The sequence below is a fragment of the Centroberyx affinis genome, unplaced genomic scaffold (genome assembly GCF_046629955.1).
Source record: "Centroberyx affinis isolate AG114_WGS23_722 - 3 ecotype Tasmania unplaced genomic scaffold, CSIRO-AGI_Caff_v1 ptg000185l_1, whole genome shotgun sequence".
Classification (NCBI taxonomy): Eukaryota; Metazoa; Chordata; class Actinopteri; order Beryciformes; family Berycidae; genus Centroberyx; species Centroberyx affinis.
Genome location: NW_027278880.1, coordinates 120,555 through 181,502, shown reverse-complemented (window position 1 = coordinate 181,502; position 60,948 = coordinate 120,555). Strand labels below are relative to the sequence as shown.

The 60,948-nt window shown below is 39.0% G+C and overlaps 4 protein-coding genes and 1 long non-coding RNA gene across 7 annotated transcripts in view; 3 read left to right on the top strand and 2 right to left on the bottom strand.

The window, feature by feature from the left end:
* The first annotated feature begins 542 nt into the window (after positions 1-542).
* LOC139658004 (NLR family CARD domain-containing protein 3-like) lies at positions 543-19,494 on the top strand. Of its 2 annotated transcripts, none has more exons than XM_071536010.1 (15): positions 543-601; positions 1,615-1,814; positions 2,260-2,604; positions 2,870-3,013; positions 4,209-4,322; positions 4,862-4,975; positions 5,314-5,457; positions 6,654-6,767; positions 9,412-9,490; positions 9,655-9,883; positions 10,164-11,964; positions 13,384-13,557; positions 17,094-17,267; positions 17,826-17,872; positions 18,119-19,494. In XM_071536010.1, the coding sequence occupies exons 2-15, from the start codon at positions 1,726-1,728 to the stop codon at positions 18,661-18,663; spliced, it is 4,113 nt and encodes a 1,370-aa protein (XP_071392111.1). In that variant the 5' UTR covers positions 543-601; positions 1,615-1,725; the 3' UTR covers positions 18,664-19,494. The 2 variants fall into 2 exon arrangements, with proteins under 2 accessions (XP_071392111.1, XP_071392120.1); XM_071536019.1 differs by having other exon boundaries at positions 17,826-17,876; positions 18,119-18,218.
* A 6,119-nt stretch (positions 19,495-25,613) lies between these two features.
* On the bottom strand, positions 25,614-29,504 carry LOC139658211 (tumor necrosis factor receptor superfamily member 14-like). Of its 2 annotated transcripts, XM_071536287.1 has the most exons (7): positions 28,876-29,504; positions 28,647-28,739; positions 26,845-26,970; positions 26,495-26,653; positions 26,249-26,333; positions 25,802-25,944; positions 25,614-25,633 (listed from the first exon to the last, which is right to left on the bottom strand). In XM_071536287.1, the coding sequence occupies exons 1-7, from the start codon at positions 28,901-28,903 to the stop codon at positions 25,623-25,625; spliced, it is 645 nt and encodes a 214-aa protein (XP_071392388.1). In that variant the 5' UTR covers positions 28,904-29,504; the 3' UTR covers positions 25,614-25,622. The 2 variants fall into 2 exon arrangements, with proteins under 2 accessions (XP_071392388.1, XP_071392396.1); XM_071536295.1 differs by lacking the exon at positions 25,614-25,633 and having other exon boundaries at positions 25,797-25,944.
* A 761-nt stretch (positions 29,505-30,265) lies between these two features.
* LOC139657981 (uncharacterized) lies at positions 30,266-35,324 on the bottom strand. The gene is made up of 4 exons (XR_011696187.1): positions 35,151-35,324; positions 32,592-32,652; positions 32,213-32,257; positions 30,266-30,460 (listed from the first exon to the last, which is right to left on the bottom strand). It is a non-coding gene; the product is annotated as an uncharacterized lncRNA (long non-coding RNA).
* A 118-nt stretch (positions 35,325-35,442) lies between these two features.
* Positions 35,443-41,414, top strand: LOC139658194 (tumor necrosis factor receptor superfamily member 14-like). The gene is made up of 8 exons (XM_071536263.1): positions 35,443-35,617; positions 35,754-35,846; positions 36,057-36,182; positions 39,308-39,466; positions 39,616-39,664; positions 40,079-40,209; positions 40,398-40,429; positions 40,553-41,414. The coding sequence occupies exons 1-8, from the start codon at positions 35,575-35,577 to the stop codon at positions 40,604-40,606; spliced, it is 687 nt and encodes a 228-aa protein (XP_071392364.1). The 5' UTR covers positions 35,443-35,574; the 3' UTR covers positions 40,607-41,414.
* Positions 41,415-46,793: 5,379 nt separating this feature from the next.
* prkcz (protein kinase C, zeta) overlaps positions 46,794-60,948 on the top strand; it is a 134,032-nt gene continuing 119,877 nt past the window's right edge. The window contains exon 1 of the mRNA XM_071536210.1: positions 46,794-46,925. Within this exon, the coding sequence (XP_071392311.1) occupies positions 46,849-46,925 (77 nt within the window). The 5' untranslated portion in view covers positions 46,794-46,848. The remainder of the gene's footprint in view (positions 46,926-60,948) is intronic.

Sequence of the window (60,948 nt, the reverse complement as noted above, 5' to 3'; positions counted from 1 at the left end):
TGCACTATGTGTGTTTAGAATGGAACGAACAGTGACAACTACCCCGTTTTACAATCGCTATATCCCGTTAATGACGCAGTTATTTTCATACCATACCATAACCTCTTGTCGAAAAAAAATATTGACTTTATATTTTGAATGAGAAGTTGTGCCGTGGTCTAGTGATTTACAGTCTTTTTTGAGCCGACCCCAGCGGACGTTAGAGGAACTGCAGCTTTCAGACACTTCCTTATTGGCTTCAAAATTCACCCGTGGTTTTGGCCGCTTGGGTCTGACCTACAGTATAAAGAGGTGTAAATATTAAACTATCCAGTTTTCCAACTGCCCAGTGTTGTGCTACATGCTAGTCTGCTGTTTAGTTCACTGTATATGATGTGGTTAATGTCTCCATCTAGTGGACACACCGTGGAACTACATCGTCTGATCTGTGATTTCTCTGCCTCAGACTTGGTTTCTGGCCTCAGGTTAGACCGGTTTGATGACATACTGATGTTTCTAGACTTTGATAGTGAAGTTATGAGGATGTGGCCGCACCCTCAGATGAGCTGACGAAGGAGAATAAGCAGCGTCTTCTCTGTCAGTGTTTCCTCTACAGATGAAGGTAAGTCTCTGTGACTTGATCTGGACAGGCAAACATCTTCGAAGGTAATATTGTTGTTTGATTAATACACTAGCTGACATTGTATGATGTGACTGTATAGTCAACTTTTGGAAGACAAGGTGCTAAAGTCTTTCAAATCACACCTGCTGCTTGCAGATGGAGTTCATAGTGCCATAATAGCCAACATTTGTTCTCTTTGTGGCCATGAAGAACATTGTTTTATTTGTGACTTTTAGTGGAAGCCTTATAAACTCTAGTTAGGTTGTAATCTAAGTTCATTGCATTGGTGAAATATGCAGGAAGTGTCAGAACTAGTGTGCAAGCTCAGATACATGTTGTGTTTCTGTTGATACACTGTGTATAAAGCACTACAACCTCCACAAAACTGAGGTTCACTCCCTTTCACACTGAAACCTTTTGCATCGTCCCCGGGGTTTAAAAATCCTTCTGCCTGTATAAACCTGCTCAGTTCATTTGTTGGAAAGAGCAAACCACAAACAGGGTGACAGTGTCTATAAAATTAAAGAGCAAATTTAAAATGTTTTAAGGGTATTTGAACCCAGTTAAAAAAAATTAAGACTAATCTTATTCCAAATAAGCCTGAAGAGTTAAAACAAAAACAAAAAAAGTAAAATATACATCTGCAAAACCAGGGAAATTTCTCATTAGAAAAGTAGTGTGAAGAGAAACAACTCAGACCTATTCAACTATATTTAAGACGCAATAACAACATTTGACCAGGTACTGGCGACTGGTGTTTTTTTATTGTGATGTGTGCAGCATGTTGCTTTCCTGTTAAACAAGGCTTAATGCTTTGTGTGTCTTTGTCTTGTCGGTATTTGACTTTTTGCCATTTTCTTCATGAATTGGAAAGCTAAAATGTTGCCACACAGCAGACTTCAAACTTGACGGAGCGTCCTCAGTTTCAGTTTTGCTTCAATCTAGCTGGGAGCTGTGATGACCCAATTTCTAAAACTCTGCACTTATATTTGGCATTTTACTTTTTTTTTTAGGAATGATCACAACACCAGAAGTGATATATCCTGTGATGGAAACCTTGTTGTAATGAATCAGTCCAGCTAACAGCATGTTGGGTGTGTTTGTGTAAAGGTGTTGGCTCTACTATGAGTCAGTCTGAGAAGAGAGAGGAGAGGCTCCCTCCCTCTAAAACCACTCTGTCTGGGGAACATGACAGCCAGACCAAAGCTAAGAGGTAAGACGAGGATCTCTAACTGTCCATGACTGTTCTCCATCTCAGAGCTCAGCAGTGAAAGTCTGGTCTCTCAGCAGGAGAGACCAGACTCCCCTGAACCCAGCTGTCTGTCCATGGATGCATCCCAAGTCTCTTAAATTGCATCCACGTTTCCCTCACTTGCGTCTTTTCCTTGCGTCTCAGTCCCTCCCACTGAGGATGCATGGAGAGGCGCAAGGAAACCATGCGAGGAGAGAGGAAACAAGGAAATATGTTTTTAGAGAAATGAGACGTCCTTTCGTTATGTGAAGCGACGTCCGTTTCTGCATGACAAAACGGGTTGTGGATGAAATAAACCTAATTTAGGTTCCCCATGTTCTTGCATTAACGTTATATATCAAAAAGCATAAAATAACGGGCATTTACACTTGTACTGTTTCTCTGCCATCTCGTTCAAATTTGCCAGATGTAGGGGCGGAGAACTGACGTCATGGCGTTCTGCTGAAAGTCTTCCAGGAAGGCTGTTCTCATGTTTCCTCGCTCCTCGCTCCTCAGAGATCCCTCCTCGCTCCTCAGAGATCCCTCCTCGCTCTTCAGAGATCCCTCCTCGCTCCTCGCTCCTCGCTCCTCGGAGCAGAAATGAGAGCTTTGGGACGACCTTCAAAATGACGGACCAGAACGACTTCCGGTTCAAGCGAGGAGCGAGGAGCGAGGAAATATCAAATAAGAGACTTGGGATGCACCCCATGAAGAGTGGCCAGTCTATGGATCATCCTATAAAATTTAAAGGACAACATTCTTCTGAAACAAAGTAAGTCAACATAATGTTACTAAACCCCCTGAAGAGAGTAAGATATTAACAATAATATGAAACATCATTCTTGTTTTTTAACCTTTTTCATGAAAGGAAAGTTTGCGAGCTACAATGATGAGGAAGGGGAGAACGTTACTCATTCACTCTCCTCTCACAGATCTTCTATCTGGTTCTAGGATTTGAACTGATGACCTTCTGCTGAAAATCCTGATTTTCTTAAGGTTAAAGTATCCTTCCTTTGTCAATCCTATGTTTCTATCAGGATCCAGCAGGAGAGACCAGGCTCCCCTGAACCCAGCTGTGTGTCCATGAAGAGTGACCACTCTATGGATCTACCTACTGAATTCAAAAGAAAACATGACCAAAAAAAAAAGAAAAAGAAAAAAAAACAATCTTCTGAAACAAAGTAAGTCAAGATAATGTTACTATATAATGTTAACATTAACAAAGCATTTTAAAGATGAGAACCCAGCTGTGTCCATGAAGAGTGACCGGTCTAATCAACGCCTTATTAACCTCAAAGATGGACAGCTCTCTGCTGAGCAAAGGTAAGAATTTAAAACAGATGAGTTTATCATCCATGCCTCTAAATGGTCCTAACAGTGCCCCAAATGTCCAGGTAATCAAAGACATGTAGCAGCTCCCTGATCAAGGACAACAAGCTGCAGCTGGCTGACAGGGAGCTGAGCTGGGCTTTAGTTAGCAGTTCACTCTCAGCAATGGAGCTGAACACATCTACAGCTTCTACAGCATGTCACTGTTGATCAAAGTGTTTGTTTTCTGTTCATGATATTATTTTGGGTTATTATTGTAATGTTCTTTAATTAATTTGTTTGTTTGTTTCAGCTGCAGAGACCATGACAAACATGTCTGAGCTGTCAGAGCTCAATAAATGACAACCTGAACTGTGTGTACTGAGTCAAGTCTCTTTAACGGAGATCTCATAGCGGTCAGCTGTCATTAACAACCAGTGTGGGAGAACATTCCAATGCAGTCCCAAATAATATTTTCAAGTGGTATCATGTCATGAGATATAGAATTGGTCTGGCCCTTTATAAAAATGTAAAAAAAATTGTAGGATTGTGTTCTTCATAAGGACACGGATACCTTCACTGTGTTCATAATGTTTCTATCAACCTGATCTCACACAAATATGTGAAATGAACACGACTTATCACCAAATTATGTGTTGGTGGCACGTAAAGTGTTACAAATGTGTGTTCCTAGCAGGAAACGTTACGTGAAGGAGGCATGACAGGAAGTAGTCTCACATTGAAGTAACGCAGTGCAAAGTCAGGGTGTTGTGGTCTGGGTGGTGGATGGACGGATGCTTTTGCCTACAATGCCGGCGACTGGGGTTCAATTCCCAGTTTATTCCCAGCTTTGACTCTGTCGTGACCAAATTTTTATTTTTAGCGATTTAATTATTTAATTATGACCAACCCAAACCTTAACCAAAGTTGAGTCCAATCCATGTTATTGTCTCAGAATCCAATTTGTGGTGGGGGACTGTAATTTTCACATATCTTGTGTCCACAGCAGGGTTTCAGAGATTGTGCTCATTTCATGATTGTTTATGAGATCATTTTGTGTCTTATCAGGATCCAGCAGGAGAGACCAGACTTCCCTGAACCCAGCTGTGTGTCCATGAAGAGTGACCGGTCTAACCATCGCCTTGTTGACTTCAAAGATGGACAGCACTCTGCTGAGCAAAGGTAAGAATATAAATCAGATGAGTTTGTTGTTATCCATCTCTCCTGAGAAGAGGTATGAAGTCATGAGATATAGAATTGGTCCGGCCCTCTGCTCCTCGGAGCAGAAATGAGAGCTTTGGGACGACCTTCAAAATGACGGACCAGAACGACTTCCGGTTCAAGCGAGGATCAAGGAGCGAGGAAATATCAAATAAGTGACTTGGGATGCACCCCATGAAGAGTGGCCGGTCTATGGATCACCCTACAAAATTTAAAGGACAACATTCTTCTGAAACAAAGTCAACATAATGTTACTAAACCCCCTGAAGAGAGTAAGATATTAACAATAATATGAAACATCATTCTTGTTTTTTAACCTTTTTCATGAAAGGAAAGTTTGCAAGCTACAATGATGAGGAAGGGGAGAACGTTACTCATTCATTCTCCTCTCACAGATCTTCTATCTGGTTCTAGGATTTGAACTGGTGACCTTCTGCTGAAAATCCTGATTTTCTTAAGGTTAAAGTATCCTTCCTTTGTCACTCTTGTGTTTCTATCAGGATCCAGCAGGAGAGACCAGGCTCCCCTGAACCCAGCTGTGTGTCCATGAAGAGCGACCGGTCTAACCATCGCCTTGTTGACTTCAAAGATGGACAGCACTCTGCTGAGCAAAGGTAAGAATATAAATCAGATGAGTGTGTTGTTATCCATTTCTCCTGAGAAGAGGTATGAAGTCATGAGATATAGAATTGGTCCGGCCCTTCATACTCTGTTGATTTATTTTCCTCTTATCAGGGCTGACTGTCCTGATAACGATGGATCTTGAAAGCTCACAACATACTTTGCACTACTTCAAGAGAGTTCTTGAAATCTTTACGTGTTTCCCAAAGGACATCATGACAACAAATTTTCAAGATCTACTTGAAGATCAACTTCAAGAATTGTAAGGCATCAATCCTGATTTTCTTAAGGTTAAAGTATCCTTCCTTTGTCAATCCTGTGTTTCTATCAGGATCCAGCAGGAGAGACCAGGCTCCCCTGAACCCAGCTGTGTGTCCATGAAGAGTGACCACTCTATGGATCTACCTACTGAATTCAAAAGAAAACATGACAAAAAAAAGAAGGAAAAAAAAAGAAGACAATCTTCTGAAACAAAGTAAGTCAAGATAATGTTACTATATAATGTTAACATTAACAAAGCATTTTAAAGATGAGAACCCAGCTGTGTCCATGAAGAGTGACCGGTCTAATCAACGCCTTATTAACCTCAAAGATGGACAGCTCTCTGCTGAGCAAAGGTAAGAATTTAAAACAGATGAGTTTATCATCCATGCCTCTAAATGGTCCTAACAGTGCCCCAAATGTCCAGGTAATCAAAGACATGTAGCAGCTCCCTGATCAAGGACAACAAGCTGCAGCTGGCTGACAGGGAGCTGAGCTGGGCTTTAGTTAGCAGTTCACTCTCAGCAATGGAGCTGAACACATCTACAGCTTCTACAGCATGTCACTGTTGATCAAAGTGTTTGTTTTCTGTTCATGATATTATTTTGGGTTATTATTGTAATGTTCTTTAATTAATTTGTTTGTTTGTTTCAGCTTCAGAGACCATGACAAACATGTCTGAGCTGTCAGAGCTCAATAAATGACAACCTGAACTGCATGTACTGAGTCAAGTCTCTTTAACGGAGATCTCATAGCGGTCAGCTGTCATTAACAACCAGTGTGGGAGAACATTCCAATGCAGTCCCAAATAATATTTTCAAGTGGTATCATGTCATGAGATATAGAATTGGTCTGGCCCTTTATAAAAATGTAAAAAAAAATTGTAGGATTGTGTTCTTCATAAGGACACGGATACCTTCACTGTGTTCGTAATGTTTCTATCAACCTGATCTCACACAAATATGTGAAATGAACACGACTTATCACCAAATTATGTGTTGGTGGCACGTAAAGTGTTACAAATGTGTGTTCCTAGCAGGAAACGTTACGTGAAGGAGGCATGACAGGAAGTAGTCTCACATTGAAGTAACGCAGTGCAAAGTCAGGGTGTTGTGGTCTGGGTGGTGGATGGACGGATGCTTTTGCCTACAATGCCGGCGACTGGGGTTCAATTCCCAGTTTATTCCCAGCTTTGACTCTGTTGTGACCAAATTTTTATTTTTAGCGATTTAATTATTTAATTATGACCAACCCAAACCTTAACCAAAGTTGAGTCCAATCCATGTTATTGTCTCAGAATCCAATTTGTGGTGGGGGACTGTAATTTTCACATATCTTGTGTCCACAGCACGGTTTCAGAGATTGTGCTCATTTCATGATTGTTTATGAGATCATTTTGTGTCTTATCAGGATCCAGCAGGAGAGACCAGACTTCCCTGAACCCAGCTGTGTGTCCATGAAGAGTGACCGGTCTAACCATCGCCTTGTTGACTTCAAAGATGGACAGCACTCTGCTGAGCAAAGGTAAGAATATAAATCAGATGAGTGTGTTGTTATCCATCTCTCCTGAGAAGAGGTATGAAGTCATGAGATATAGAATTGGTCCGGCCCTTCATACCCTGTTGATTTATTTTCCTCTTTCAAAACATCACATCACAATAATCAGGGCTGACTGTCCTGATAACGATGGATCTTGAAAACTCACAACATACTTTGCACTACTTCAAGACACACTTCACATGTTTCCCAAAGGACATCATGACAACAAATTTTCAAGTCTACTTGAAGATCAACTTCAAGCATTGTAAGGCATCACGGGTCCATTCAAGGAAGCATCAATTTTCTGAGCTGAAAGCAGAACAAGTCGATTGAAGAAACCTTAATTTTAAAACACAGTTTATAGCCTCCAACAGTTCACTTCATCTTGTCTCCTGTAGATTCTGAATGTATATTCTTCTATATATTATTTGTAATGCTGCCATTTCAGTAGAGCTGTGACTGACAGGCTGCCTTGTGGATGTAGGCTGGTGTGTGATATCGACCCAGCTGACCATTATAATTTCACCTGTTGAGGGAAAATATTTACTGAATTTTGAACAGGCTCATAAACCACACTGTGTTGTTGACCGGCTGCCTGGGATTTGCTTGGAACAGTTCAAAATAGCTGACTGCATAAGGCAGAGGGTATTAATGTAGACTAAAGCACATTTGAATTTGGTGTAGCCTAATAATAAATACATTAATGAAAGACATGTAGCTTTATTTATTTAGACAGTAAGGGTTGGTGCAAAAGGAAATGGTTTTGATGTGGAGCACAGCAGGGGCGTCACCAAGGTTTGAATACATTTGGGGCTGAGCCCAAGTAATGTGGGGCTGAACCGGGGAGGAACATTGGATGTATTTTACCCTACAGAACAAATTGGGTAGCATTTGGGGCTCTTACTGCGTTACAAGCCAAGTTACACATCGCTGTACAATTGTTAACTTGGATCTAACATTGATAAAAATGAAAGATCTTATAACATGCCTCTGTTATAATGGAATGGAATTGTTTTACATAATTATTATAGTTTGATGGAAGACTTCCATCACACTGGGCACTAACAGCTGAAAACAAAACAAACAGAAAAAGGCTGTAGTGAAGCCATGGGTGCAGAGTCCTGCCTGGATCTGGGGTTTGATTGGCCAGCTGCTCTCTGCTGTCTCCCTGACCCTGACTCCCTCAATCTCTTGTTGTCCTTCCTATGATATTGATAGAATGGACAACATTACCTTTAAAAAATACAATTGACTTGTTTTATATTTTACTAGCATTTTCCCATTTGAAGGTGAACATAACTGAGTATTACTATTTTCTGCCACTTCCCTCAAAACTGGCTCAAATTCCTCCTGCTAGAGGAAACATGACATGACAAAAAATCAGTTCTCAAAATATCATCCATTAATATTATCTATACATGTACTGGATGAATTGATTGTGATTGGCTGGAGGGGTGTTGATTAATTTCAGATAACCACATTGCTCTGACATAGTTCCTTATCACTGGTCTAAATTAATGCACAATTTTGAGACTTGCTTACGAACTGAATATTATTGTGTACAAAGGTACCAGTTATGAGATGGGCATCACTTTTCTGGCATGAACAACAGCTTTAGCAAAACCAGGAATACACTTATTTTAGCTTTATTATCTAGTCACCTGAACTCTGCTGGTCTGTCTCCTCTAATTTGAGATTGATCCTTCTGCCTCCATTTGGCTCTGTTAAATAGAGCAGTGCACATATTCAGAAGTTACTGATGGCTGTGTATAGGAGACTTTTTAAATTACTATATTCAGATTAATTCTAAAGATAATATAATAATATATGTCAATCAAATAACAATAGATAGCAAATAGATAGCTAAATATCCCTTCACTCTCTGGCAGCAAACTACACTGTAAATTAGTAATTTCAGTTACAAAGATGGATCATGTGAAAATGAGAATGACATGTCTGTCTGTTTACAAGTTAAATTCACTTGGACACATTGTTTTATTACATTGGGTTGAAAATAATACAGGATGTCCAGTTTCTTCTTTCTCGACATTTTCACAACACAACCTGTCAGCTCTGCTGCTCAGATTAAACTCTGTGCTTGTCATTTGATTGTGCGTTTGTTTAACGTGACCCTGCTTCCCGGTTGGGTGGAGTTTTCCGTTTTTGATGCACTGAAATTGGCCCGAAGGTCCAAACACTGCAAACTTTGGTGATAAAACGAACCAAACCAGTTGTTTAAGCGTCGGTGAAAACACCAGTATTGCTCTGCATTTACTGTTTTTTAGAACCGGAACACACATTCCGTCGTCAAATTCACTCCCGGAACGCACGGCCCAATGACACCCCTGGATATAGTTAGAACCTCCTTGCTTTTCTCTGTCAAAAGATTTGGGGCTAGTCAAAAAAGATTCCCGGATAAAGCCCCGGAAACCCGATGCTAGTGAAGCCACTGGAGCACAGAGTTTAGGTACAACAGCCACCTGTCTGCTGTAGGAAATTTACAAATGTCTTGAAGAATGACTGTGTTTCTGCCAGGATTCATCATGGCAGAACACGACACTTTAAACTGTGTGTGTGTGTGTGTGTGTGTTGTTATCTGGGGACCTAATACTTAATGTTTTCTCCACAGAGTTCACCATCAAAGGAAAGGGGTTCCCAGTGGTCAGTCTACTCAGGAGCATCAAACAGACCTGGACTCCATATTTATGGTGTGTAAATGTACAACAACACCTTTTACTTCAGCTACAAAGAAAATGCAAAACAACCATTTTGGTCATTATAGTATCTATGCTGCTCTCTTTAGACCAGTGGGCTTTCAAACCATGCAAGATGGATTAGATGTTGTGTTTCACGATTTTGTATTCTGTTCCAGCTTCTTGAGGAGAACATTGTCACTTTTGTGAAGAACGAGCTGAAAAGGATCCAGAGGGTTCTGAGTCCAGATTACCCAGAATGCTCAGAGAAGCAGAGGGAGGATGAGGAGGTGGTGGACGGTGAGGAGGAAGCGCAGAGGAGGAGCAGCAGAGAGGCTTTTCTGGAGATCACTGTACACTTCCTGAGGAGAATGAAGCAGGAGGAGCTGGCTGACTTTCTGCAGAGCAGTAAGAGGCTTTTAACAGGTTTAAGATGATGGAGAGGAAATGGTGGAAAATGAAAGATGTTTACATTTCCAAACTCTGCTGTAAATATGCTGTCCACATAATAATGTGTACAGCATATTTACAATAATGCATCAGATCTATACAATTCTTCTGGTCTGCACACACAGTCAGAACATGTTTGTCCACTACTGATGAGCTGAATAGATATCATGGAGTGGGAAAATATATACATCCACACTGAAATCCACTCATTGATTTCATTTGTTGTTTGTTCATTCAGAAACTTTTGCTCCCATCTGCCAACATCAACTCAAATCTGATCTAAAGGAGAAGTTTCAGTGTTTGTTTGAAGGGATTGCTAAAGCAGGAAACCCAAGACTTCTGAATCAGACCTACACAGAGATTTACATCACAGAGGGAGGGAGTGGAGAGGTCAATGATGAACATGAGGTCAGACAGATTGAAGCAGCATCCAGGAAACCAGTGGGACCAGAAACAACAATCAAATGTGAAGACATCTTTAAACCCTTACCTGGAAGAGATAAACCAATCAGAACACTGATGACAAAGGGAGTGGCTGGCATTGGGAAAACAGTCTTAACACAGAAGTTCACTCTGGACTGGGCTGAAGACAAAGCCAACCAGGATATACAGTTCATATTTCCGTTGACTTTCCGAGAGCTGAATCCGCTGAAAGGGAAAAAGTACAGCTTGGTGAAACTTCTTCATCACTTTTTTATTGACTTCAAAGAACCAGGAATCTGCAGGTTTGACAAGTCCCAGGTTGTGTTCATTCTTGACGGTCTGGATGAGTGTCGACTTCCTCTAGACTTCAAGAAGAACAAGATCCTGACTAATGTTAAAAAGTCAACCTCAGTGGATGTGCTGCTGACAAACCTCATCAAGGGGAAACTGCTTCCCACTGCTCGCCTCTGGATAACCACACGACCTGCAGCAGCCAATCAGATCCCTCCTGAGTGTGTTGACATGGTGACAGAGGTGAGAGGCTTCACTGACCCACAGAAGGAGGAGTACTTCAGGAAGAGATTCAGGGATGAGGAGCAGGCCAGCAGAATCATCTTCCACATCAAGACATCCCGAAGCCTCCACATCATGTGCCACATCCCAGTCTTCTGCTGGATCACTGCTACAGTTCTGGAGCATGTTTTGAAAACCAGTGAGACAGGAGACCTGCCCAAGACCCTGACTGAGATGTACATCCACTTTCTGGTGGTTCAGTCCAAACGGGGAAATGTCAAGTATCATGGGAGAGCTGAGACAGATCCACACTGGAATCCAAAGAGCAGGAAGATGATTCTCTCTCTGGGAAAACTGGCTTTTGTGCAACTGGAGAAAGGCAACCTGATCTTCTATGAAGCCGACCTGACAGAGTGTGGCATTGATATCAAAGCAGCCTCAGTGTACTCAGGAGTGTTCACACAGATCTTTAAAGTGGAGCGTGGGCTGAACCAGGACCAGGTGTTCTGCTTTGTCCATCTGAGCATTCAGGAGTTTCTGGCTGCTGTTTATGTCATCGTCTCATTCATCGACTCTGGTGTCAATCTACTGTCAGATCCACAATCAAACTCCACAACATCTAAACCAAGAGACACATCTCAGGTAAATCACCTCTACCAGAGTGCTGTGGACAAGGCTTTACAGAGTCCAAATGGACTCCTCGACTTGTTCCTCCGCTTCCTCCTGGGTCTTTCACTGGAGACCAATCAGACTCTCCTACGAGGCCTGCTGACAAAGACAGGAAGTAGCTCACAGACCAATCAGAAAACAGCCCATTACATCAAGGAGAAGATCAGGGAGAATCCCTCTGCAGAGAGAAGCGTCAATCTGTTCCACTGTCTGAACGAGCTGAATGACCGTTCTCTAGTGGAGGAGATCCAACTGTACCTGAGATCAGGAAGTCTCTCCAGAGAGAAACTCTCCCCTGCTCACTGGTCGGCTCTGGCCTTCATTTTACTGTCATCAGAAGAAGAGCTGGACGTGTTTGACCTGAAGAAATACTCTGCTTCAGAGGAGGCTTTTCTGAGGCTGCTGCCAGTGGTCAAAGCCTCCAATAAATCTGTGTAAGTGCATAGAAAACTGGCTATATTCAATATATTAAACCTAATATTCATACAGAGGAAAAACAATATGTTTTTTAATTTCCAGACCTGCCAACCTGTACACATTTTGACATCAAAGTAGGCCTATGGCTGGTACAATTTGTCACTCTAAACTACGCAAAAAGCTGATGGCACCTGAGTTCAATTGTGCACGTGCAGTACTCAAGTCTAACAGCAAGAGTCTAACAGTTAATATAGAACCTCCTTGGGCAGCAGCGTCTAGCCTGCCAAAAAGCAAAAGAAGAAGAGTTCGACCAATCATAGCGCTGGATTCATTGCCCCTGCTTTCACCCAAATATCAAGCGGAGATGATGATTGACAAATGCGTAATGTCATTACAAGAGACTGCAAATCGACAGCAACGCGACATCGATTTTATCCCTCTCGTTCCCCCTCCTTACTCGGGCTGGCTGGTTCCTCAAGTGAGGACAGTTCTTTTAAGTCCTTTGCAATCCACGCAATGCATTCTGGTTGTTGTAGGATTCCCCCTTAACAGCGATATGGGGAATCTATAGCCGTTTTCTCAGTTTTCTCTGGTCATAGGGCTCCAATTTCAAAAATAATTGCACATTTCTACTACATGGGTGACCTAGTTTTAATAAATCATCATATTCACAGCAGTGAAATAGACCTTTAAATCTAGGTACATAATGACAGCAAAATTTACTTAGACTATCAAAGTAAACATACTCATTTTGCAAACTGTCTCCATTGAGAGAGTTATATTTTTCATAAATTATTGGAATATTAATACTGATTTATTGACATGCATGTACATGTAAGCAGCATTTTGAAGTTGTCACCGTCAAGCCAATATTAACAATTTGGCTATACTTTTGGGTAGTATAATCTATAACAATGCTATTTTATAGTTATTTTATAAAGATTATCAAATGTTTAAAATATAAAATATTGATCTGAAAAGTAGTAACTAGCTGTGAAATAAATTTAATGGAGTAAAAGGTACAATATTTCCCTCTAAATTGTAGTGGAGTGTAAGTACAAAGTAGCATGAATGAAATGGAAATACTCAAAAGTACAAGTACCTCAAAACTGTACACCATTGTACTTGAGTAAATGTACTTAGTTACTTTCCTGGTCAAAGTTGCAAAACTTGAGGTGAACGTATGTAAAAATGCTCCCTGCAAATCATTCCAAAATGTAAATGTCTGTCTTTTCATGAAAGGAATTCTTCTCAAGAACATATGATTGTATTGTTTTCTTCATAGCCGATTTATATGTTGAATAACTTGATGATATAGCGAAGTGGTGCGAAAGCATGTGAACTAAGCGTTACACTGTTGTGGTACTCAAAGTATTTTCCCAAGGTTGGCAGGTCTGAATTTCTATTGTTTGTCTTCATCACTAATTCTCCTTCAGGCTGAGTTTCTGTAATCTGTCAGAGAGAAGCTGTGAAGCTCTGGCCTCAGTTCTCAGCTCCCAATCCTCTAGTCTGAGAGAGCTGGACCTGAGTAACAACTACCTGCAGGATTCAGGAGTGAAGCTGCTCTCTGCTGGACTGGAGAGTCCACACTGTAGACTGGAGACTCTCAGGTAAGATCTATTTACAGTTTTTTTTATTTGACGCATTTCTCCAAACTAAGGTCTGTGCTCTCAAAATTGTCTCTCAGATCAGGATTCCTGAATCTGCAAAGGGTGACCCTGCAAGTTTTACAGAAGAAGAATTTCATTTTACGTCAGTATTTTCAATTTTGATTTCACTTTAAAGGTCCCATATGGTGTAAAACAGGATTTCCCTTGCCTCTATGATGATAAAGGAGTTGGATGGTGTATCTAAACATGGTGAAAATATCAAATCGCACGGTCACCAACTAAATCCACACAATCCATATTAGAAAAGCGAGCCTCTAAACGAGCCGTTTGGACTTCTGTAACTTTGTGGCGTCAAAAAGTTTCGCTCATTATAATTTTTGTAAGAAATAATAGCCTAACAAAGCCAATCAGAACAGAGGGTCATTAATATTAATGAGCCTTAAAGACACAGCGACAGAAACAGCCTGTTCTTGGTAAGGCTCAGAGAGATGCTGGAAAATGAACGTGTAAAAATGGATTGAGAGTGTTTTTGGTACATGACACCACACACACAGCTTTGAATGGACAGAAAGACACAAAATGTATATATATGGGATATGGGACCTTTAAAGAAAGATTTGGAATTCTTCCAGCACTTGTTTTATTCAAATTCAAATACACAAACATGAACATGAAGGATTTAGAGAAGATCATCCATGCTCTGATATCATGTCATTTAGATTATTGCACTTCTCTCTATTCCTGTCTCAGCCATAATTCACTGTCACATCTCCAGGTTGTTCTGAATTTAGATAAGCTAGGATTTTAACTAGTGTTAAACAGACATCATATATCCCCATTTGTACCATCTCTCTACTTATTACCACTAAGATACAGAATTAATATTAAGATTTCACTGATCACATTTAAAACATGGCTAGTTTTGTCCATGAGTTTCACTGCAGAGCTCTTAGTTCCCTGTGAGCTGGAGAGCAAGCTGAGATCTTCAGTTTTTTCAATTGACACATTTCTCCAAACTAAGGTCTGTGCTCTCAAACAGTCTCTCAGGTCAGGAAAAATTAAAGGGCAACTTCACTGATTTTCAACCAGCTTTGCATCATTACAATGTCGGTGGTAGATGCAAACTTCCCTCCATGTTGCCTGCAGCCAGAGCTCCCAGTCGCATCACCCGGGGGCTTTTGGAGCTCGGCCTTGGACTACAAACTATGTTTCCGCATTTTCTGTAGTGGTGCCTTCAAGGACTGTAAAAATGTGGGTCTCCCACAACACTCCCGTCCCATGCTACGCTAGCGATAGGGAAAAGCAGACACTAACATATCATACTACTAAATATCAGTATATTTGGAAGAAAACTAGTTTCATGATACAAGGCCGAATATCGCCTGTTGAATCAGACACAACAGAGTCTGGAAGAGGAAGCGACCACTGGAGCGACGTTTCAGCCGCAGCTAAACTAAGCTAAGCTGAGCTAAACTAAGCTGCTAAATTTATCTGTGATTCATCCAGAAAAGCTGAATCTAACACAAAAAAACAACTAGCTATTAATGTCAGAGCCGAGATGTGGCGCCATTAATTTATGAGGCCGAATATAGTGCTGTGGAATCAGACAAAACAAAGTGTGAAGGAGAGGGCGACCACGGGAGCTGGAACAGTGTCAGCCGGGAGAGACGCGCTGCAGCCGGGGAAGAGGAAGCGACCACCGGACCAGAGCGACGTTTCAGCCGCAGCTTAACTAAGCTAAGCTGCTAAGTTTCTCCGTGATTCATCCCAAAGAGCTGAACCTAACACAAAAAAGAACTAGTTTTACAATATAATGTCGGAGCAGAGATGTGGCGCCACTATTACAACTTATGAGGCCGAATATAGTGCTGTGGAGTCAGACAAAACAAAGTGTGGAGGAGAGGGCGACCACGGGAGCTGTAACAGCGTCAGCCGAGAGAGACGCTCTGCACCGGGAGCTGAACACCTGTGAACGCCTGGTGATGATCGTCAGGGGGACAGACAGAAAACTCTTTGGTGAACCTGACTTTGTTTTCTGACAGAATATTATATCGGACTTTGCCGACTCTGAATACAGAACAACAGCGAACAGCGACTGTGTAACTTTACCTGTAACGTTAACTCACTATAGTCCTATATTATAGAACTATAGTCCTATAATATTCCTATAATACTCTGATAGGGACTTAGTGTCTGATACTCACTAGTGAGTTTATTGTGACCATATCATGGTATTTTCGTCTCCTGTAGTATCACTATAATATTTCTATAGGGAGTTATAGATTTGTTGGGACATTTATTATTCATCTAAAATGTAGTATAGGAATACTAGGCCTATAGTTGTTTTTCGTAAGGGAACGCACAACAGACGACACTGCATTACAGCACAAGTTATTTTTTCCCATTCCTTGGCTTTAGCAGGGCCTTTGATTCTACTATTGAATTATATTAAATATTATATGCTTTGGTTGACTTATTGCTGATAGTAGGAGTTTGGTCTCAGGGCAGGGAGACCCCTAACTTTATATGGTATTATTGGGGCGTCAATTATGCAGCAAGCCCCGTATCAAAATACCGGTAGCCTACCTTTTAAAGGATGAAAGCCGAAAAAAGATCAACGGAGAAATGTGTTGCTGCTGCTTCTCCTGAGTTTTGAACTGACAGCTTGAATTTCAGGTTGTACTTTTTTCTCTGTGCCGCCATGGCGATCAGCAAATGTGACTGACGTTTGAGTGCAAGTAAAAAAGATAACAGTTGGTCCCATGTCTGTAACCCCTTTTGTTGCTGAATTATAAGCCTTCAAACAGGTCAAGGTTCAAAGCTCAGTATTTCAAAGCAGGAGCCATGTAGAATCTTCATACTGACATATGTTACTCTCCAGGTCAAGACCTTTCCAACAAAGTATTTTGTTTAGCTCTATGACAAAGAAACATTGAAGGTCCAATATATTGGGCCTTCAACATGCTCTCTGAAACTAGGCCTGGGATGGCTTGTGTCCCTGAAATGAGAAAATTAGAACTTTGTCCGGTTGAGAAAGTCTGTGTCTCACCCTCCAGCTTTTGTTTTGCTTTTTTAGCGAGTAGTGACGTAAACCTGCTGCATGTCCTGAAGATATGAAGAAAAAAACAAACAGGGATTTAAAAAAAAAAAAAACCTTTGAGAATTTCAAAGGAGAGAACAGAAAAGGTTGACGGAGGTTCAGGTTGAAGTAACGCAGTAAAGGAGTGTTACTGGGATTAGAAACTGTAATGTAATTAAATTGTAATCCCTTACACTACTGTTACTGAAAAAAGTAATCACATTACTGTAACACGTCACTGAGTAACGCGTTACCGCCCAACACTGGTGCCCAGGGGCCCTTTGTCTCATGATCCGCCTATGGAGCCGATCACTGGGTCAGCTGTTTGCATCTGAGGCAGTTACACTTTTTGCCAGAATTTGACTGCATTGTCACAACTATTTTCACAGCTGTATACTAACAAAGATGTGTGTGTGTGTGTGTGTGTGTGTGTGTGTGTGTGTGTGTGTGTGTGCAGGCTGTCCGGCTGTCTGCTCACAGAGGAAGGCTGTGCTTCTCTGGCCTCAGCTCTGAGCTCCAACCCCTCCCATCTGAGAGAGCTGGACCTGAGCTACAATCATCCCGGAGCCTCAGGAGTGAAGCTGCTCTCTGCTGGACTGGAGGATCCACACTGGAGACTGGACTCTCTCAGGTATGGAGAGCCAACGTCTGCTAGAAGGCTGAGAGTCACACACATTCTTGACGTATCAAGCTCACTTAAACTGTTGATTGGTGACTAAAAAAGGCCCTTCACTCCACAGTCTTTGTTTTACTGTTTACTTAAACAAAGGGATGAGGAAAAAAGGCACAGTAAAGGACACGTTCAAAGCCACGGTCAAAACTAATTTGTGCTCTAGCTCAACAGCTTCTCTCTATTGAAGGAAAATGTAAATGCACAATCCACCTGATGCTTCTCTGCTGACAGTAATTAGCTAAAGAGAGACAAGCATTAATCTAAGACAATATAAACTATATGTTACACAAGTAAATGTTAAATATTATCAGTATTAATCAAAACAATCAATACATAAATATAATCTAAATATATATTTTAACAAGAAGGGTCTCTTACATATACTGTTTAATGTTTAATGGTGGATATGAGTGATGTTGTATGGAAAATCAGAAAAATCACTTTTCAAGGTTATGAAGGTTATTTGTTTCCATTATAAAGAGATTATGCTGGTCTGACTTTATTTAACCCCCACAGTGTGGACCATGGTGGAGTGCAGAGGTTGAAACCAGGTCTGAGGAAGTGTAAGTGTGTATTTAGTTTTATATTCATGAAAACAAAGCACACATTCAGTTTCTATTTAAATAGAAAGCTCATGTATGTGACATCTATTTATTCAAATCCTACTGTGAAAAGAGATGGCTGACAAAATGTGTCATCATGAAACTGACCTGAACAGTCAATCTGTTAATAAAAAAAACAGATAATAAATACAACAGGTGTATTAGATGAGAAGCTGCTGCTGTATTGTGTCTTGTTCTCTCCATCAGATGCCTGTGAACTCACACTGGACCTAAACACAGCACACAGAGAGCTCTTCCTGTCTGAAGACCACAGAAAGGTGACATGGGTAGAAGAGGAGCAGCCATATCCTGATCACCCAGAGAGATTTGACCGCTGGATTCAGCTGCTGTGTAGAAATGGTCTGAGTGGTCGCTGTTACTGGGAGATCGAGTGGAAAGGACTGGTTTATATAGGAGTGACTTGCAGAGGAATCAGAAGGAGAGGAGGGGCTGACTGCTGGCTTGGAAGGAATAAAAACTCCTGGAGTCTATTCTGCTGTGATAACAGTTACTCTGGTAACAGTTACTCTGTCTGGCACAATAACAGCAGAACAGACATACCTTCCCCCTCCTCCTCTGGCTCTAACAGAGTAGCAGTGTATCTGGACTGGCCTGCTGGCTCTCTGTCCTTCTACAGAGTTTCCTCTGACACACTGAGCCACATCCACACCTTCCACTCCACATTCACTGAACCCCTCTACCCTGGGTTTGGGTTTTGGTCGTGTGGTTCCTCAGTGTCTCTTGTCAGATAGAGGAGGGAGAGAGAAACACTCAGACTGCTGACCAAAGACAGCTGCTGAAATGATAGTTCACCCTGGACAGGATCACACACACACACACACACACATCTTAGAGATCTCTGAGAATATTAATGTTTGTATTTTCATGTGATTACTGTAAACAAACATCCACCAGTCAGTGTAAACAGAGTGTATTCTGTGTGTTGGGAAACTGAACAGGGTTTTAACAACACACACATGCAAGAACATGAACATTTTATTGTGAAAATGAAATGAATGAGAAATGAAACCAGACAGAATCAAGTTATGGTTGTTCATCTTAGAGTCTGTTGTTGATGATTGACAGGTTAAAATATCTTTCTTCTTTGTTTTATTTGGTATTTTATTCTCATCTCATCATTCAAGATAAACATTTATCTAGTTTTCTATAATTGTTGCTCAGAAATAAAGTTTGGCCTAAATGAACATTGTTTGGTCTTCATCTTTTCCAACAAGCAGTTTCAAACAGGATTTTTTTTATATCAGATAATTACTATAAAATAATTTGTTCTGGTGTTTTATAAGTTGTGAGTCACTTCATCTCAAAATCATGGGAAATGTAATGTGTGACATCATTGATTTACATTGTCAAATTGTCTCAAGTGTGATGTCATTCTTCAGCCCAAATAAGGGATTCTGGCCCCGCCCCCTTTCAGTCTAACAGGTAAATGAATAGAGGAGTAAAATAATGTTAAAGCCTTTAACTGTCCAACACTAATATTGACTGTTTCTGCTTTCAGGTTCCTCTGTTCTGCTTTTCTTTATTAGTTGAGCTGATTCTGATGAAAACAATAAAAAATCTCTACAGACTGAGCTCAGCATTCAGCATTTCATCTGAACAACATCCACACCATGTTAGCTAAATCATTTTAAATAATTCAGTAAAGTGTTAAAGTATGTAATAATTTCATCTTATGTCATGAAGGAGCTTTGTGCAGCCTTGTAGACCTTTCACCTATTTCCCTCTCCACAACAGGTGGATCAAGCTGTACATTAGGCAGGCTGCTCTGGTTTACGAGCATTTCATCTATTTCATTCTCAACAACAGGCAGATCAAGCTGTATATTTGCCTGGCTGTCCCACTTTATCCCTTTATTTTCCATGAAGAAAATCCCTTGGGGCAATGTCTCATAGTTGCATGTGCTAGATAAGCATGCAAATTTAATGGGATCCAAATCTCTACTCGGACTAATAAACTTTCAAACATTTAAAATGATACCAGTTTCCACATAGATCACATGCAGTGGTGGAAGAAGTACTCTGATCCTTTACTTAAGTAAAAGTACCAATACAACAATGTAAAATACTCCATTACAAGTAAAAGTCCTGCATGAAAAATCCTACTTAAGTAAAAGTACATAAGTATTAGCAGCAAAATGTAGTTAAAGTATTAAAGTAAAAGTAGTGGTTTGGTCCCTCTGACTGATATTTTATTATATATGACATCATTAGATTATTAATACTGAAGCATCAGTGTGTAAGCAGCATGTTACTGTTGTAGCTGCTGGAGGTGGAGCTAGTTTGAACTACTGTATATACAGTTAGCTAGTTTAGTCCAGTGGTTCCCAACCTAGGGGTCGGGCCCCTCCAAAGGGTCACCAGTTCTGATACACAAATCTGTTTTCAGTTTTTGGACTTTTTCTCTAATCTTTCATTTTTGCTGAAATATTGGATCATTTGAACATTTATTGAAATGAAACCATGTGAGGTTTAGAGGGAAAAATCACTATTTGGTGGAGCTGTTAACAACTCATAGACATCTGAAATGTGACCCGACTACACACTGCTTTTTGTAAGACGTCAAAAGCCAAAAAGGTTGGAAACCACTGGTTTCATCTTTAACAATGTGTTGTATTTTAAAAGCTTGTGATATTGCACACCATCATTGTTGTTATATTATATTATTATTGTATCAAATCACCATCTGAAAAGTAAAGCTGTCAAATACATGTAGTGGAGTAGAAAGTACAATATTTCCCTCTGAAATGTAGTGGAGTGGAAGTATAAAGTAGCATCAAATGGAAATACTCAAGTAAAGTACAAGTATCTCAAAATTGTACAGTAGTTGAGTAATTGTACTTAGTTACTTTCCACCACTGATCACATGCAATCATTGCTTCCTTGGGGTCATTTGAGGTTTGGCAGTCTGAACCACTCATCACCTACTCGCTTCTTGCATGCATTGTTTGATGGGAATAACACAGGTACTATCATGTACAGTGTCTGTAGTACAGGAAAATGCACAACTAATGTGTTTATCTGTGTACGAATTGTTGCTGGTATCAAGATATGCATTATTGGCTTTGTCTGCACTATCTGTGTTTAGAATGTAACGAACAGTGACTGGACATGCACTTGTAAGTGGATCTGCAGCAGTATTAGAGATGTCATGGGTAGGGTATCTTGACATGCTGTTATCTCTGCATCTCCACTTTTTTTGTGGCAGATTAGCCACATATTAGAACCTATGCTGTTACAATGCAAGGTAAACTGCACAGTGTCCACTTTATTCTTCACGTCACAGTGGTAGAGTATGGGTGACTTTGAGAGCCTGTCATGACTATTCTTAAACAGCTTGGGCCTAAATGTTAATGTGTAGTGAAAGTAGTGAAAGTACAGGTCTGCAGGAGTGTTTCGACATAGAACTTGTTGTTTGGTCAGAAATATCATAAAGTGTAATATATGCAGCATTTATAGTTAATAATGGCACACATTATGGCATTTTTCATTATTATTTTGACATCAAACATTAATATGGGTGCTCACTTATTTAATTTTATTTATTATTATTATTATTTGACGATTAAATACAAAGTAATTGGTTTAAAACAGTATTTATACATGTTTAAAATATTTCGCTTCTACTTTGAAGCCTAAACCCAAACCGCTAGTCTTATTTTCTGTTAATTCGAGCCATCGGAACGCATCGGTCAGCTACATTTTCTCCTCCTGGTTGGGTGGAAATCAGTAGATCTATAACACCTGTATTAAAAAAGGTTTTTGGTTATTTCAAAGAAAGATGGCAGGTAGCATAGCAACTGTTTTTGTCAGTAATTTGTTTACCGACATTTTATGACCTAGTTATTATATCATGAGGCGTCACGTATTGACATTGGTCGTCCTCAGTAAGTTAGCCTCAACGTACGGCCAAGTATCTTCGGAATATCTTCAATATGTTTGGGGTGTTCTACCGTATTTGGTGACCCATCAGATTCTGTGACCTGCAGTGTTGGTTAGGTTGGTTAGGGTTAGGCATGAGGAGTGAGGTGGTTGGGGTTAGGGTGAGAATATCAGGGCAGGTCACAGAATCTGATGGGTCGCCAAATTCGGTGTAACACCGAGACTGTGCTGTCGACCTGAGGAATACACCACAACTGATGGAGAGTGCTGTCCCATGTGCCAAGAAGGTAGGCTAGCAACAAATGGGTGGAGCTATGCAGTTAACTGAAACTGCCATTGTGGCCGGGAGAGACGCCCTGTGAAGCATAACACAGAGGCCATGTTCATGTTATTGTGCCTCTACTGTAGTTAGCGCTACTATCAACATCAAACACCAGCCCTGACTGGCCATTATTTGGATCATTAGAACCATCTGTAAAAATAATCAAGTAATTATAGCAGTTGTTCTTTATATAATCTTGAACTAGATCAATGTTATTTATTTCCAGCTCTGACCAATCTTTCTTTTACTCGGTTAACTATAAGTTTGTATTGAGATCAGGGTCAACTTTGCTCGAGTCCCAAGTCAGTCTCAAGTCTTGAGGCACAAGTCTCAAGTCAAGTCCATGTCATTAATGTCAAGTCTCAAGGGTAATGTGAAACACCACATCAAGTCGTTTGTAGTCGTTTTAATAGGATAAAAACTTGGTAAGAGCATCATGAGTTTGATTTCTATAATCAGTTTCAACTTCAATAAATTAAATCATTTCATACAAATTCAGAAAACAGAATTTAAATTCAGTCGTCTGCTGGAACAAATCTCATCACTTTCAATCTAAGTCATTTACACAAACACAAGATCTCAAGTCAAGACTTTAGAAACCTTTTCAAGTCATCAGAGTACAAGTCAGAGTCAAGTCCCAAGTCACCAGAACCCGTCAAGTCAAGTCTCAAGCAATTTACAGCAATGACTTGAGTCAAAGTCATGTGACTTGAGTCCCCACCTCTGCATCATTTGAATCTAAAACGTATTAAAGACACTGCTGAACACTGCACATCTCCTGTGGTATCACAATATTATTCCTATGATATGAAGGCGGGGTCTTTCCAGGCCCTGAAATGAATTAATAATGGACTTATGAATATGTTTCAAAAGTTTTTCACTCAATTTCAGCGCTCAGTCCTCAGTCTAAACGTGTTCTATACACTAAACATGAATCTATTCTGGCAGGATAATAATACTAATATGCTAATTCAAGCACAGTCCTACACACTGGGACTGACTGGATAATAAGTAAACCAGGTGTGGACTATCTGACCTCCTCTACCATACAAATAAGGATTAGACATTCAGTGTGAGCTGGTCAATGATTATGCGATATGACACAATGCTGTTAATGCTCTTTTAATCTCATCAAAAAATACTCATCCATTTCCCCATGAACCACTTCAGTAACAGGTAAGGTCAGTTTTATTATCTCAATAGGGAAAATTGAGATGTCAAGGTGCAACACATGGACAAACAACAGATTTAATACAGTAAAGTAAATAAAATATAAATATATACACAGTGTAGTATGGTAATATTAACTCCACCCTTACACACAGCCACACTCACAACCACTCACACTTGTCAATCACATCAACATTTACTGGGCAGTTAGGCACTTTGGTAACAGCTCAATACATTTACCAGAATATTTCCTGTAAGCATTTAATAATCTGCAACAATGCATTGCAGTAATTGTCAGGGCCATAATTATTATACTCGTCTCAATTTTGGCTTTGATGAATGTAGCTGACAGCCCATTAGATCTTTACAATGCATCTTTGTGAGACTTGTAGCTGTGGTCATAGACTCCCTGAGAAAAGAAGCACAAACTATCCTCTTGCCACTGTTTCACATTATATGAGTTCAGTAGTGCGCTGTATCTTCTGATTAGATTCAATGGAAGATTTGAATAAAATGAAACAGGACTGATGAATTCTTTTAAGACAATCATGGTAGTGGCACTAGAATTTTAAGCTCCTTCTGGATCAACCATATCCAGTCAAAAAAAATAAAAATAAAAAAATGAAACGTATCACACTATACCATCAAAGTCATAGATGATATTAAGATAATTAAGGTAATAACTTCATGGGAAAAAGGTCCAAGCTCCTCCTCATCCCTTTCATCAAACAATATGCAAAGAAATGATTAGATCATTTTTATAGCAAGTGCATCCTGCATTTAAAGTCACAATGAAACCACATTTTGAGAGCATCTTGATTCCTTAATGTGAAGCATCTCCTATTGATCTGTAATGGGTTTCATTGGCTGGAATTTTTATGTACACCTCATGGAAGTCAAAGTAATGAGATTTAAATGTGAAAATACAATAAAATATTTTGACAGAATGGCCTGAATAGGGGAGAAATCATTTTTCATTTCAGTGTGACTTTAAAGCACAATCATAAAATTCTATTACATGAACAGCAGTGTCTCTAGTTTTAATTCTAACCTTCAAACCTTCATTAGATAGCAGGGTGAAAAAGAGGGCAAGAGGGGGGTTTGGTACATAAGAGGGGCCCCTTCAGACAGGTGAGGTGACACTAAACTAAAGTGGGGCCCTTGCATTTCAGGCAGCTCCCCTGTAAAAAAGCTATGCAATAGCTGCTATGTTTAGATATAACCATGTTTTTTCCTGACAGAAATTATTCAGTTTTGTCCAAATTAAGGTCGACCAATGTGTAGTTTCTAAAAGTTACATTTCACTTGAATAAATAACACACATGCTTTGCAGAAGTGCTGTACATCACAAGATAGACACACATGATAAAAGTCTCTGATGGATGAAAGGTGCAGGAGGCCCCCATTAAAATAATAAAGCAGATTATTTAACATCACCTGCTGGTTGAAGAATAAACCTGCAGACAGTCTGGAGGTTATTGCTCTAGTCTTATTGCATTAAGCATGTACATTTGTTACAAATGCATTGCTGCTTTGCCAGCTCCATCTGTCATCATGATTTCAAGTAAAGAAAAAAAGGCAATAATCTGATAAAAAAAAAAAAGTAGAAAATGTTAGTAAATTACATTTACAAAGTGCAATTCACATTTTGCAGTGTTTTACCAAAAACACTACAGCTACATTGGGCAGGCTTACCAAACAATTTTACTTGTCTTGACATTAAGTAAAATTAATTATTACAAATGTTAGTGCAACAAAAAATCATATTATATATGAATATATAGAGTATTTAATACAAATTAGGGGGTAGTTCAGGCAGAGTGGTGCTGTGTTCACGCTTTTGCTGATGTTAAGTAATTAAGTGATCGAAACTGAGCCTGATGCCAACATAAAATCTAGTTATTCTCAATAAAAAAGGTTCATATTCAATACATGAGATTTTACGTGAACTAAGCACCAGTGAGCCCACAATGAGTAAAGCTGAGGAGTCAAAATTAATCTATTGGCAAAACTTGCCCTGCTGAGCGTTCCTGATGACCCACTTCCTCCACTGGCAACTATGTAGAAAAAACAAGACAACAAAATAAAAATGATAATAAATATATATATGTGTATATGACATTGAAGGTATTCACAAAATATTAAAACATCTCTACACAGGCAGCATCTCATATAATACAACCTGATACTGGTGTTACCGTGAAGATATATATCTGAACATTAATTTTTATATTGAAGGTAAAAGCTTTTTCACAGCATTTAGAGGAAATATATTAATCAGTCATACCTTCTCAGCTGTCCATCGTCTGCCAGAAAACCATTAAACAACACCTGGTGTTACCATAAACAGTTAGTGAGCTGTAGATTATTTTGCTGAGTACAGTAAAGGCAAATACATGAAAAATGGAAGCAGAAATAAGTAGAACCTTAATTGTATTCAATGTTATGTATTAGACAGATATAAGACAAATTAGGTAGTGATGCAAAGCAGGCACTAACCTTTGATAACAAGCCCAACAAATACTAGCGATAATAACAACACGGGCGGTATTGTATAGTAATGATGTCTTGATGCAGCATTTCCACAGACAACATCTTTATTTGGGCTTCCCTCTTCAGTCTTTACTTGTGCTTCTGAACAACTGTGGGATAAGCAAAGTGACAGATTGTTTTAGTACTTTGTTTTGCATTTGAAACAGGGACTCTATAGAAATGTCTTGATAAATGCAAAATATCATCAGAAATGGGTAATGTCACATTTAAAATATGAGCTTTAAACAATTATTGGGACTCAGATACCCAGAAGGAGATGCTTTGGGTGGGACACTGGTGATCAACAAGCCTATCAACCCTCTGCAGATATGTTATGGTCATGTTGTGCTGTGGGACAGTAAAAATCTTACTGAATGCATTTCTAAGGTAATTCCTTAATAAATGATGACCTACATTGTCCAGGCAGTGCAGTTCACTCCATACTGTGAATAATATCCTCGCTGACAGTCTTCACACTCTGTATCAGTTGTCTTGGTTCCTAAGAGAAAGAAGTGACAGACAACTGAAGTTTATCATGCAAGGACCCAAACATCCAGAACCATTTCCAAGTAGCATTAAAGCATTCATCAGACTGGTAAATCAGTATGTTGATCACTAATGTCTTAACTGTCACAATGGTCTAATGTTGGCTTTTCTTACCAAGAGCTTTAATCCTCTGACCAGGTGCACAGTGGGAATGTTTCTCTGCAAAACTGCACCCTGAACCATCTGAGTAGCTTTTGCAGAAATATCCGTCTGAAACGCCACACACTGTGTTGGTTATTCGTGTGCACTCCTGTTGGGTAAACAGACCTTGACCTGAAAAACAGAAACAAAAACCGTTTGGATTTCAAGCCTTGACAGGATGGAAAGGATGCTTTGTACTGTGAAGTACGTCACATTAACTGAGCTGATCAAAATGCAACTGAACATGGATGTTGTTAATGGTGAGTAAATCGGAGGATAGCAATGTTTCTTCAATGTAATAAACTAGGCTTGTTATTGAATACCTGAACCACAGGAACTGCAAGGTAGACAGCTTGTCAGGCCGTTGGGCTTGTTCATGTAGGAGCCCGTTCGACAAGGAGCACACCCTGTGCTCGACTCAAATGTACAGTCTTTTCGGACAACCGTACCTGTTAAAGACAGAATCACATTATCATCCAGATTATGTAGTACTTTAGCAATTCCACTCTTTCCCTTTTACAATGCTGTTAGCTATGCTGCCTTCCAGAGCTCTACGCTGCCTTCCAGAGCTCCTCATAAGCTCCTAATTCTGAGTTTAGAAAACTTGTCAAGCATTCAAGTGCTTTTGGTTGGATATAACAACAAAGTGGTCCCTGCAACTAAAGTCTTTTTTTTTTGGTCTCTGCAGCAGAATAGAAAATGTGCATCAGCTATGCAACTGATGTTTTTTATACTGGAGGAAGAAGCACAGAGATTCCAAAGTCATTGCAACCAGGATCAGCTCTTGATATTCCGGTGTTAATGGAAAAAGCTGTGACATAAGACCTTCTGTTGCAGATAACCTCTGTGAAAAACATCCAAGGTTTATTTAAGCAAAGTACACACAAATCAGAAATATTAACATCAAGAGCTAAAAATGTACATCGTTGTGATGAGCAGCTTTTGTGAAAAACAACTCTGTTTCAGGCCTGGACCAGGTCAGTCACTATGGTAACGGCTATGCTCACGCCACGGCAAAATTGCATGAGGAGAGCACATGCATGAAGGTTAATGCCCACTTTGCAACCAATCACAATGCATTATGGATAAGATGCATTACTTGGGTATGTCCCAAAGCTCCAAAAACCATTCCTCCTTCCCTCCACTACCTCCTCCTTTCCACCATGACCCGGAAATTGATGTTGGTGCCACCATGTTGCTTGCTTTTCTAATAGTGGAGTTAAGGGAAGCTGCTCCTGAAGTCTCCTTTGGCCAAAGTGTATCCTTCCCAAGAAGCATTTTCAAATTTAGGGGGAGTGACCACACCCAGAATATGACATCACTGACAAAAAAAGAAGGTAAACATAACAATATAAGCGGGATTATGATATGTAAGAGAGACCTATAACAATATCAAACAAACACACTGCAGGAGTTTGTTGGAACTGGGCCACTAAGAAAATGTATTCACCAGTATAGACTGAGGAAAAAAGTTCATCTATGAATGTGTACTAAGACTACATAGACCGACTGTACAGCCCATCTTAATCATAAAATGAACACCAGCAGGATGGCAGGTCAAATATGACTACGACACTCATATGTCATTGCACTGGGTGTGGATATTAGCTTAGGAGAGGAGTGGTCGTGAGGAACGGGAGTGAAGGGGTAGTGGAGTGCTGACTTGCTTCCTCGGCCCTCAAAAAGGGTTGATCTCACTTGAGTTATCACAGTGGCACTTTGGATGATTGGGGGGGGGGGGCGGGGCATATTGAAATAACCGTTTTCAGCAAGGTAGTCAGTTTGGTCACGTTTACGGAGCACGTTAGCGTTACCAAACGGACTACCTCCCATAAACGCTAACATTCAGCCTTTACATGTATTTTTTAGTGGGAAATTCCTCTTCAAGTTGAGCTAGTAACGTTAACTAATGCAGAGGGGAACTTGAACATGGCTGCTGTGTTATGCTTCACAGCCAAGGAGGTTCTATATTAACTGGAGACTGAACGGAAAAATGGCCGCCCATTCATTTGAACGTAAGCTGCTCACCCAGCGCATCAAGGAGGTTCTTCACAGCGCGTCTCTCTCGACCACAATGGCGATTTCAGTTAACGTTAGCTAACTGTGTAGCTTCGTTTGTTCCTACCTTCTTGGCACATCGGACAGCATTGTCGGTCAGTTGTTTCGTATTCCTGAGGTCGACAGCACAGACCCGGAACTGCGAAGACTGCGGCAGATCCTACCAGAACAAGGAGTAATGTTTACAGTTAGTTCAGTGTAAAACTAGCCTGCTGCTCAACCATGTTAGCCGCCCAAAGATATTTTAAATTGTCTACCGAAGACACTTGACTGTAACTACGTTGTAACTAACTTACCGAAGACGACAAACACGTGATACAACATACCACGTAACTTATTCTAAACATTCTGTCAAACAAATTGTTTTTTTTAAAACTTGATATGCTAACTGTACATTTGCCATATTAAGTTTTAAATCTTCATCTTCGTCATCTTCATTGGTCAACATCATCGTCTTCTTCATCTTCTTCTTCTGCATGATGTTTGTTGGCAGTTGGGTTACCAGCTTTGTCCATTACCGCCACCCACCGGAGTTTTAAGACAGCGTCAACTCTGTCAACTTCGGCTGTTTGTTTTTTAAAAGTATTTTTATTATTATTACACAAACATCATATACATACATGTATATCAAGGTAAAGCAATACAAAAAGTAATAAAAATAATAAAATAGTTGCAAAGATCAGGGGGAGCAAAACTCAAATTTACCAACGGTAAACCAAATGAAATACTAAAGGCTTTGCATTGATCGAGAGTCCTTTTCGCTTTGTTATTTTTTAGTCTATGTAAAGTGTCAATAAAGTGGACACTTTTCTATTTTGAGTTACTTTATGTTCGGTTTCTTCTTTATGAACATAAACTTGTCCACATAGATCAAACAAGTTCAAAATAAAAAGTATCTTTTACTCAATGTGCTTATTTTCATAAAAAAAAAAAAGATATCCTTTTTCTCTAGGCAAATCATAACTTCCAAAAAAAAAATACTCTGTATCCAACCAGAATTAGTTAGTTCAAAGTTAACAACCATATGAATGTTACACATAGTTTAAATCTCAAGAGACCCAAGGGAACTGCATCAAAGACAATGGCTTTTTTTTTTAATCGCCGTAATTCCAAACCTTTTGATGTTTACAGTTAACGTTAATTCAGTGTAAAACTAGCCGGCTACTCAACCATGTTATCAGCAGGGGTTGTAGCCAATTCAGTGGTCTGTCCACGGCATGGATGTATTAAACTGAACACTGAGTTTTTTATATAGTTTTTCTGTTGCTGTATAAAATTGTTAATAAAATTGTTTTTACATTTTCATATTGTGTAGTGTCTTTCATTCCAAATTGTATATGTTGTTTAATGAAATACTAAAAATAATAATAAAAAAAAACATAAAACCAACCAAAAATGCACTTTTGTTTTGTTATTGCATCCAAAAAATTAAAAAACCTAAAGGGAAAAAGTGATATGTACAAAGTTCTATTTCTCAGCCATGATGTGTGTGTGTGCGTCTTTTTTAATCCAAAAAAATTTGAGTGTTTGTTTTTGTATGTTTTTACATGTTTTTACATGTTGTGCATTTGTCTGAGTTTGTGTTGTTAGTGATTGGTCTTGTGTTCCCACTCTAGGCCTGCACCTTGACGTGGTGAGTGGGCTTTAAACCAAGACAGGCCTTGCATAATCAGTCTGAAACTGGAACGAGAACATGAATGGTTCCATGAGGATGTTATTTTCCTCTTCATCCAGGCCATCATACAACCGTAGTTCTTTAAGGGTTGTTATGCGGTCTTCCCTGTCCATCCCAATTACACTAGGGAGGGAAACGGTGCCTTTAAATGTTTGTTTGCACCACCTTGCTGCCTCTAGGGTGTCCCTCAGAAGAACATCTGCTTCCTTGAAGAAAAAGGAAGAATAAAGATTAAGGGTGTTTTCACACTTGGTCCCTTTCAGCCCTCCAAACGAACTCAGAGCGATTAGTCAGCATTTTTTGCGCATATGTGAACACTCCAAAAGAACTCAGACCCCTCTGAAACGAACCGTACTCAGACCACGAGGAGGTCTGAGTACGGTTCGCTTACCCTGTGCATTGTGAACACAAAGCGCTCCAGGTTCACTTCGCCCTTTGCCATTGTATTTTAGCCCTCTAGCCTTGCCGTAGTCAAATCACATGCGCACATGCACATGCGCTGGGTCGCTCGAAAAAACAAATAGACGTAACCATGGCAACCATGGTAACGCTAGCAAGACTAGTGGACGAGGAGTAGTTTGGTCCGAGGATGGAACTACTGCACTTCTCCAGATATGAGGTTTTCCTCCAATTTTCAGTTCATATGAAAGCGAGGGGCTTCATTAGGACCGCACTGCAGTGCCGCGTGAAAGTAAAAAAAAAACCAAAAACTACGTCAAAAGTACTTTACCACATGCGATCAAATGAGAAAAAGCGGAGAATCCTCTGAAATAAAAGACACATCTCTCTCTCTCTCCCTCTCTCTCGCCCTCTCTCTCTCTCCCTCTCTCTCAATGTATTTAATCTACTTTTATTGGCATGAAATTCAATGTAATTAAACTAGTTTTAGAATCAGAATCAGAATAAAGTTTATTGCCAAGTATAAGTTTTCACAGTACAAGGAATTTGCTTTGGTATGGAGGTGCATACAATAAACATAAAAATAATAAAATAAAATAAAAATAATAAAATAAAATAAAAATAATAATAATACAATTAAAATATAATAAAAAATATAATAATAAATAATAAATAAAAATATGTACAAATATATATGTGCAATATAACAATATAACAATATAACTGTTTTTTCAAGTGAATGAAATGTACAGTTTGTACAGGTATGTGCAATTTTTTTTTTCAAAGAATGTGCAAAGGTATGGGGGGGGGGGATAAGGGACTGTGTCAGTGGGGGTCCCGGGCCTTGTTGATGAGGCCAGCTGCAGACGGGAAGAAACTGTTCTTGTGGCGTGAGGTTTTGGTCCTGATGGACCGCAGCCTCCTGCCAGAGGGGAGCGTTTCAAATAGTTTGTGTCCAGGGTGAGAGGGGTCGGCCACAATCTTTCTTGCTCGCCTCAGGGTCCTGGAGGCGTACAGGCATGAAGTACAATTGATTATGTCAGAGGTTTTGTGATAATCGAGGATGATGGTAAAAGTAATAAATGAATAGCAAATAAGTAATAACAGTAGGCTAATAATAATACATAACAGTAAATACATAGGCTACATAGCAGTAAAGGTCTGAGCTCCAGAGGAACTACTATAGTGTGAGCAGAAAGAGGACTGAGGCCCCATCAGAGCTGAAGTGAACCAGAAAGAGAACTGAGTCCTCTTTCAAATTAACTGACAATGTGACCGCAAAAAGAACTGAGTCCTTTGTCTGTTGGTCCACTTTTTGGTCCACTTTAACAGGACTGAGTTCGGTTAAGGAAAAGAGCAGAATAGCCCTTTACCTGATTCAGGGAAAAGGAAAGGGAAGTGGGGTAGGAGAGGAGATAAATGAGACACAGAGGAGGAGTGAGAGGCTTCTCTTACACTCTCCCCTTTAACTCTCAGAAAATCACACAATCGGGTGGGTATCCCAAAAAACCTTATATCCACTAGTGATGAGATAACTTCATAATTCAGGCTATACATACCTTGGTGAAATCACATTGTGCTTCCATTACAATGTACAGAGGGTACTGTAAGTTAAGAAATAGTAGGTTGTTAAGTTTATGATAGTTATGATAATGACAACAACAATAATAATGATAATAGTAATAATAATAATAATAATACCCCCCCCCCCCCCCCCCCAAAGAAGTCACAACATGTCAGAAAATAGGACTAATGTAAAATAGGACTAATATAATATATACTGAATAGCCAGCATCTTACCATCAAAACAAACACCCTACAGTTGTTTGAGAAACCTTGCTTTGGTAGGCCCTGTGGTGTGAACAAGGTACAATTTTCAATAAAGGAATGACAATCAAATGGTACGGTTCAGTGGAAAAATTCAAAGAAATATCTAACCTGAACATCATCCACACCAAAAGTCCTCCAAGGTCCACGGGACAAGATCTGAGCAATGTTTCTGTGAACACAGTGTATGTGGAAAGTAACCAAAAAGTACAATTCAACAGCTTTTTATACTCCAACATACATAACAGCTTTGAACACGGTTGGAACTGAATTAGCCCAGAGGCTTGAACTGAATTTTTTTTTGTCATAATGGGTTCAAAGAGAACTGCCCCACTGATAAATATTATCTATGGTTCTGTTTCTATCTGTTTAAAGCACCAAATGGGAAATTATGTATCATACATGTATGTAAGTACATACATACTTTACATATTACATATTTTAGTTTAAATAAAACAGAGCCATAGATTTTTTTTTTAAAAATGCACAAGTGGTCTAAAACTGAACTACCACTATCCAGATGGGATGAAACCAGGTGCCCTAAAAATGAATGGTTGGGTGCAACTTTCATCTCTCCAGCCAGTGCCACAGAGGGGATCTAGAAAGAAAATCTCCCTAGCTTGTGGCCTCAGTATCTGTTAAATGTGTTCAAATATGAACAGACACATTTTGACTTACAACTTTCAAACCTATGACTTTAAAGTTGTAGGATTTATACTGAAAAACTAGAGGTAGTGGTATATATATAGTATACAGTGGTGGAAGAAATACTGAGATCTTTTACTTAAGTAAAAGTAGCAATTCAACAATGTAAAGATACTCCATTACAAGTAAAAGTCCTGCATTCAAAATCTTACTTTAGTAAAAGTACATAAGTATTGGCAGCAAAATGTACTTAGAGTATCAAAGTAAACATACTCATTATGCAAACTGTCCCCATTTAGAGTTATATTTTTCATAAATTATTGGAATATTAATACTGATTTATTGACATACATGTACATGTAAGCAGCACTTTAAAGTTGTCAACGTGAAGCTAATCTTAACAATTTAGCTATACTTTTGGGTAGTCTAATCTATAACAATGCTATTTTATAGTTATTTTATAAAGATGATCAAATGTTTAAATATAATATAACAATTTTAAATATAAAATATTGATCTTAAAAGTAACTAGTAACTATAGCTGTGAAATAAATGTAATGGAGTAAAAAGTACAATATTTCCCTCTAAAATGTAGTGGAGTATAAAAACACTGCAGCAGACAGGTGCACTGCAATTAGTGAGAGGCCGACATAAAACCACATTGAATAAGAACACTTTGTGATCAGAGACACAGAAATCCTTAGTCTCAGTGATATCAGGGCTGAGACCACTGTACAGTACTAAATCAAGGGTGTGGCCCAGCATGCCTAGGTACCTGTACTGCTTGAGTGAGGTTAAAAGACTCAACAGTATTCATAAATCGGTAAAAATGTCTGAGTAGTCCTGTCATAACATTAATTCTGTTTTTTTAAATTTATATATTTAATTTACTTGATTCATATTTTATTTATTTTTATTTTATTTCATACCTTATTTGTAACCATCTCACTCATACTTGGAATACCACCTCTGTTGCTATATTACTGTATAGCTCATTAGCATAATAACGTCTGATTAACTATACACTTTTAATATTTTTTTGCATAACAGGCTGTTAACCACTATTTTTATTTATCATTAGGGGCCGGGCAGCTCCTATTGTTTTTCACAATTACTTCTTCTTCCTACAAGGAAATCTGCCTTGCCATGCATGAAAATAAACCAAACTTTGCACATAGGTCCAGTCCCATGCCAAACTTACTCAACTGGCTTTGGGGGTCAATAGTCCTGATGGTGGCGCTACAGCAACCGTCTACAGTTTAAAACTTTGGAAATTCATAACAAATCAGTCGTACGTGCTACAGCTTTGCAACTTTCACCAAAATGTAGGCCCAAGTGAGCAGAAAGGTTCAGATGCTTCTAACTGGCAGGAATTATGAAGTCCATCACTCTGTTTTTTTCAAAAACTGTAAAACTAATTAAACCTATCTCCTCCCACATTTTTTGCTCAATGCATTGCTACACTGCATCTTCAGACTGTCCTCCACAACCAATCCAGCCAGATTTTTGAATTATCAAAAATTGAGCCCACAGTGCATCAACATGTTTTACTGTAAACAGTACTGTAAACAGCTACTGCAGATTCTCGCTAAATAAATCTCCAATGTTCATGAAAATAAATGCCAAAACTTTCCAGTCATGGTAGATGAAGTGTGTAAAAATTCAGAATTGTATCTCAAAAACTGAAGTTTTTGACAGTATTTTGAATTCTGCCCTCATGTAAACTATTGCAGTCAATGGAAATAGAGCATCTTTAAACATCAGTTTTTGGCTTATGGAGCAATCAATCTTTGTAAAAATAAATTACAGACATCTCTATGTTGTCTAGATGAAGTATGCAAATTCTCAGAATTTTGTCTTGAATACTGAATATTTGACACTAGTTTGAAATCTACCTGTAAATGCATGGACAGCTGTTATCCTGCACCCTGGTGGTTGGTTAAGTCATAGTGTGAAGCCACCTCCAATTTTCCCATGTCTCAGGTAGCTCAACATGATCAAGGGTAACTTGATACTTTTATTTACCTGTTGCCATGGTGAATCGTAGTATCAGAGCTCTATGATGGCTTTTTATTGCCGTCACGCACGCGCATAACTCAGGGTGAACATACTCGGGGTTGATTGAACAAACTCAGATCAGCTGTTCTGGAACCGAAAACACAAGAGTTTCCTATCTCGTCTAGAGTCCGAGTTTGTTGAACCTGCTCATATAAGGTTAGGTGAGGTTGTGCTGAAAAACATGGAGCACGGCCCCGCGTTTGACTCCGCCCACATTGAGCACCGCCCCGCTGCCTCTGCACACTGCAGTCAGGGCTACTTGGGGGGAATACCTGGCCACGCCACACAGGTAGTCTGCCAGAACCTACAGAAGAAGCGTTTGATTATTTGAAACCTAAGATGGCATATAGCGAATCAATTTTTCTTGGCAGCAATATGTCCTGACACAGTCATGTATCATGAGGCGTGTCACGTATTGACATTTCTCGTCCTCGGTAAGTAGCTAGCCACCACGCGCAGCCAAGTGTCTACGCAACAAAATCTTAAATACCTTTGGTGGCTAACAGTTAAGCAACAGGCTAGTATTACACTGAGCTAACTGTTAACACTAACAACTCTTTGTTCTGGTAGGAGCTATCGTTATCTTCGCAGTCCCTGGTATGTGCTGTGGATATGCGGAATACGAAACAGCTGATGGAGAGTGTTGCCCGATGTGCCAAGCAGGTAAGCTAGCTAACGTTAGCAACAAATGGGTGTAGTCCTGTTTACAGCGTATTGTAGCTACGCAGTTAACTGAATTCGCCATTTCGGCCGTGAGAGACGCCCTGTAAAAACATAACACAAGCCATGTTCATGTTAGTGTGCGGTCTGACGTAGCCCCAATTACTAAAGTACTAGATAATGTGGATGATAATGTGATATTGTCTTGAACAGGCTCGGTTGTCAGAAAACCCTGCACGTCGGACTCCAGCACAGCGTGTGGTATTTGTGGTAGCGGTTCCTACATGGACACGCCCAACGGTCTGCCAAGCTGCTTCACCTGCCGTTCCTGTAATCCAGGTATTTTAAAACTGTCCTCTAGTTCAGTGGTTCCCAACCTTTTTCTTAAGGGACCCCTATTTTACCATTGTATACACTGACGACCCCCACCGCCCCCCACCCACATACAATTACAAAAAAGGGGAAAAAGTAGCCTACTTCTTTTGAAATATCTTTATGTATATTTCATTATATTCATTGCATAAAAAAACAATAACAGCACAGAACAATTAACTGTACAATGAACCTAAATAGTGAACTTAATACCCGCAGGAAGTTTGTGTAAAATTAGCAATTTGTATAAAATTCTGAACAGATCATTTCCTGTGGATATTGCAATGTATCAGACGATTTTTCCTTAAATTTTTAGGAACACAATTCTATGTGTTATGATTTTCTTTTAACGCTTGGCCATTTTTCCATCAGCTCTTTGTTTTTACTATGTACTTACAGGACCAGGTAATTTAGCTGGCTTGCTCTGCTAGCTTAGCTCTGTGAACACTGGTGGTGTTCACGTCTACACACGCCCTTATCCTCGTGAGATTTCTTTAAAAGTTTATATCTTTATTTTTTTCAAAAAAAATAAACTTCTAAAATAACTCTTAAATTTAGTTATCTTCTTCACAGAAATGAATTAAATGCTGAGACATGTATATTTTATACATATAAAAATTCAAAAACACCCTTAAAATCAAGAGGGCTTCGTGACCCCCCCATGGAGCTTTGGCGCCCCCTAGTGGGGGTCTGGACCCCCAGGCTGGGAACCACTGCTCTAGTTTACTCACCATTAACAGCATCCATGTTCAGTTGCATGTTAATCAGCCCAGTTAAGTGGATTAGGTATTGTTCAAACTCCACATTCAGATATAATGCAAATTAATATGGCTTTGCTTGTTTTTTGGTTTGCTTTGCAAACGTACATACTCAATGAAAGATGATTCAAATCCTTTTCTCAATTGTTTTTTTTTCAATTTGGCACACACATAATAATATTAATAATACATTTTATTTGTAGAGTGCTTTTCAGGGTACTCAAAGACACTTTACATAAGTTAAAAACAACACAATAAAAACATAACACACAATTACTATTACAATTATTACAGAGCAGCAGTTGATTTTAACAAAATTGTAACTTATAGAATTGGTTGACACTGTTCGTGCGCACCCATCACAGTACATTTTTCTGGAAGGTGAACCAATTCTAAAAGAAATTTAGTGATCCTGTGATGTTTCTGTCTACAGCCCATCCAAGCCAAACAATGTTTTCATTCAAGAGTTTGCTGATTTGCTATCTTATTTTATGTCAAAATATGACTATTCTTAATTTGGTGATTTTAACATCCATGTCTGCTGCCCTACTCAAGACATTTTTTACTGATTTATGAATAATGTTGAGTATTTTAACCTCACTCATGCTAAGGGCCACACCCTTGATTTAGTACTGTACAGTGGTCTTAGCCCCGATATCATTGAGACTAGGGGTGGGCGATATGAACTCAAATTGATATCACAGTATTTTCCACTGTCTGGACTGTATCAGTATTATATCATGGTATTCATTATATTTTAATATTTAAGAATATTTTAAAATTTAATAATTATTATATTTTAATATTTAATAATACAATTAATACAGACAATATTATGCATCTTAAATGCTTTTATTGTGCAAATGTTTTCTTTCTCCAGCTGAGAAGCAAAGGTAGGCTATAGGCCATGAAAAATATGAAAAAAACAGAACATTTTAAATAGTGCAAGTATGTATGTAAAGAATGGCCTCTAAATTGACGTTTGCATTAAAAAAAAACTCCAGTTAGCTGCATAGAAAAGTTTCTCAGACATAGGTTTAATTGTGGTGCACCACCACAAAATCAAAAGTTGATCAATATATAGAAATTGATCTATACTATACTTTAACTTGCGACAGGGCTACTGCTGCCATGTTTTTGAAACCCCCTGCTCCTGGTCGAACGCCACGCAAAAAAGCATCTAGGAAAAAAACACCTGAAGAAAAAAAAATAGGGTGCAGACGACTAAGAGAAAAAGAGCCTTCTTACCTCATTGGTTAGAGCGGTGGCCGTGGCTAGGCTATGATAAAGAAAACGGCCAAGTCTGCTGTAAACTGTCACAGATCCACGCCCGCATACGCTAACAAATGAGTCTAGGTGGAAAAGTTGTGACAGTAAGGTTGAATACAAAGTTTGTAGCGAGCTAGCCAAACAGAGCTAACACTTAGCTTCCCTTGCAGTTACCACACACGTGAGCCCAAGATAACATTACCCTGTCAGTGGCTAATGTTAGCTTGGTAAACACTGCCACCTAGTGATTTTTTTAGGCTAATGTTACATAGCGCCAGACTTCTAGTGAACAGGGAATCAGTTGACTTGATCCTAATTGTCTACTAGGCTAAATACATCTCCCCAAAATAGTTATACAACAGTTACTTATTTATGCCCATGTTATTATTTTGGTCTATTTTTTTTTTTAGAGTTTATAATAGTTCTAACCATCATTGGACACATATATCCAGTGATAAGAACCCTTACATAAGGTGAAAATAAATTTCATAATATCAAAATAAAATCAAAATCAAAATAATGCTGAAACAACAAATTATTTCACGGCCAGTGGCTTTAATGGCAGGGCCAGTAAATTTGGAAAGTTACTGGCCCTGAGAGCCAGTGGAAAATTTTGCTCATTGTCCATTGCTGGGGCCTGGCTCCCAGCTATATAACAAACATGCTGACCCCATATGAGCCAGTGCACCTTAGATCCTCAGGTGGGGCCCTTGCTGCTTTTGCCATCAGGGCCCCTTGGCTTTGGAATGACCTGCCTGAGGAATCAGTGGCTTCCTTTAAATCACTTTATCCTTAGTATTTATTTTCCTGTTCTCCTGTTTCACATTGTGCCATTTTCAAATTAATTTTGAGTATTCTGCTTTTTATTTTGGCTGCCAAAGCACTTTGTAAATTCTGTTTTTAAAGGTGCTATATAAAGGTATGCTGATAACAATTCAGAAATGGTCTGAAGTCATGTTGTGCCAATGAGCAAGGCCACTTTAAGTGAATTTGAATAGATTTGGGTCCTTTCCATCCTGTCAAGGATTGAAATCCAAATTGTTTGTTTGTGTTTCTGTTTTTTAGGTAAAGGTCTGTTTACCCAACAGGAGTGCACACGAACAACCAACACAGTGTGTGGTGTTTTAGACGGATATTTCTGCACAATCTACTCACATTATTCAGGGTGCAGTTTTGCAGAGAAACATTCCCACTGTGCACCTGGTCAGAGGATTAAAGCTCTTGGTAAGAAAAGCCAACATTAGACCATTGTGACAGTTAAGACATTAGTGATCAACATACTGATGAATGCTTTTAATGCTACTTGGAAATGGTTCTGGATGTTTGGGTCCTTGCATGATAAACTTCAGTTGTCTGTCACTTCTTTCTCTTAGGAACCAAGACAACTAATACAGAGTGTGAAGACTGTCAGTCAGGCTATTGGTATGTATGGTATGGCGTGAATTGCACTGTCAATGTAGGTCGTCATTTATTAAGGAATTACTTTAGAAGTACATTAAGTACGATTTTTACTGAGCCATAGCACGAAATGACCATAATATACACTGCCTGTCTGAAGTTTGGACACACCTGATTGAATGTACTATGTTTTTCATGATCTTAAAGCCAATTCTGATCTAAAGGCTTATGCTCAAATGCTTGAAATGAGTTCCTTAGACAATCCTGCCTTTCCATCAAGGCAAAGAATCTGAAATATAAGATAGTTTTGATTTGTTTAACACTTTTTTTTTTGGCCAGTGCATAATTCCATTTGTGTTATTTCCTAGTTTTGATGTCTGTAACAGTAAAACATAAGAAAACTAAAGAAAAATGTGGTGTGCTTTGCTTATCCAACAGCTTTTCAGACGATAAAGATGAAGAGGGAAGGCCAAGCATAGATGTCTGTGGAAATGCATCAAGACATCATTACTATACAATACTGCCAGTGTCCATATCACTAGTCTTCATTTTTGTGCTTGTTATTAAAGGTTAGTGCCTGCTTTGCATCACTACCCAATTTGTCTAATATCTGTCTAATATATAACATCTTATAACATTATGGTTCTACTTTTTCTGCTGCCATTTTTCTCCTATTTGCCTTTATTGGACAGCAAATGAATCTACACTACAGGTCACTAACTGTTAATAGTAATACCTTCATTGGTTTGTACAACAGGTTGTCTGGATTTCTGGCAGACGAGTTCCAAGGTATGAATTTATTTCCTCTAAACACTCAGTTTTAAGCTTTTACCTTCAATAAATAATGAATGTTCCAATACTTTTTCGCCATGGTAACATCTAACAACATATTCTTTTGTTTTTTCTACATAGTTACTATCGGAGGAAGTGGAATCACTCAGCAGTGCAAGTTTTGAATTGAGTTGAATTGAGTGAGCACCTTCACGTAATAACTCCAGTATTGTATATGAATGTTTTGATTGAGTTAAATAGATGTTATTTTGGTGTCGGGCTCTTTTCTCCAGACAGGCACAAACCAGATCTCTAAGGTTTTTGAATGAATTGCCTGCAAGTTTATTCTTCAACCAGCAGGTGGTGTTAAATAGTCTACTTTTATTATTTTAGTGGGGGCCTCTTGCACATTTTTTGTCTTGCACAGTTTTCTACAAAGCATGTCTGTTCTTTGTTAAACAGTATCAACTTAAAGGAAGTAAGACACTGTATTGTGAAAATGTAACTTTATAACTATGAATGTATACACTGGTCGAGCCTAATTTGAACAGATTTTTATAGCTCTTTTCCAAGGGGCGCTGCTAGAAATTCAAGGGCTCTGACTTTAAATGCGGAATGCACTAGCTATAAAATAAATTATGAAATCATTTATTATTTGCTGAAATGGATGAAGGGGAGCTTAATCTGTTTAATCTTGATTATCGTTACATTATTATTATCTATGCTCTTGAAAAAGCTACAAATCTAACCAAGATGAAATAACTGATTCTGGTAAATTTATTGACCTGTTACGGAAGTGCTGAATTGCTCAGTAAATATTAATGTGTGTGACAGCGAGTGTGAGTGGTTATGAGTATGGGTGTGTGTGCATATTAAAAGGATGGGGAAGCATTACAATACTACACTGTATTTTATTTACTGTTTGAACTTGATCTGTTGTTTGTCCATGTATTGCACCTTGATGTCCTAATTTTCCCTGTTGAGATAATAAAATGTATCTTACCTGTTACTAAAGCATTATGTCATATCATATAATCATTCACCAGCTCAAACTGAAGGTATTATCTCTTTTGTTAAGGTAGAAAAGGTCAGATAGTCCACACCAGGTTTACTTATTCACTCTGCTCCTGTATGTAGGACTGTCCTTGAATTTGGTTTTTATTATATGACATATTTTTTCAATGTCCTGTCAGAATAGCTTAATGTATAGTAATAGAACACAATAGGTCAGGCTAAGTTTAGACTGGACTTTGGAATTGGGTGAAAAACATTTGAAACATATTCACAAACAGGGACTAGATATTAATATATTGGAAAATTACTGTGATGAGATACACAAATATACCATAAAGTCACTATTAACTCATTATTGAGTCTCTATAAGAATGTTATACCATAGGGGCAAAATACCATGGGTATGAGTTCATTCTAAACGTTCTATTGACTACCACACACATATAAATCCCTATAGGAATATTATATTGTTTTTTGTTAGGGCGAACAATAAGCCCCATTAGAAAACAGTGGGACAGATGCATTTGGATTCCGGTAACCATAGTGAGCCATAAGAAACGGCGTCAAGTTAGCTACAACAAGACCACAAGTAAGGCGAGTTTGCTTTCAAAACAAAACCATCACTACCCTAAAGACCGCTGCAACACACCTTCGTCAGTAAGCGTTTTATTCTGAAACGTGTAATCGGAAGTGCTGTTGTTACTCAGGCTAGCTTGACAACTGCTCCCCGAAAGCCTCTAATGTTGAATAAATGTAATTTAGAAACCTCCACGTAGCCCAACAAGTTCTCTATCGAGTGTATTGGACGAAACTTTACTCTTGGTCGTGTCATGGAAACTTTTCTCCTTCGACGAGGCCTGGTGGTACAGCTATTCGGGCTTATCCGGTTAACGTTCGGCTAGTTGTGAAGTAAAGCTGCTGTACAATGCCTACGAATGCCATACGAAACGGCGTCAAGTTAGCTACAACAAGACCAGAAGTAAGGCGAGTTTACTTTCAAAACAAAAGCATCGCTACCCTAAAGACCGTTGAAACACACCTTCGTCCGTAAGCGTTTTATTCTGAAATGTGTAATCAGCAGTGCCTGAGAAATACACAACATTTTAAGGACAGTGCTGTCCGAAGTGCCAAGAAGGTAACGCTAGCAACAAATGATACACAACTGTATTCGCCATTTTGGCCGAGAGAGGAGATCTGAAACACAACACATGTTCATCAGTGAGTGGTCTGAGATTGCCCTAATTACTATAGGCCTATGTATATAAATACTAGATCAGTGTTTCTCAACGTGGGGTCCGGGGAACACCAGGGGTCCTTGAGGGGGTTCCAGGGGGTCCCCAGCAAATTGATGAATTGTTAATCTTCAGCATTATTTCACTTACAAGAAGTTAACACAATTAGAGAATGTAGAAGAATGACTGTTTTGATAGTTTCTCTGTTATCTCTCTACCTACAATACAGACAGTCATGGAATTCTGGACAAAATCATATCTTAACAAAAACATTTTCAGATGTGGGTTCAAGAGACAAAATCTCATCAAATGAATCAGGTTTGGGCCTGGCTCCAAGCTATATAACAGACATGCTGACCCCATATGAGCCAGTGCACCTTAGATCCTCAGGCGGGGCCCCTCTGGCCGCCCCAAACTCTACCAAGCTTAAAACCAAAGGTGACTGGGCTGTTGCCATCAGGGCCCCTTGGCTTTGGAACGACCTGCCTGAAGAATCAGTGACTTCTTTTAAATCACTTTATCCTTAGTATTTATTTTCCTGTTCTCCTGTTTCACATTGTTCCATTTTTAAATTCGTTATTCTGCTTTTGTTTTGGCTGTCAAAGCACTTTGTAAATTCAGAATAACCGGATACCCGGTGTCACATAGCTGGTTATCAAGTGGCTCTGTGAACCCAGGGTTTACCTATCCAGCTATGAGCATGTGCACATTAGAGGTAACAAACAGCCAATTACATGCAACATAGACAAATCCACATCAGACGATTTAGGATCAGATGAGATGAAAGTATTGATCCCTGTGGGTAAATTAGGCCATTGCACTGGCAAATATAATATGATTCAGTGGGGAAAAGGAAATAGAATACAATCACACAACTATAATATAAAAAGAAGCAATAGAAATATTACAACATAATAAAAGAATCAGACAATAAAAGCCATAGACTATAAATAGGCCTAATTATGGGATTATGTAGGCCCTAATATATACTGATGCTGATATTTTCAACACGTCAAGTAGGCTAGACTATAAAAGTGGATATCTTAAAGAAATGGATTGCTAATGTATGAATCACTGTCACCTGTGAGCTGTACTTGGAAGCTGCATTGTTTGGTGAATGCTGGTTATGTGTGATGCATGTGAATGTCTGAACATGCAGCACAACTCCTAGTACAGGCGCTTATAATATCTCGCTTTGACTACTGCAACTCCTTACTGGCAGCAGTGGTGGAAGAAGTACTCTGATCCTTTACTTCAGTAAAAGTACCAATACAGCAATGTAAAAATACTCCATTACAAGTAAAAGTCCTGCATGAAAAATCCTACTGAAGTAAAAGAACATAAGTATTAGCAGCAAAACGTAGTTAAAGTATTAAAGTAAAAGTAGTGGTTTGGTCCCTCTGACTGATATTTTATTATATATGACATCATTAGATTATTAATACTGAAGCATCAGTGTGTAAGCAGCATGTTACTGTTGTAGCTGCTGGAGGTGGAGCTAGTTTGAACTACTTTATATACAGTTAGCTAGTTTAGTCCAGTGGTTTCCAACCTAGGGGTCGGGCCCCTCCAAAGGGTCACCGGATAAATCTGAGGGGTCGTGAGATGATTAATGGGAGAGGAAAGAAGAAACAAAGTTCTGATATACAAATCTGTTTTCAGTTTTTGGACTTTTTCTCTAATCTTTCATTTTTGCTGAAATATTGGATCATTTGAACATTTATTGAAATGAAACCATGTGAGGTTTAGAGGGAAAAATCACTATTTGGTGGAGCTGTTAACAACTCATAGACATCTGAAATGTGACCCGACTACACACTGCTTTTTGTAAGACGCCAAAAGCCAAAAAGGTTGGAAAGCACTGGTTTCATCTTTAACAATGTGTTGTATTTTAAAAGCTTGTTATATTATCCATTGTATCAAATCTCCATCTGAAAAGTAACTAAAGCTGTCAAATAAATGTAGTGGAGTAGAAAGTACAATATTTCCCTCTGGAATGTAGTGGAGTGGAAGTATAAAGCCGACCAAAACGGCTCCTACCTCTACCTGAACTCCCTCATTCAGGTCTACGCTCCCTCCCGCTCACTACGCTCTGCCAAGGAGAGGCGTCTGGTGCTGCCACCACAACAAGGCCCTAAGTCTCTATCCAGACTCTTCTTCTGTGGTTCCTCGGTGGTGGAACGAGTTACCAAACTCCATTGGATCCGATTGAGAGGAGTCCCACTCAATCTTTGAGAAAAGGCTAAAGACCCAGTTGTTGTGAACACCTTATCACCTGATGGACTGTGTAATCCAAAAGAAAACCCCCAAAAAACTCTTTATCTGCCTCTATGCACTCTATGCATTTCCTCTATGCACTGCCTTGTTGCACCTATCTCCTGTTGGACCAGATCTTAGCTTTATGACACTTACTCTCATTGTTCTCTCCTGACCAGATCCTTGCTTGTGTTGTATTAAAATCTCATGTGTATGTCACTTTGGATAGAAGCATCTGCCAAATTTGAAATTGTAACTGTCTACCTGAACTACCTCGCAGGCTTCACTTCATTAGTTTCAGAAAATAGTCAGCTATATACATTTGTGTTGCTCTAAAAGATTTAATAATTCATCTTGCTTTAATTTCAAGACAAGTAAAATGATGTTTGGTAAGCCTGCCCAATGTGGCTTTAGTGTTTTTGGTAAAAGTTGGTGAACTACAAAATGTGATTTGTAAATTGCACTATAAATACTGTATAATATCATTTAAGAATTTTGCAATAATGCAATAAGACTACAGCACTACCCTGCACAAAGTAGATCGGACAGATATCTGAATGGTAAATTAGTGACTGAATTGATTGTCTGCAAGTTTATTCTTCAACCAGCAGGTGGTGCTATATAATCTACTTTATTATTTTAGTGGAGGCCTCCTGCACCTTTTATCTATTCTCCATATCCAGAACTTAGACAGACATAGGAGCTTAAAGATGAAATTGTGTGGTTATTAGAGTGGGTTTTTGTATGTTAAAAGGATGAGGAAGGGTTTATTTATATAGATAGATATATTTCTATTTATTTGCTGCACTATTTAACTTAATCTGTTGTTTGTCCATGTATTGCACCTTGATGTCCCAGTTTTCCCTGTTGGCATAATACAATTTTACCTTACCTGTTACTGAAGTGGTTCATGGCAAAATTGATGATTGATCCATTGATTGGTGGATGGTCTAATCAGAAGAATTAAAAGCATTATGTCATATCATATAATCATTCACCAGCTCAAACTGAAAGTATAATCTCGTTTTGTAAGGTAGAAAGGTCAGATAGCCCACACCAGGTTTACTTATTCACTCAGTCCCTGTATGTAGGACTGTCCTTGAATTTGCATATTATTATTATATGACATGTTATTTTTTCAATGTCCTGTCAATAGGTTCATGTATAGTAATAGAACACAGTAGGACAGGCTGTTAAGTTTAGACTGGGGACTGGGCTTTGGAATTGGGTGAAAAACATTTGAAACATATTCACAAACAAGGACTGGAATGACCCCGCCTTAATATTATTGGAAAATTACCGTGATGAGATACACAAATATACCATAAAGGTCGATAAAGTCACTATTAACTCATTGAGTCAAGAATGTTATAGTGATACCATAGGGGAAAAATACCACGGGCCTAATGTATGAGTTCATTATAAACTTTCTATTGACTACCACAGGCATATAAATCCCTATAGGAATATTATATTGATTTTTGTTAGGGTGAACAATAAGCCCCATTAGAAAACAGTGGGACAGGTGCATTTGGATTCCGGTAACCATAGTGAGCCATAAGAAACGGCGTCAAGTTAGCTACAACAAGACCGGAAGTAAGGCGAGTTTGCTTTCAAAACAAAACCATCACTACCCTAAAGACGGTTGCAACGCACCTTCGTCAGTAAGCGTTTTATTCTGAAACGTGTAATCGGAAGTGCTTTTGTTACTCAGGCTGGCTTGACAACTGCTCCCCGAAAGAAGCCTCTAATGTTGACTAAATGTAATTTAGAAACCTCCAGGTAGCCCAACAAGTTCTCTCTCGACTGTATTGGACGAAACTTTACTCTTGGTCGTGTCATGGAAACTTTTCTCCTTCGACGAGGCCTGGTGATACAGCTATTCGGGCTTATCTAGTTAACGTTCGGCTAGTTGTGAAGTAAAGCTGCTGTACAATGCCTACGCCAGCTTCAAACGGATCCATAATGGACTTGGACTCGGAGTTGGTGAAAATTAAAGCACACTACTGCGGGTGAGTAGCTGTAGAAGACGAGTTTGTTGCAATGTTAGCACACAGTAGTGGGGACGGTGGAATGGTGGACAACACCTGTGGAATGGAGACTTCCAGATAAATGCTGGAGTAACGTTATGACTCCACATTTAGCATCTTAACATTTTCACCAGGGTTCCATCATTAAGAGACAAAGCTAGGTTAGTCACGGTGAGACACTTCACTCCTACTGTACCTGAGCCATGTCAAACTTTTACATATAAATAATCAATTCTACACTGGTTGCCTATGGAGAAGACTTAAACCCAATCAGATTTCACACACTTATGCATTATTCTTATATATTTCGATACAAAATAATATAATATATATATATATTTATGTATTTATTTTTTTATTCCGCTCCAGTGTGGTATGGGAGCATTTTAGTCAAGGTGGGGTGGGTCACCCTGCCTTAAAGAGCGGCTGACTCTAAAGTGTTTTGTGAGTTTTAGTATCCCATAATGGTCTAAATGCTGTTTCAGAGGCTTTCCCAGCAACTATTGGCAGCTTAAATATGAAAGTAATGATATTGGTATATTCATTTAAATAAAGGTTTAAAATGACGCACTTGAGTAAGTATGAAGAAGTTTCTATCATATTCTTGACTCAAGTTAGGCTATCATGTTCAAGAATGTGTCTACACACAGGCAGACAGACACACAGAAAGCACCATGACGACATAATGTCCCGCATACCATGTACCATGGTGGCGGGACATAAACATTGACAGAATTTCTGTCATAAAGATTTATGTCAGCTTATAAAGGTAGGTAAACGGTATGCCGCCAATAAAGAGGTGGTTGAGGTGGTTTACCCCAGTGATTCTTACCCTTTTTCATATCAAAGACCCTAATTTAGTCCATATTTGGGCCACTGACCCGCCACGTATCTGACAATAGTTTTATTGTCAGATATGATTTTCCATGACTGTCTGTATTGTAGGCAGAGACATATCAGTCAAACTATGATCAAAACAGTCATTCTTATACATTCTCTAATTGTGTTCACTTCTTATAAATGAAATAATGCTGAAGTTTAACAAATTCATCAATTTGCTGGGGACCCCCTGGAACTCTCTGAAGGACCCCTGGTGGTCCCCGGACCCCACGTTAAGAACCACTGGTTTACCCTCCATTAGCCCGCATGTCCTTGCAATACCAATACACAGGATCTAATGTAACTATCCATTGTATTGTGCTATTTTGTTTAACATTATTTGTTTATGTAGATCTATTTTGTATTTTATCATTTTTTTCATTTCATTTCACCAAGATGTGATCCATAATAATATGCCTGGAAAATGTAGTGTTGAAATGATCCTTTACTCTAGCGAGCTAGCTAGCTAGGCTACAGCTGTTTGGACGTTATGTGATAGGTAAGCTAGCTACATGTTGTAAACAACAAAATAATGTTGAATGGGATATCTTCCTGCACAAATTGTATTTGTGAAAGCACAATAGAGGGTATAAAAGCTCCTGGTAAGAAATCCTGACACAGCTGGAATACATGACAAAGATGGCAGCACTCCAAAAAAGAAAAAAACAAACAGCAAGACCTAGTCTCAGTTAACCATTTTTTTAAATTTTGGCTTCATCAGGCTTAATACTTCTCTCTTCCATCTTCCATTCAAAGACAAAGTGGAATGAGAAACAAAAATGTAAAGAGTAACTAAACCCCACCCAAATCTGTGGTGATGCCTGACACCTATTGGAGAAAAGTAGGGTACTGAAATAGCCATCTGCTATTGGCTGGTCTTTGTGCCAGGTGATGTCACCACCTGTTGTAATCTATGGAGGGTGACATCACCTGGCACAAAGACCAGCTAATAGCAGATGACCAATTCAGTACCCTACTTTTCACCATTAGGTGTCAGGCTTCAGATTTGGGTTTGGGGTTTAGTTCCTCTTTAATGACCGAAAGAACTGAAGAATCAGGTTTTTACCAAAATGTGATTGGTTCTCATGACGCCACCAACATGCCCGTTTGCATAGGATTAAGCTTTTTCAACATTTGCTCTTTGCATCGTGGGCCTGGTTTGTGTGAATTGTTGGCTTTATGAAGTTGCATCTAGTATGCCACGAAACAAATGGCTGTCTGGAAGGTAGGAAAAATGCATTCAAACGTCCAAAAAGTATGGTCGGTAGTATGTAGAGTACATGTGAATTGTAGTAAATGGGCTAAAGCCATAGACTGTAGGCTAAAACATGCAAAAACACCAGTCATGGGGCCTTATGCTCTGGTATTGAGTAATGGTAGGAGGTGCATATGCCTTATGAAGAGAAGAGTCTGAAAGCAGGTCAGGGTACAGTGTGTATTTTAATAGGAAATTGAAGACAGAATAGGGGCCATTGCCAAGGGCCAAATCCAGTTGTAAGCCTCTTTAGTTATGCTATATTTCGTTTGTTGGAGCCTAAAAAGACTGATGTCATAAACATCTTATTCAACACCACGGCTTTTTCACAGATTATCAGTGTAAAATAGATATTTCATTCATTACAGCTTTTAAATGACTGATATTTCTTAAATACGCGCCTCGCTTTTACTTTAGGAATGTCTGCTACCTAAATCATTTTCTTCTGACCGCCTTTCAAAAATGTTATCTGTCTTTAAAGGAGTGCCCCATTGCTCTGTGCACCACAGTCTTTTATACTTCACCATGTTAGAAATCAAGGCCAAATGTGTCAATTGCAAATCTCCATCTCTGGGTTGATGAAAAGAGCCATTCTTGTTGTGCTTGTTAAAATCCCTTGAGAATGTCCAAACTGTTCTTATGATTGTTCAGGCTATTTTATGTCAACTGAAACTTGTTCTGAACGCTGACAGGCCACAAAATCTTCCACCAGCTGTGAAGGCACAGTGATTGAGACTGTTGTATCTACACATTCAGCACATTGTAAAGAAATGAAATGTGAAATTGGGATTTAATTCATTTATTTTTTAGGAACAAGTCATGGTTTTCCTTTGAAGCTAGAAAGAAAGTGTCTATTGCTACTTTTATGCCAGTTCTTGATTATGGCAGTGTTTCATATTCTCATGCCTCCTCCCAGTGTCTTCTGCCTTTTGCTACACTGTGTGTCATGGTGTGTTGGGGTTTATTACTGACTGTAAAGCTCTCACTCTTTATTGTACCTTGCATACTTCGCTACTATTTTTGCAGACTTAGTGCACCTCTATAAGCTCATTCAGGGTCTGCTTCCTTTTATGCTGTTATATCTCTGGGAAAAGTTGGTGGAAATCACTGTCTGTGGTCACAGGAATTGTTTTTGCTATCTTTCCCAAAGGTTTTCTTGGCAAAGTCTCTCTTGAAAAAGAGAGACTTGGTTGAGATTTGAAATCTCAGTGGGGGTACCTGGTTGAACAAAGGTTAAGGGGGAAATAAGTAAGGTTTTTACTGCCCCATAACACTAAATAACCATAACATATCATAACTCTACCCCACTGGAGTTCAAGACACCCCAACATCATACCCAACGTATGTCCAATTCTTAATGGTCCTACAGAGCCTATAGATTACTTAATATGGTAACACTTTATAATAAGGGTCACTAAGTTAAGGGTTAGTTAATGCTTAATAAGCATTAACTAACCCTTAATTAACAGTTAACTAATGTGTCTGGTAATCATTTACTAATGGTGTTCATGTTAACGAAGGTATTAATTTATACATTATTTAATAGTCATCTTCATAAACTATTAAATAATGTATAAATTAATACCTTCGTTAACATGAACACCATTAGTAAATTACATATTAGTTAACTTTTAATTAAGGGTTAGTTAATGCTTATTAAGCATTAAATAACCCTTATTAAGCATTAACTAACCCTTAACTTAGTGTACCCTTATTGTAAAGTGTTACCCTTAATATTAGGGATGGGGCGATATGCTTATCTCCCAATACGATTTGACACGCGATAGAGGGTTCAAGATTCAATACGACCACGATACAATGTAATAAATAAAAGTAGAACAGTAGAATAAAATGTAGCTAATATTGCAATTCATTTTTCTTCCCTACAATACGTATTGTCACATTTTTGTATTGAGATATATTGAATTTCAATATATCGTCCCATCCCTACTTAATATCCCTTTTAAATAAGTAAAAAAGCTACAGTGAATAGGACTCAGACTAAGCTCAGTACACACACTGATAATAATCTGATAACAACAGGCTCTATTAAAATATATTGAGTCCCAGTATGAATCTCTCGATCGATTATGAGGTCAGAAAAGATGAAACAGACCAAAATATTGAAGCAGGGGAATGAATAGCCAACTTGCTCATTGGTGCTCATTCATCCAATCGGCATGCTTAAAGGTCCAAATGGCTCAAAATAGCACTGTGTTGAGTTGTATGTATTCTGTTCTTCTATCCATGGAGGAGTACACGTTTTTAAAAGGAATTTGAATACCTAGGCTACTTTCTGTGTATTTGGAAACATTTTACTTGTAAAATTCAGTCCATTCACCTCATAATCATGGTGTGTTAATAGGAAGCAGTTTACTGAAGTGGAACTTACTTAAAACTCTCTGAATTGGGTCACAACTGGCTCTCAACCCTCATCTTGGTAATACCCCCCATTCTAAATATATTTAAAGGCACAGGAGTTGGCGGGTGGGGGGGGGGTTAATGGTGTGGCCCCAGTGGACTCACAGACAGACTAATCCTGTCAGTTTCTTAGCAACCCAAGATGAGCAAGAAATAGCTTACACCAAAAATCAATATAAGAAAGGAAATTACCACCAAAATAAAATGCAATTTGACTTGCATTTGAAGGAGGCCCTCCTCTGAGATTTTCCAAACATGCCGTAGACATATTGATATATTCTCTGGCAAAGATTATGTGCGTTTCCCCTTGGGTGAGCTAAACTTTTAATTAAGTGTCCCAATACCAAGGAGGTAATTTTACCAGTACTCCTACACAGAATGGCCAGATTTAGCCTCATATCATTTAAGATTACTTACCATTTACCGTTAGAGCTGCTGCAAGTTTTCATTTACTTACTTTTAGGGTAATGCTAGTCGCCTACTATCACTCAACATAGTGTATGCTAAAGTGTTAGCATGGAACACCGGAGTCAACAATCTACCAGAGACACATGGATGATTTTGGTTTTCTCATCACTTAATGGCTAAATTGACCAACAGGACAATCTCTCAAAGACTTGGTGCATTCCCTTCATTTATTGTGTTGCTGGTGGGCTCAATAACTAATGTGCATGGTTCGTGTAAGAAAATAATTCAGAATGTAAGTGACATTGTACAGATTCCAATAAATCCAATCAAGTATGATGCAAATTCAGTGTGTAAAGTCCAGCACAGAAAACCCAGTGCCGATCACACACAATGTCATACACAATTCAAATGGTCCTCCAGAGTAGGGCTGAACGATTTTGAAAAAATATCTAATTGCGATTATTTTGACTGATATCGCAATTGCGATATGATTTGCGATATTAGAGGGAATGATAATTTTTACATCATTATTCTCATTTTCATTGAAAAACGTATTAAAATGATTATGGTGTGATTTTTGCGGGGATCTGTACCAAACAAAGATGTTTTCTTAAGTCTGTAGAACATGATGTGTAGGCCAGGACATCTCTGCAGCACCACAATATTTCATTTAAAATGGTATTTTGACACACATTTAACAAATATTGCGCCTCCTGCGATTTGAAAATTGCAGTAGGCCATATTGCGATTTCGATAAAATCTCGATTAATTGTTCAGCCCTAGTCCAGAGTAACAGTAATAACAGTGCTCCCCAGGGAAGGGTTAACATAACCCCACCATCACAGATCAATAGGTGAATGGATAAATATCAACAGAACCACCCGCAGAGGCATCCATCTTAATATGACAGATCCTTGCCATTAGCCCCTTAAAAGCGTTTATTCTCAAACTTCATGACAGATGCCTTGGTTTACTTCACATAGATGGCTTTGCTCACAAATTATGGAGGTGCGTTACCTGTGTTCAGTTGTCTTAATGGGATTTCCCCCAGTAAGGTTAAAGGTGAAACAGTAATCACCATCTTGATAGGTAGACTCGCGCTCTTGTAAATGACCGATCCCTTCTCGTGTCGAACGCCCTTGAGTATGTGCGCTCGGTAAATAGTGCAAGGGTCACCTATTGTGTGATAGGTACACGCACTAGTGGAGTTACTTCTAGCCACAGACTTGCATTTCTCCATCTAGTTAAATCACAACCTGTATTTGTCAGTGGGTGGAAAAGAAAAAGTGTTGTGGCCAATCAGTGTTTTTCCATATACTGTATGTGAATGTGTTTGCGCGTGCATTTAGGTTTAACATATGGTGTTTAAAGGCCGATACAGATATCAATAATTTATGGAATGAAGCTGCTGATAACCACTATTCAGTATCTTTAACAGTGACCATTTTCATGCCATAGAATAAAATAAAAAAATAAAAAAAAAGTATAGACTGTAGTGTTGCTGTCATTTTTGGGCTCCATTAGCTTTAACATGGGGGTTATTTGGCTCTTGACCGCCATGAAAACCAGAATATAAACTAATCATCAAGATCAATAGACTGAAAACTGACATTTATCTTGTTGGTGAACAGATTTAACAACAGATTCTGCTGCTGTGATTTTCAATTGATGTTTGGTCTTACTTTTTAGAATGTAATTTCGCCAAATAGCATTTTTATTGATAGAAGAGAACATAGCGGAGGGATACCATTTAGGAGAGATAGTTCCTGTTTGGGAGACCGTATCTACTTTTATGTTCAAATGCAAATTTTAGTGTAAACCAAGAATAGAAATGCAAAATGACGACATACCAATTACTGCTTTATTGTCTTAAAAGCAGGATCTGTTGAATCTGTTCACCAACCATGTTAAATGTCAGTTTTCAGTCTATTTTTGTGGCCTCATTCAAATGAATGGGAAGTAAAAATCCTAATGCTACAAACTCATCTCAGCTGCATCTGATCTTGAGTAGTTTATATTCTGGTTTTCATGGTAGTCAAGCTAAGACTAAGTGGACTATAGCTTTAAATGAAAACTGAAATAGGCATTTTCAGTATATGATAAGCAGTAAATCAAATCAAACGAAAAGTAACCAAACAAACAAAGGTTGTGATATTTCTAATTTACGTTTAACGGTTGAAAGATACCGCGCTCTTGGCATCTTCCACTTGGATCAGTTAGCTGGCAAAAGCCCACATGATTGCTCACTTCCTAATCTAGAGTTCACGTTTGTGTGTTCGGTGGAGATAGGCACTTAGCCACCAGAGGCCTGTACTACGAAGCAGGATTTGGGGTTAGTGAGCTAAATTTGGGTTTAACCATGGCTTTTCGGTCTCACGAAGGTGGTTCACTTTTAACCAGGGTAGATCACCATGGTAACACCATGGTAACTAATGCTGCACGGCTAACCTGCTCCGGAGCAGGTTAGGTTCAGGGTATCGGATCAAAACGTATGACAGGCCCGCCTTCTGACCAATCAGCTCTCTGGAAACAGGGAGTCACCATTCCTACTGGATCCCGATATGGACAAATATACAAATGGAAATCACAATAAAAAACAGAAAACTGTTAGGCTATTTTTGAATGAACAGACAGTAAGAAGTGCTGTTCACAGGGCAACGTGTTTACAGACCAGCAGAATCACGTTGTTTTCCATGATAATTTATTATATCGGAGCTATAGCAGGTAGGCTACTTAACTGACCATATTATTAATGGATTAAAGTTACTGTTGCATATATTAATTGCGCTGACTTTATTTAATTGGATTCCCGACAGTGTTTGGTTCAATGTGGGCTATTTCATATTCCATTACCGCAGCCCAGAAGAACATGAGGCTGACTTTTTGAATAGAAAATCTTTTTACATTTTATCAATGAAAAATATGCCCACTGTGTCCTAATAATGTGACTTTTTGTAATGCTGACAGTTATTCATTATAAGAATTTGTTTGAAGAACCCAATGTACCTAATGTAGCTATCCATTTCTTTCCGATACCCATGTGTTGAAAATGTCAGCAGGAAATATTAGGGCTTATATCATCCTGTAATTAGGTCTTTTGTCTATGGCTTTTATTGTTATTTTATTATTTTCGCCTATTTTTATGGCTATTACTTATTTTTATAGTTTTGCGCTTACATTCTATGCCCTTTTCCCCGCTGAATCATATTACTTTTGCTGTGCAACAATCTAATTTCCCCACAGGGATCAATAGTTTCATCTTATCTTTCATCTTATATTCTCATGTGAACGCGCTCATAGCTGGATAGGTAAATCCTGGGTTGACAGAGCCAGTTGATAACCAGCTACGTGAGACCGGTTATCTGCATCATCAATGTTAGGTTTAGTGAAGCCGGCTAAGGCAAAGATACCCTGACTTTGTTGAACTTGCTTCATAGTATAGTATAGTATGATTTATTTATTTATTTATTTTCATTGCGGCTTCAAAACTGGTGCACACCCGCCTTAACAAATAAAGGACTCTATGTTAAATCCAAAGATCTTTAGCAACATTGTTAGTGTTGGCATCTGACATAGAGGCAATCATTTTACACCCCCATTAATTTTCCCCATCAGTCTGACAAGGTGATGGAACCGGAATCCCTTATTTGGGCAGGAAATTTACATCACGCTTTTATTATCTGCTTTTATTAGTGCTATTATTATTGCTTCCCCCGGAGTTTTATTCTGGTCAGGGTGGAAAAGCCTGAACAGAATTTAGACCATGGGACAATAAAACTCTGCATTGATGCCCGCATGATAATGTATTCATGCATACTTGTGTGCAATCTAATCAAAATGATGCATCACTAAGTGTAGTATTGATTAATTCTACAATAAATATGGAATCATTCAAACTGCATCATATCCATCATATCCGAGGTGGACGACACTGTCTGGACCAGATCCCATTTTATTAAAAGACCAATATTGGGTCGATATCGTTTAATATCGGCAAACCCACTGTATATACAGGCGTAACCCTAGTGTGTATGTGTGTGTGCGCTAGATCATCCAGCATGTACTTTGTGTGGGTGCTGACTGTGTGGAGCAGTGCCTGCTGGGAAACAAGCTGTCCCCGCTCCTCCTTGTCAGAATCCAACGAACGCTCCATAAATACCAGTCCACACCCAGAAACCTGTCAAACGCCAACAGCTCGGCCCTATGTACTGTAGCTCATCCGCCGATGCGTTTTAGAAGCACGCTTTGGGTGGAGATATTTGTGCACAGGATAAGACACGATAAATGTCCAGGTCTAACCTCTGGCAGTATACGTCCGCCTCTTCGCTCTTTTCAAGCCTCGATTCTGCCGCCAACAACATCTGATTCAGCCAGCAGTCGTGCAATGAGGGTCGATGTTGAAAGTGAACACGCTCACTGTTGACTGATATGGGTATTTGACAGTGGTGGGTAGAGTACTGAAAGTCTATACTCAAGTAAAAGTACAATTACTCCTATAAAAAATGACTCAAGCAAAAGTGAAAATTACCATTTGAGAAACCTGCTCAAGTAAAAGTAAAAAAAGTACCTGGTTAATAAATTACTCAAAGTACAAGTTACTTTCCATTTTAATGTTTTTTAGGGTGTGCGGGCCAGTGCAAAATAATGAAAAAACAGCACTTGTTGATAAAACTTTCTCAGCCCTTTATAAAACAGAATATAAGTCTGTTTAACTCTAGTATTTACAGACATTATCAAAGTAACCAAACCTATTACAGCCCCAAAATGCAGTAGATACCGCATACAACACAATTAATTAAAACTCAGATTTTCTGTTCTGTAGTATTACTCCCTGTACCAAGACCTCAGTCAATCAGCTAGAGAATGAAAACTTCTCTCCATTCACATTTTTCATTCGGGGATACCCATTAGTTGGAAGCTGCCTCTTGTTCTGGGTTTTGCTCTGTCATCATCGCATTGTGGTCAAAAGACAGCTGGAGCTTATTCTTCTTCCAGGCAGCTGGCAACTTGGCATCTGCAGTAGAGGTGCTCCTCACGCTCCCCCCCCCCCCCACTCAATACCCACATTTAGAGCAGACTAGTTGTAACCAAGGTATAAATGGCAAATGTAGTGAAGTAAAAAGTAGATTACTGGCTCAAAAATATACTTGAGTTAAGAGTAGAAGTACAGTTTAAAAAAAGGAACTAAAAGTACTCCTTAGTAACTAATAGTTCCTTTAAAAAAAACTACTTTTTTACTCATGTGCGTTACTTGTAACGCGTTACTACCCACCCCTGGTATTTGAAAGCTGATACCAGTACCAGTATTTATGGATTAAAGCTGCTGATTTCCGTTATTTTGTGCTGCTATTCAATATCTTTAAATTTGACCATTTTCATGGCAGAAATGACAGTGTGTTTCCCCCTTGTCAGAGTGGCACTAAAACTCTCCATTAAAACTATTACTACTGGATCAGATCCCAGTTTGAATAAAAGGTCCAATATATTTGTCTAACCCTGGTTTATAACCCTCATTCTTTAAGGTGTACATGCTGTCATTGATAGCTGAAGGCCAATAAACAAGTAAGTATCAAGTCAGATCTGGGTGTTTTGTTTTTTTAAATACAAGTACTAGATGGCCACCATTTTACACCAGCAAAAAGGCCTCTCTGAAGTGCCAGTTCACCGCCATAAAAGCTGGCCAACAGCTAAGACTTGGCACTGACCAGACCCCACAGCCAATGCAGCGAATGTTACGCAGTGAAACGCTGCACTGCAATTAACGAGCCCGCCGCATGCCCAGCGAATCGCGTGGCTTAGCGATCAATTTGTAATTAACTTTCCTGTCAGCCCAGCCAACCTTTTCCTCCGTCCTTTACTCTGCGAAACCTGTTTATGCTTCCAAATATTCTGTAAATACCCTGCCAGACATCTAACAGCTAATTAGCATCTGCCTGTGCGCTCCCTTCCACCTAACATGCGCACAAATTGAGGGGATTTGTAAGCTTGCTTGAGGACTGAATGTCAAAACTATATTCGACTTGGCCTGCTGTTTTATCACCAGTAAATTAGGAATGAACCTCCTCTAATGTGCCTCCATTACCTTCCTCTTCTGAAGCCTATAATAATAATAATAAACGAGGGCACATGGGAAGTGTACTTTTAGCCGCAGCTGAAGAGTAGAAGAAGAGTAGAAGAAGAGTAGACATCTGTGTTTGTTGAGCCACGTTCTGTCTTTGGCTCTCAAAGTGTCTGTGTGGTCTGTCTTTTGCATGGTAAAAATTTCATTATTATGGACTATACATACCTGGCTATACTGTAGCACCCACTTAACCAAGCAACCAAAGACAAGCTCTCCACCTATAAAGAGAGACTATTGAACGGAGAGGAAAATACCAGGCCAAGAGCAAGTTGAGTGTTTCACATATAGTCTCTTTTAAACAAACCAAACTCAGTTCTCTGAAGGCGAGTTCACACCAAGCATATTTGGAGTGATTTATTTTAACTCCTTTAGTTTGTTGCATTTGGCTAGGTGAGAACAATGAACAAACTCTAGATGCTCGAAAATGCCTCTTGGTCCTCTTCCAAGCGAACTGCGGTGCGTTTTTTTTTAGCAGTGAGAACGTAATCCGAGCCAACTCCAGAAAACGACCCCCAGAACACAAGGTTTTATGGGTATAAGGAGGGTGCCATGCCATTGTTCCGACGGCCCGTTATTCCGAAACCCCAATAGTCTGAAAACTCCATGCCTGGCTCCATCCACAACCGTGGCTTCAGCCTTGACCGTAAGCTTGCTCTAACCCTAACCTCAGTGACCCCATGCCTCAACCCAACCACCTCCGGGATAACGGGCTGTCGGACAAATGGGCTTTCGGACAAATGGGCTTTCGGTCCAATTGGGTGGACATTTTTCGGACTATTGGGGTTTCGGAATAATGGGCCGTCGGAACAATGGGCAGTTCCCATAAGGAGACGGATGTTGATATCTGATAGCCAGCAGTTCCTCATGTTTGAAAAGCCTAGCATAACAAAATGAACCAAGAGCAAACTTGGCGCCAAAATAGAATGAACTCAGTTGTCTTTGTGTTCACATTGTCCGCTGGTTTTAAAGAGAAGAATCAGGTCTTTTCTTGGTTCTCTTTAGCTCTTATGAGAACTCAGTCCTCTTTCTGTCCACACCTACAATTTTCTTCACTACTCGGACCCTTTATGGCAGTTATCAATAGTAATTTGTGCTTGATGATGTGAACATAGTAATAATAGTAACATTATAAGATCAGAGCAGATTGGCCCATTATGGAATTCAGGCGTATCTCTAGCCATGGCTGTCCATTATTTATCTCCAGCCCAACGAATTGCAAGATGTTTTCCCTAGTTTTGAGGCAAAGCACTATTGATCACTCTGTATATACTGTATATATATTTAAAAAATGCATGAACTCACCAGTTGAGGCCATAGTCCCTCATCACCAAAGGCAGGATGTAGCCTAACGTCAACACTCAGATGGTCAAGTAATCGATGAAGAACAGTCCGCACACTGCAAGGCTCCCTTCAATTCTTTATAATGCACCAGAGAAGTGATGTTTGGAGCACAGTGGCTCGTCATCAGACTGAAACACTTTCTCTCGGTGAGTGTTGGGACATGCCGGATGGGCACCTACAAGTTGATTATGTATATAGAGGATGAACATAGAGTATGTATGTATAAAGAGGATGAACATAGAGTATGTATGTATAAAGAGGATGAACATAGAGTATGTATGTATAAAGAGGATGAACATAGAGTATGTATGTATAAAGAGGATGAACATAGAAGTAATTATTTAAGTTGTGTATGATGGACACTGAGGTGGATAGTTGGACTATAAACATTAAGTTCACTGATTAAGTTTAGAAAAAGGGTAGGACCAAATAAGTATTTTACTTCTTCCTACTCCATTTCGGACATGTAATATTAATTTATTTATGTCGTTTATTGAGAATTTGTTGTATATGTTTGACTGTTAATTTTATTGGTTATTCTTGTTTTGTTTTCTTACGTATATATATATGTATATATATATTTTTTTAGTTTTTTTTTAACATGTTCAAAATAATTCTATTCTATTCTATCTAAAAACAACATACAAGGGTGGCATCTTAAGTACCCATACATCCCTGATTCAATCACATGATCAGGCCATGTAGTCACATGATTAGCTGATGATTATTATTAGCTAGCTACATTCCGCGTACCCAAACAAGTTGATTTCATGTACAATACAAAAAATAGAAAAATCTACAATAAATACAAACTAAAAAAATGTCCACCAGAGTAGTAAGACAACATAATAATATATAAGTATATACAACAATATTATCAGTGACATACTGTATAGAGTCATGGGCAAACGGTACGGCAAAGCTTTCAGAGTCTCTGGTAATGGCAGATGGTGGACGGAGTGAGAGGCAGATGGAAAAACAACTTCTAACATATTTATCTTCTTCAGTTCCAAAGAAGCAACATGCTCTTTGAGACAGGAAGCAACAAGGTTTATGGGAAATGTGGTCTTAATTTTGAGAAATACTAACAATACCACTGCTGTGAGACAGAGGCTACCAATCGTCTCCACCATGGTCTCATTTGTTTACGGTAATTATACACACGGTTAATTTGACAACGATAGTGAGATGTTTAAGATATACCAACAGCTCTCTCTCTTTGACATTATAGTGTGCGAAAATTACTCTTTATCTTGAATTGTGGGCTGTAAAACTCAACAGTCAAGTCAGTGATCAAGCAGTGTGCCATAGCTCAATTGATTGCCGCATTGTACGAATACTGTCTTGGATTTTTGATCTGGATTTGTTTATTGGATTTTGGCTTTGTATTGCACTCTTGGGATCATCTGTTTAGATTGTCTGATTGGCTTCTACATTGCCAGCTCCCATTCCGACCTAGTATTTTCCATTTTTGTGGTTGTTTGAGGGTGGAGAGTCAAATATCCACCGTTTGTCCAACATCTGCCATTACTCCTGGCTCTCTTGTACCTCTGTCATGCACTGGACTTGCCTGTTCTCGC

What these genes read in the sequence shown, in the direction of transcription:
- LOC139658211 (XM_071536287.1), bottom strand. Translation starts at nt 28,903, where the DNA reads ATGTTGTATCACGTGTTTGTCGTCTTCG. An exon ending in TCACGTGTTTGTCGTCTTCG is followed by an intron (nt 28,740 to 28,875) that starts GTAAGTTAGTTA and finishes TTGTTCTGGTAG; the next exon opens with GATCTGCCGCAGTCTTCGCA. An exon ending in AACTGCACTGCCTGGACAAT is followed by an intron (nt 25,945 to 26,248) that starts GTAGGTCATCAT and finishes CTTATCCCACAG; the next exon opens with TTGTTCAGAAGCACAAGTAA.
- LOC139658194 (XM_071536263.1), top strand. Translation starts at nt 35,575, where the DNA reads ATGTATCATGAGGCGTGTCACGTATTGACATTTCTCGTCCTCG. An exon ending in TCAGAGGATTAAAGCTCTTG is followed by an intron (nt 39,467 to 39,615) that starts GTAAGAAAAGCC and finishes TCTTTCTCTTAG; the next exon opens with GAACCAAGACAACTAATACA. An exon ending in TTTTGTGCTTGTTATTAAAG is followed by an intron (nt 40,210 to 40,397) that starts GTTAGTGCCTGC and finishes TTTGTACAACAG; the next exon opens with GTTGTCTGGATTTCTGGCAG.
- LOC139658004 (XM_071536010.1), top strand. Translation starts at nt 1,726, where the DNA reads ATGAGTCAGTCTGAGAAGAGAGAGGAGAGGCTCCCTCCCTCTAAAACC. An exon ending in AGACAATCTTCTGAAACAAA is followed by an intron (nt 5,458 to 6,653) that starts GTAAGTCAAGAT and finishes GTGTCTTATCAG; the next exon opens with GATCCAGCAGGAGAGACCAG. An exon ending in AAAGCCTCCAATAAATCTGT is followed by an intron (nt 11,965 to 13,383) that starts GTAAGTGCATAG and finishes ATTCTCCTTCAG; the next exon opens with GCTGAGTTTCTGTAATCTGT.